Genomic DNA, 72,089 nt, shown 5'->3' with positions numbered 1-72,089 from the left:
TAAATAATCCCTAATTAAGGTATTGAACGCCATGATCAATGCTATAAAGCGCCAAGAATCGTCCTCTCATCCGATGTGTCAAAAAACCCTAGAAAGAGTAAAACACTCACTCAAATCCAACGAAAGGACAAAAGATTAATTATTTGTATATGATCAATATAAACCTATCTTTTTATAGTACATATGATCATTTATAAATAATCGCCCTAAAAACCTTATTTACAAATAGAATACGTGAAAACTTTGTCTAGATTCACGTCAAATCAAAACCTATATTTTTATTGTACCTACGGTCACTTATACATGATCACCATAATAACGATATTTTTCAATAGCATGCGTGAATACTTTGTAAAAATTCACGTAAAAACAAAACTTATATTTTTATAGTGCATACGATCATTTATACATGATCACCATAATATGCTATTGTCAATAACATACGTGAATAATTTGTCAAGATTTACATCAAAGCAGCAAAACATATATTTTGATAGTACTTACCATAATTTATACATGTTTACCTTAACTACTCTATTTGCCAATAGAATACGTGAATACTTTGTCAAGATTCATGTTAAAACAACACCTTTCTTTTGATAGTACTTACGATCATTTATACATGATCGTCTTAAAAACGCTATTTGTCAATATCATACGTGAATACTTTATCAAGAATTACGCCAAATCAAAACCTATCTCTCTATAGTATCTACGATCATTTATACATGAACAACATAAAAATGATATTTGTCAATAGAATACGTGAATACTTTGTCAAGATTCATGTCAAATCAAAATATATATCTCGATAGTATATATGATAATTTATACATGATCACCATAAAAACAGTATTTGTTAATAGCATATGTGAATACTTTGTTAAGATACACGTCAAATTAAAACTTATCTTTCGATATTAACTACAAATATTTATACACTATTAAAGACAATATTTGTCAATATTCATGTCAAGTCAAAACTTATCTTTTGATAACACTAACGACGATCATTTATATGTGATCTAAACATTATTTGTTAATAATACTCGTAAATAATTTCTTTATTTCATGATAAGTCAAAACTTTATATCTTGATAATATCATCAATCGTTTATGATCGTCCAAAAACTTATAAAATAAAATACTATAGGCTAAAAATATTTATTAGTTAATAGTCCACACGAATTTGTCAAGATTCTTACCAAAATAGAGTTTTTCTCTTAAAATATTCTATTTAGACCACACAAATATGTTGTTAAAATTCGTGTCAAATGACTCTAAGTCAAAGTCAATCCTTGTTATGATAAATACCGAAATGTAAGATATTAATAGCCATGAATAAATGTTTTTAACTCTTCAATGATTTCCACACGCACAACAATATCAAGACAACACCAACATCGGTCAATTATATCCTTTTATCTCTCTCATGATAAAAATATCTTTAATCATTATTTTTTATATTTGTATATATAATTATTAATTTGCTTATATATATATATATAATATTATTATATCTTTTATCATTAATTTTTATATTTATATAATTCTTAAATCTCTTTTATATATAGATTAATATATATTATTTATTTTTATCAAGACATATTTATTCCTATCATTTCTCTAGAGAAGAGGAAGAAGGAAGCGACCATTTCGGCCGTGGTTACGGAGTGAGGTATGATTGAGAGGAGATTCCATTATAACGCGCTGTCGAACACATAATTGGAAATTAAGAGGAGATTCTATTATAACGTGTTGTCGAACGCAAAATTGGGGATTGAGAGAGGACTTATTGAAGAGGAAGGAAGGATAAGGAGTAAGAGAACGAGAGGTTGTGAGATTAATGTTGAAAGTAAAGCCGTCAATAGACGCGAATCCATTTTCTTGTCGACATTTTGGTTTCTATGGAGAATCAGTGATTTCAGAAGAAAAGAAAAAAAAAAGAAAGATTTAATTTCAGACCTACCTGAATCTCGGTGGGACAAGACATAGCTAATCAGTTGCCATCAAATCAATTTTTTTTTTATCTTATTTGATTTTCTTTGAACTAAATATAATAAAGAATAAAGTAATATTATAATTATTTTGATATTTTAATTATGGACCTTAATTTATTTTAGATAAATGATAGGTAGAAGAAATTTGAAAGAAAGAATGAGAAAAGAAATGACAATCTTCGAAAAAAATATATAATTTAGAGATAGATATGTATAGATAAAAATAAATAATATATATTTTTATGTATATATAAAAGAGATTTAATAATTATATAAATATAAAAATTAATGATAATATATATATATACGATTTAATAATTATATATATAAAGATAATGATTAAAGATAATATATATAAAAAATAATATTTTAAGTTTTATCTGTTATGTTTAACCAAAAAGTTAACGGAATGGTTATTGGTGACCTTTCTAACAGTTGAAGGGGCGATTTATTTTAAATATTAATTTGAGGGCTAAAAGTTATCGATCGGAGTAATTAGAGGGCCGTCCAAGTAATTTGCCCTTACATATATATATATTAGTTAGTTAAAAAAGTTGAACTTATACTATTAAATTGTTCCGCATTTATCTAATTTGGTGTTAAATTCAAAATATAAAGTTTTATTAACCTAGTTGGTTAAAAGGTTATACTTATTTTGTTAGGTTGCAAGTTCAAAACATACATATAGCATTTTTAATTTTATTTTTACCCGTTTAAAATTTATGGGTAGGTCAACCCACAATCCGACCAAAGTATCTATTACTTTCATATATATATATATATCCAAATTAATCACAATTCTCGACCCGGCAATCCGAACACTTTAAAAATTAAGCATCATTATATATATATATATATATTAGTTAGTTAAAAAAATTGAACTTATATTATTAAAATTTCCCGCTTTCATCTAATATATGGTGTTGAATTTAAAATATAAAGTGTTATTAGCCTAGTTGTTTAAAGGTTTGTACTTGTTTTGTTAGGTTATAAGTTCAAAACATACATATAACATTTTAAATTTTATTTTTAACCGTTTTAAGTTAATGGGTGGGTCAACCCATAATCCGACCCAAATATCTATTTACACACACATATATATCCAAATTAACCACAACTCTCGACCCGAAAATCCGGACACTTTAAAAATTAAGCTTCGTTATATATATATATATATATATATATATATATATATATATATATATATATATATATATATATATATATATATATATATATATATATATATATATATATATATATAGTTAGTTAGTTTAAAAAGTTGAACTTATATTAAAATGTCTCGTGTTCATCTAATTTGGTGTTGAATTTAAAATATAAAGTGTTATTAACCTAGTTGGTTAAAGGGTTGAACTTGTTTTTGTTAAGTTGTAAGTTCAAAACATACATATAACATTTTTTATTTTATTTTTAACCGTTTTAAGTTTTTGGGCGGGTTAACCAACAATCCGACTCAAGTATCCCTTTACTCTCACATATATATCCAAATTAACCACAACTCTCGACCCGGCAATCCAAACACTTTTAAAATTAAGCATCATTATATATATATATATATATATATTAGTTAGTTAAAAAAAGTTGAACTTATATTATTAAAATATCCCGCGTTCATCTAATTTGGTGTTAAATTTAAAATAAAAGTGTTATTAGCCTAGTTGGTTAAAGGGTTGTATTTGATTTGTTAGATTGCAAGTTCAAAACATACATATAACATTTTTAATTTTATTTTTAACCGTTTTAAGTTTATGGGCGGGTCAATCCACAATCCAACCCAATTACCCATTTACTCTCACATATATATCCAAATTAACCACAACTCTCGATCCGGCAATCCGGACACTTTAAAAATTAAGCATCATTATATATATATACATTAGTTAGTTAAAAAAGTTTAACTTATATTAATAAAATGTCATGTGTTTATCTAATTTGGTGTTAAATTTAAAATATAAATTGTTATTAGCCTAGTTGGTTAAAAGGTTGTACTTATTTTGTTAGGTTGTAAGTTCAAAACATACATGTAGCATTTTTAATTTTATTTTTAACCATTTTAAGTTTATGGTCGGGTCAAACCATAATCCGACCAAAGTATCCATTTACTCTCACATGTATATTCAAATTAACCACAGCTCTCGACCCGACAATCTGAACACTTTAAAAATTAAGCATTATTATATATATATATAGATAAAAATTAATTAATCATAATTAATTTCTTTTAAATATTTTATTAAAAAAATAAATAGGAACATAAGGTCTCTCCACATTAGGCGTCTACAAGTATTTTAATGATTTTTTATAGTCCATAAAAATCTTCTAGTGTTATACATACAAGAATTTTACATTAAAAAAAATGTCCAAGAACATCTACTAAAATCATCAACCAAAATTAACATATATGAGCAATTAATATATGAATCCCCTTTTATATGGACTCATACATCAACATTAACTAATTCGAAAATAGTTGTACTTTTTGTATTATTGTTGTCAAAAGATAAACTATGCATTTTGGGTTTATTGCAAATATAGTACGGTTTGGAATAAAGAACAACTCAAAAAAATATATGTTTTATTACTTTATTAGAGGGATGTCTCATTCTAACATTAATTATTTCATAATCAACAACAGAATTCTCCTTGTCGATATTATTATTTCTATCATCAATGATATTGTTAGTTTCCAAGAAGTATAAGTTGCTATGTAAAATTATTTTTGTTAAGATTTTATCACATTCAAGGTCCTGTAATAAACAACCTTTATTATTCAAAACACATTTTATATTTATTTTTCAAAATTTAAAAAAAACAATGACCAAATTATAGTTGAATCTAGAAGCATAAAAAAATATCAAACAAATGTGATATTCTTTTATTATTTCAACTTCTTCAATATAATTTACCAAAATGTTTGTACAATTGGATAAATATATACAAATTGATTTAACCATTTTAATTCATCTATAATAAGAGTTTTATCATAACAAAACTTGATTCTAACGCATGTATCAATAATCTAAAATAGTTTTTTATTCTTTTTTTGATTTGAGTTTAAAATTGGGTGATTTTTACAATTAATTTTAGTATTAGAATAGGTTAAAGAAAAACCTACACCATATTTGTTGGAAGAAGTTCCAACTATTTTGAAGATCCAATATCACTTGTTTTCTAAAATTGCTTCATCATTATTCCATGGTTTTTGCAATTAATATTCCTTGATCTCATTGTTCTTGATTTTTTCTTCAAAATTAAAGAGTGTTACTGTCATGTTACTAAACTTCTTTCCTTTCTCATATCATTTGCTTCCTTTCCATCAATTTGGGAACTCAACAATTCAAAAACAACCCTCTTTTAAGTGCCCCTTCATTCTGAAGTCTTCATTCTGAAGTGAGTTAAATATATTGAGTTCTTGAATGAATTTCCTTTACAATTTCCTTGAATCATTCGATATCTTATTTTTTGCAAAAGACATCGTCGAATGTTCATTTGGTTGATGGTTAAAATCACTAATCACCCTTTGTAAAATGCATGACCATAAACAAGAATCTAATTTAGAATGTGATCATATGATTCATTTAAGGACGTAAGAAACTATGAGAGTCTCATTTTTGTGTCATCCTCCTCAACTAGATCAGAAGCTTTGCAACATTTGTTAACCCTGATTTTACATTTGTATCTTATAAGTGTATTAATACAACGATACTCATTCCACAATATATTTTTAGAAAAACACTTTTCAAGAAGGGGAACCTCTTGCTTTAGTGAGTTTATATCTTTTCTGTAATTGAGAAAGAATTTGTTAGATTAAATTAGCTAATTAACTTAATAAAATAAACCAACAATTATAAAACCACTAGGTTTTGAATATTTAGATTAAATAATTAAAAAAGGAGAAATTGATAAGTAAAAATAGTTAATTAAGTAATAGTATTAATTAACTATTTAAATAAGAATCTAACTGTGTCAAAAATAAACATATGCAGATTGTGTTGGAATTAATTAAAATAATTACATAATAAACTTAAATCATAAACTATAATACCATAGATCTTCATTCTTGTTCCTGAGATATGAAAGACAAAAGCGGAATATATATACCTGGATCCTTAGACATGATTAGATGAGATGGTCTTCCAAAAGTGCAGAAATTCTTTAGCCTTATTTCTCCGATGATGGGGATTCAGAGAGAGAGAACGTGTGATAAAAATAAGTTCGTTCTTATTTTTTATCAACCAACCTCTCTTTTATAATTTCCTGCCTTTAGGGGACCATAACCGTCATAACTGCCTCATTACGCTAATTTCTAATTTGGCCCCTCATCAAATTAGAAATACCGCAAGGTATCCACAATTTAACATTCATAACAATAACGTCCTTAAGTCAAATCCCAAACATTTTTAGATCACATAATATTGACTTATTATAATCAATGACCATATATATTCATTTAAATATATATAAATGTCCCTTTAAATTCTAACAAATTGGACCATATCGACTTTTGGATCAAATCTGCATTTGAACCATATCAGCATTTGGTGCATATCAGCTTTTGGTGCATATTGACTTTTAGTGCATATTGGCATTTGGTGCATATCAACTTTTGGTGCATTATTTCCAAAATAATTACTTAATATGTTTTTATCTAAAATTTTAATTTGAAATTATATAATTAATTTGAAATTAGTAATTAACACATTAATTATCTTAAATAATTATTTTTTAAATTTAATTATTTTGAATTTATTATTACAATATTTATTCAAAAATAATTATTTAAAATTCATAAATTAGAATGATATAATTTTAATACTTACAGTAGTGTTTTTTTTAGAAAAATACAATTAAAAAATATTCATTATTTGGTTAAGTGCTTAGTGATACTGGAGAAATAGACTCGACACTTTATCCCTAGTTCATGTCTTTTGACAGTCTCTACTATAATAACACACAATATTTACATATTATATTAAATTCACATCCTAAACCTGCATCTAAAAGTTAATAATATTTTAATCATATCATGTGATTAGTTTTAGTATTATTTTACCATTAGTCCGAGTCTAAGTTATTGTGTGGATAGAATAAAAAGGGAAAAATACTGAGAGAAACCTAGTTAGAAGAGTACAAACTCAAAGTATATACAAACTAAAACAACAAAATTAGTAAAACAAACAAAAGTAAATGTAAGTTAATTTAACCCTTTTTAGGATAGTATTCAAACAAGTATTTGGGTAGCTTATATTTTGATCTGCAAAATTCATCAGATTGTAGATAAACAATGTATGTGAATTATTGTTCAAGAATCAAGGCATTTGGACAAATACTCAAATTGATATGAATTTTACAAGAACATACCACCAAATACTTTCTTTTTTTAAATATTTAACCTTATTGTGTAAGCCTTATATGTCCTCCTTTGTTGCTGAATAAATTGAAGGAATGTGAAATAAAGTCGTAGATATGGTCATCCATATTCGTATAAAAATATAAGCAGTTTTGGATCAATATCTAATTCATAATCGACAATTTACCAAGTTTTAAAGAAAAATTAAATAAAATCCCCATGTGGGAATCTCAATGTCTTGCCTTCGTATCACCTCAAAGATAGAATTTCACAAATTGTATGATCGTTCAATCTTTTATATTAAAAATTTTATTTTGTAAATTGTTCATATAGTTTGATATCTAGATTATCAATTATTTATTTTGATTTGTAGATGTTATTTTTTTTTATTAATTAATTTATTATACTTAACTATTAATTGATTTTAATGAAAATTTATTCTAAAAAAATTAATAATAAAAAAGTTAAAAAACAAATTTAGCTACAAATCTTGAATCGTGAAGAATGATCGAAATGATTAACGTGAAGAACCGAACCTATTCGAGCATTGTGTAATACTAAAACTAGCCCCTCTAAGAAATTGAGTCAATTGCACCGTCTTTACACATAAGATACTCGACACAAGCCTAGTCATGTTGTGCATTGTCGGGTCATGTCGTGCTAGATGACTTACTCTAGGTATGTTTGTGGTTTGATTTAGGGGTTTTAATTTGTTTTTTAAATATTTGCAAAATTGATTAGGTGTCAAATTTAAAAAAGAAAATTTTACCATATTCTAAATGACTTATTCGGCGCACTACTTGTTGTACGACCACGATCCTTGTATTCAGAGTCTGCTGTGTACTATGGAGGCGTTCCAATGGAAGAGTGCCACGTATCATTATGAAGATTCGACCGTTGGTACCTGTTCATATTTAAAAATTCTTAAGGACAACGGAAGAAGAGCTAGAACTTAGAGCGAACAAGCCTAAATCAAGAGAGGGAAATTAATATTTTGAACTTTGAAATCGTTAGCTGCTTTCCTGAGTATACTGTGTGTTAATCAAGAAAGAGTTAGAATCAAAAGCATCCTTTAGCTGAGTGATATTCTTCATCTTGTAAGTTGAACAGAGTGTGTTCTGTTCAACAGTGAGCTAAGTGTGTGCAAACTATATTTGATTCAAATCATGTCATAGTGAATACTTCCGGTGGTTGGAAGAAGGGGTGACGTAGGAGAGTTTGCTCCGAACATCCATAAAGAAACTGTTGTGTCTTTTCATTTTTGTCATCCTCTCATTCTTCATCTTAAGCTTCAAACCTACGTAAACATTTCCGCACTTGATTCTGTTTCAAGTGTTTACAAGGGTTTGCGTATAATAGAAAGTGAATTAAATCCCTAACAAGATTTCTTTCAAACAGTTTTTCATAAGCCTTCATAAATCGTCAGACCCCGTCTCTATTGATTAAGCCGATCCTATCATATTGAGAAATCCATGTTGGAGAGTAAACAAAACAACGTCAAACATTGTACAGCCATAAAAGTTATAGCAAGTTTCGAATGCAAAATGAGGTTCAGGATTGATAGACAAAATTATGAGTGAATGACTCCCACACATGAGGATTGAAGTGAAGTCCTCCATCGTCGGGCATATGTGCATGTCCCCAATGACAAAAGAATGAATGTCCGTATTCCATTTGCTTTGCATGTGGGCCATCAGTCCGTCGTGAACGTTTATTCGGATTAGAGATAGAATCTCATCTACATAATAGACATCAAAAGGGATAGGGTCGTCGTTGATTAGACTTAAGTATCGCTCCAACTGTTGCTGCGATAAAACCAGCATCTTTGGCTCCATCTCTGCCTCCTAAGTTGAGTATTACACTAAATGAATGAAGAGAATGAATGAACTTGTTTTTCGGTAGAGATTTGGGAGGGAGAGAGTCAAAACAGAAAGAGAGAGAGACTAAATAGATGATGACACTAGCTATTTCAGAGAGTTGAAGAGGCAAAGTGAATCAAATTAAGTAATAAATGATTTTTTATTCATGTATTAACATCTTTACATAACTCCGGTAGGGGCGTTACATGAAAGGACTTGTGAAGTTAAAATAGTACTTGTGAGGCTAACTTCGTTTATGAATTTAAAAACTGAACATGTGAAGCTAGCTTTGTTTATAAAATTAAAACCCAACCTTTTAAAGCTAGATTCATTAATGTTATAATTTTTGTGAAGTTAAAATCGCTTCATAACTTGTGAAGCTAGCTTCATTTATGAATTTAAAAACTGAACTTGTAAAGCTAGCTTCGTTTATGAAATTAAAAACTTAACCTTGTGAAGTTGGCTTCGTTTATGTTATAATTTCTGTGAAGTTAAAATCGCTTCATGAAGGAATAAATATTTTCACATTCATGAAGAGATTTTTTCAATACCTTTGTCCGATAGTAACGATTAAAAATATGGGTACAAGAAGAGCAGAAGGTGAAATATAATCATTGAAAATTATAAACATAAATAAATTATAAGTGCATAAAGTGAAAGTACATTAATTAAAATTTCATTTATACATACAACTCTCTAAAATCTTGATCTGATTGACTTTTTTAAGTTAATCTTATAGATATTGTAGTCTGACATAAGAACTCTGTATAAATATTTGATCCTTAGTGTACTCAAAGCTTCTTCGACCTTCAAAAGAACAAGAGAAAGTATAAGAAAATATATAAAAAATTGTCATAGACTAACATTGTTTAACACTTACATTGTCCCTAGTGATGTCAATATCCACTACTTTATATCTCCTCTATATGTTTCCATATGTCTCATTAAATATATACCCTAGTTGGTTTTGTTTGAACTATCTTGTCAATCCATCTTTGGCGCCATTTTCCTATATTTTGTAATTTTTTCAGCTAGTTGTGCTAGGCCTAGTCCTCCCAAGAAAGTCCCAAAACTAGTAATGTGGTTAGTCTTGGTATACTTGTCTAGAAGTTTCATATTACGCAGACGTCCGGAGTTGTCTATTATGTCGATTTTGGAAAGAGACATATTGACACATACAATAAATAAATGCTCGGAATGGATGACCGGTAGGAATATCTGTAAAAAGAATACAAACATGAATTATTTGATATCATTACATATAAGCATAAACGAAATTCGTTACTTGGAATTGTTATGTACATACTAGGTCAACATTTTTTAGGTGTTCTGTTATTTTGAAGTTCTTCATGTCTTCTTCAAGGCAAAGACAAAAGGAGCTATAATCAAACTTCAGACTAGTCTGCAAATAAACTCTAAAGTATCAAAGTCATGAACATTAAACAATACATAGCACAAAACCAACCGAAGCACTTACATATGATATTGTTGAAAAACAAATTATTCATTTTTCATGCCTTAGCAAATATATGACCCAAGCATCCACCACTTCGCTCGCAACTTCTTGTTTATCTTTCATTGTTTTCAATCATTTACGGGTTATATTATCCGGAGACTCTTCGTACAGTACCTCCCTGTAAAATAGATTCATTTAGAACATAACTACTTTAATATTTCAAATTTAAAAAAGCATGTTTCACTTACTTTTCATTCAGGTCTTCACAAAACACAAAATCGACCAATCTTTGTTCCTTGTTGGTTATTTTTTGGTCCAACTTCTTCACAACGACTTTCATGTAAGGGGATTGAAGGTGCACCGGAATTTTTGTGATCTTCCTCTTCGGATAGTCTCTAATGTTGACAAGTCCCCTATCATCTTCATCATCATCTTCAAAAGATTCACCAGCTTTAGAAGCTTCGAAAGCTTTGGTTTTCTCACCCTTATCATTCCGTTCAATAGAGGGTGATGGACTATCTTCATTGTGCTCAACTACGTTCTCACAGGGGTATTCAACTAGGGGACTATTCATTTTCAAGCCCACACTCTCTAAAGTGTCCCCAAGTGCCTCCTTTGGAAGATCTTCCCTACTTACACAAACCTCATCATTATTCACTTTCAAGTGTTTCATGAACCCTTCAGACTCTGTTAGGTTTAGGAAACCAGCCTCAAAAATAGGCTTCGGATCGATGTTGCGTTTCTCCAAAAGATTCACCAGCTTTAGAAGCTTCGAAAGCTTTGGTTTTCTCACCCTCTTCATTCTGTTCACCCTTATCATTCCGTTCAATAGAGGGTGATGGACTATCTTCATTGTGCTCAACTATATCCTCACAGGGGTATTCAACTAGGGGACTATTTATTTTCAAGCCCGCACTCTCTAAAGTGTCCCCAAGTGCCTCCTTTGGAGGATCTTCCCTACTTACACAAACCTCGTCATTATTCACTTTCAAGTGTTTCATGAACCCTTCAGACTCTGTTAGGTTCAGGAAACCAGCCTCAAAAATAGGCTTCGGATCGATGTTGCGTTTCTCCAACTCGCCTGATAGGTAATTAAGTTGTTGTGCTGTATTTTTAAAAGTTTGCAAGACTTTGGATGTTAACATCTGTAGATTATAAAAAACATACATTATTAGTCTCAAAAACAAGAAAGTATAGACAAATGTGAGTCAATTTCTTCTTTCAACATACATGCTCATCGTCTTCAGGTAATTCCAATAAATTAACTAGAATCTCAGGTTCTTTATCTGTTAGGCATGCCCTTGCCCTACCTAGCCCAAAACCACATGTGCGAGCTTATAACGTGGTAATCTCTAACAATGTGATGTCATCCCAACAAGAGATGATTGGAAAATACCTTTCATAAGGCTGACGTACACCATTCACAAAAACACCATCTAGGTAGCAAATATGAAGTAAATGAATGGGAAACATGTTAGTAAATATTTAATATCTATAAATCATATACAAGAGAGTAATTATTTACCAATAAAAGGGTTATAGGTCCATCAAAATATGGATTTTTATCTTTTTTTTCTTTTTCTTTCCAACTTCTTACACTTTCAACTAATCGTTGTAGTGTGAAGTGGCACTCGTTCAGGTTCTTTATGTTATCAACATCCATTAAGGATTTGAGAATTTTGAACCTGAATTAATATAATACATGTGTAAGTATTCACAAATACAATTAGATATATAATAGGTTTGAATACATATTTATCTAGCTCGTGAATTTTGAACTGGACATAAAAAACTTGAGACAACAAAGACAATAAAGCCGATTTTGAAATCATTGTCTACACTTGTGTTACTTAATATCTTGGGTATCATAAAACATGTTTCAGGAGCTGAAGTTGATTCTTTCCCACTCCATCTCGTCTTCCAATCCCTCAAGAAATTAAAAAAATCAGGGTCCTTATTCTTGTCCGCCCTAGAGGACTCAACTACGTTCATTGGCCCTTTCGGGAGGTTCAACACGAGTTGGACGAGGTCTTCATCGATAAGGATCTCATCATCGTTGGTCAATAACAGAGAACTCTTATCCAGGTCGAAACATCTGACTACGTGTTTCGAAAAATGACCTGGGCAATTAGAGACACCCAATGTAAGAAGAGAACCAAACCTGATTTCCTTCACAGCTTCCTTCTATTCTATGCTCAATTTAGGAATCATGTGAAAAAGCCCATGAGGGGATGATCTTGTTAGAAATTCCACTTTCCTTTTTTGATGATTTTGATTTTTTGGGGAGGTGGTGGTAAATCTTCATCGACATGTGTAGTTGTAGCAATATCAGTAGCTTCGACAACAACAGTAAAAACTAATTCATCAGTCGATGACTTCGTATTCGTCTTCGTCTTCGTATTTCTCTTCCTCTTCCTCTTACTTTCATATTTATTCATGTAAAACCACCAACGCATTATTTTTAGTGGGAGAACATAAATCATTATTTCACAAAAGAAATGGAATGAATGAGTTTAATATTAATCAAAAAACTTTAAACACAATATGAATCAAAATAACCCACTTCTTCGGTCTATCGCCGGCGTTGTCGTTGGATACAGGATTAGGGGCGGTTTCGTTTATGCTCTTACAAACTTCCAAGACGATCTCTCGGGAGTCGGAAGTATCCACTTGCATGTTGTTGCGTTCGTTTTCTGACATTTTTACAAGAAATCCTTGTAGAATAGAAGAAAACTCTAGGGTTTCAACGTTCAAAAAAAGATAATCGCTGAGAGATAGAGAGAATATGAACAATTTCTTATGAAAATGAAGAGTGAGATTTGTAGCGGGAAAAATATGTTTTAATCCTTCATAAAGCGATTTTAACTTCACGGAAATTATAACATTAACGAAGCTTACTTCGCAAGGTTGAGTTTTTAAATTCATAAACGAAGCTAGCTTCACAATCATTCCTTTTTACATGGCACCTGGGCGAAGGAGTCTTCGCTCAAAAATATTCTATTTATTCATTTTTACATGGCCCTTGGGCGAAGGAGTCTTCGCTCGAAATATTATATTCATTACGTTTTACATGGCACCTGGGCAAAGTTAGGTTCGCTTAAAACTAGTATATTCATTCCTTCTTACATGGCGCTTGGGCGACGTATGCGTCGTTCGATTCTTTACAAATATAAACTAATTGAAACGAAGTATGTTTCGCTGCAAAGCGTCTCTTCGTAAATAAAATTTTTAAATTTTTTTTATATAAAAATAAGTAATTGAAGCGAAGTATGCTTCACTGAAAAGCGTCTATTCATAAATTTTTTAATTTTTAATATAAAAATATTTTATTTTTGTTAATTTTTGTATTTACATACATGAGTAAATGGTTTTTACATGATAGGTAAACGGTTTTTTCATGGGTGTGTTGAGGGTTTTACATGAACGTTAGGGTACGTTAGGATATTAAAATAATGGAAGCGAAGTATGCTTCGCTGCAAAACGTCTCCTCGTAAATAAAATTTTAAATTTTTTTAAATATAAAAATAAGTAATTGAAACGAAATATGCTTCACTAAAAAGTGTCTCTTCATAATTTTTTTAATTTTTAATATAAAATATTTTATTTTTATTAATTTTTGTATTTACATACATGAGTAAGTGTATTTACATGATAGATAAACGGTCTTTTCATGGGTGTTTAGGAGGTTTTACATGAACATCAGGGTATTAAAAACCTTGATGCGAAGTATGTTTCGATCTAAAAGCATCTCTTCATTCCGTTGAACGGGGCACCTAGGCGAAGTATGCTTCGCTCCTTAACGCTTCTCTCCATTCCGCATTACATGGCGCCTGGAGAGAAGTGAATTTCGCTCGTAACAATATATCTTCATTCCTTTTAACTTGGAAGTTGGGGGAAGGGAGCTTCGCTCCATACGTTATTTAGACATTCCGTTAACGCCATTTGGAGTGAATTCAGAATGAAATCCGTGTTCCTGATTCTCCCTCCCTTCTCGTCAACCCAACTTGATTTATTAATATAATAATGCTCCTGCATTTTGATTGGTCCGCATCAGGGGAACACGACAAATAGTAGCAGAAGATCCATATTGTCTTTCTCCACTCTCATGATCCTTGATATTATTTGTCACAAAAAGAAACTACTTATGTTGGTTTGTAATAATTAATTATTATAATTTATAATTTTATTATTATTTAATTTATCCATAATTTTAATTATTTTAGAATTTACCAATTATAACATTCTTTCCAAAATAATTACTTAGTATGTTTTTATCTAAAATTTTAATTTGAAATTATGTAATTAATTTGAAATTAGTAATTAACACAATAATTATTCTAAATAATTATTTTTTAAATTTAATTATTTTTAATTTATTATTACAATATTTATTCAAAAATAATTATTTAAAATTCATAAATTAGAATGATAGAATTTTAATACTTAAAGTAGTGTTTTTTTAGAAAAATACAATTAAAAAAGATTCATTATTTAGTTAAGCACTTAGTGATACTCAAGAAATAGCCTCGACGCTTTATCCCTCGTGTATGTCATTCTACAATCTCTATTATTATACTTAAAATTCTATAATAACAAACAATATTTACATATTATATTAAATCCACATCCTAACATGCATCTAAAAGTTAATAATATTTTAATCATATCATGCTATTAGTTTTAGTATTATTTTACCATTAGTTCTAGTCTAAGTTATAGTGTGGATAGAATAAAAAGGAAAAAAATACTGAGAAAACCCTAGTTAGAAGAGTACAAACTCAAAGTATATACAAACTAAAACAACAAAATTAGTAAAACAAACAAAATTTAATGTAAGTTAATTTAACCCTTTTTAGGATAGGATTCAAACAAGTATTTGGGTACCTTATATTTTGATCTGCAAAATTCATCAGATTGTAGATAAACAATGTATGTGAATTATTGTTCAAGAATCAAGGCATTTGGACAAATACTCAAATTGATATGAATTTTACAAGAACATGCCACCAAATACATTTTTTTTAATATTTAACCTTATTGTTTAAGCCTTATATGTCATACTTGGTTGCTGAATAAATTGAAGGAATATGAAATAAAGTCGTAGATATGTCTTATGAATGACGTATAAAAATATCAGCAATTTTGGATCAATATCTAATTCATAATCGACAATTTACAAAGTTTTAAAGAAAAATTAAATAAATTTTCCATTTGAAAATCTCAATGTCTTATCCCCTAAAAAATAGAATCACAAATTGTATGATCGATCAATCTTTTATATTAGAAATTTTATTTTGTAAATTGTTCCTATAGTTTTATATCTAGATTATCAATTATTTATTTTGATTTGTAGATGTTATTTTTTTTATTTATTAATTAATTTATTATACTTAACTATTAATTGATTTTAATGAAAATTCATTCTAAAAAAGTTAATAATATAAAAAATTAAAAAACAATTTTAGTTACAAATCTTGAATCGTTAAGAATGATCTAAATGATTAACTTGAAGAACCAAACCCTATTCTATCATTGTGTAATACTAAAACCAGCCCCTCTAAGAAATTGAGTGAATTGCACCGTCTTTACACATAAGATTCTCGACACAAGCCTAGTCATGTTGTGCATTGTCGGGTCATGCCGTGCTAGATGACTTACTCTAGGTATGTTTGTGGTTTGATTTAGGGCTTTTAATTTATTTTTTAAATACTAATATTTGCAAAATTGATTAGGTGTCAAATTTAAAAAAGAAAAATTTACCATATTCTAAATGACTTAAAATTATGAATTCTAGAACCTAGATGACACATTTTAAAGGTCCTTAAAATTGGTCAAATTGAAGCCCAAGTAATGAAGTAATTCAATTGTAAAAAAAAAAAAAAATAGTTACAATGTATATAGAATTTAGGTCACATTTTGAAAATTTCTCTTTTAACATATTTTACATCCCATTTTCCCACCCCTTATTTAAACAAGAGCCACTTGGTAGATACAAAGGACTTTTCACAAAGCACTATTACCTGTGTGCGGCGGTGCAAGTTTAGGCTAGGCATCAGGAAGTGAGAAAGATACTTAGAAGTGAGAAAGAATGTCTACCGGCGGTTGCACTTTCTCGTCCGATGACATCGTGATTAAGTCCCCAACTGATAGACGGTTGTACAGATACATACAACTTCCGAATGGCCTCTGCGCTCTGCTAGTTCACGATCCCGAAATTTACTCTGAAGAGAATACTGAACGTGTTGAGAGTGCTGAGGATGAAGATGAGGAGGACGAAGATGAGGACAGCGATGATGAAGAAGACGAAGGTGACGATGACCTGGACGAGGAAGATGAGAACGAAGAGGAACAAAGTTGTAAAGCAAAGAGTGTCTATCAGTCCAAGCAGGTTTACTTGTCTTCTCTATTCCATTCACATTTTAGCTGCATTTGCCAGTATCTACTGCTTTGTAGAGATTGTTAATGGTTGACAACTTTGGAAACTTGATTTGTAGATACTGCTAGAAAATCTAACACCTTTTTGTTGTGTTCGATTGCTCAAGATCATTGTCATTTTCTGTATTGAATGTTGAATCTTGGTACTATTGGCTTGTAACCTGGAGGGACACTACAACTATACACTAATAGGCACTGGATTTAGTTCTAGTTTTATCAATTATATCATCATGATTTTCACACAATCAGATTCTTTTTGCAGGCTGCAGCAGCAATGTGCGTGGGCATGGGTAGCTTCTCCGATCCTTTTGATGCCCAAGGCCTTGCACATTTTCTAGGTTTGTCTAACAACCATTCGTTTTATAATAAAGTGAATTACATATACTTGCATAATGCACCATTTAATATATACTGGTACTTTTTCAAGCATAGCATTTCAATAGTTGTAAATAATGCATGATGTGCTATGGTGTCTTCTTCTGGCAAGTTTGCTCCACTTTAATAATCTTTCATCTTCATTAGTGGGTTCCTTGGATTCACTTCCTCTTCTGTGACATTTTCTACTCGAGAATTTGTTTCACTGTCAGGACTGCCTTCATCTTGGGAATCTGCCACCAAATGACAAGAAAACAGAAAAGAACTATAGAATGGAAAACTCGAACTAACTTTATTGATTGACTATAAAGTCTAAAACAAGAATAATAAGTGTCCACCAACAACATGGGAAATGCAGTAAGTAAATACTAAATCAAACTAACATTATTCCTAACTATTTGGAACTGAAATGACTGAAATACATTTAAACCAAACTCTTAGTTACTGGTTAGCGAAATACACGTTTTTGGTTAACCAGAAGCACATGCACCATAAAGTACATCAATGTGCAGTTTAATTCTTGACAGAAATATCATAGTTTTGGTTTAAAAAATAATTAAGTGGCTACTCCATTTTTTAAATCAAAACTGATTTCCAAAAGCTTTCATGATTATGTTGTTTCTCACTCTAAGGAGCGATGATTTAGCCATTACACCTCTTGGATTGGTTGTAGAAAAGTTTTAACTTGAATTTGGTAACGCGTTACTATAGACAATCTTGACATATGCAAGATAGAAACGACTGGTCGTAATCACACAAATGTGCAAAATAGGATAATTGTGCCTTGATGATGTTAAGATCAATGAGTTCATGATTGGATTTACATTCTCTTCTCCACAAGTATCAGTAATAATGAATTATGTGTTTTCTCAAAATGAAAAAAGATTTATGTGTACTTAAGATCCTCACCCTTAAAATAAAACCCTGCTCTATATATATGGTTTCTTCCGTTAGCAGCTTAAGCCTCTTGTACTAGTTCTTGAATTGACGGTGCCGTTTGTGTGTTCGTCCAAGGTCACATTTGACTAGACTGGTTTTTTTTTTTTTTTTTTTTTTCTGTTCCCGAGTTTATTCTCAAACGAGAAGGAGACACACCTACCACTCCTTATTGTGTTAAGTTATGTGTACACTCCTTATTGTGTTAAGTTGTGTGTACACTCCTTATTGTGTTAAGTTGTGTGTTTGGATTTTTATTTGATGTCTCTTTCCACGGACCACTAAATTGAGCCTTTTTCATTTTTTGCAAAAATAAAACCGAACCAAGTTAGTCATCATTAGATTGACGTTTGCCATCATCACCTCTATGAAGATAAGAGTTCTTTGGTTTCTATTTGCATGCTTCTCATGTCGTTGGCTTATACATTGTGCTGGTCTTCTTTGCATAATTGCTTGAAGGATTCAAACAATCTTTAGAGTAGGTTGAATGATGTTAGCAATGAATTTTTGGGAGAATTGGATTTCAAACAGTTTTTCAATATGCTTTAATGTTAGGTTTGTTGAAGAACATTCAAGGTTTATTCGTTGTTTTCTTTTTACATTTACTAGTCATCTTTATCCGTGATTTTCATGGTATTAATGGAATGTAACTTTGGCCTAAAAAAATAGATGCACACAAATAATTATCACTTTGACTGGGAGCTTCCTTATTCTTTCCCTTTTTGTAACTAATCGAATGGTTGATTGATGGGACATAGTGTTGATTATGATGATATTCATATTATGTTTATGTAATTGATTCAAAACGATTGTATTTATCTGGTTTATATATTTTATATTTAATATAACACTCTATCTTAGATTCTTAGCTAGTACATACAAGTTTTTTCTTTGAACGTAGGAAGCTAACATGACACACTATAGCCATGACTTTCAATTCCATTTAAGGCGTTTTAAGTGGGAATCGAATCCGTGACCTTTAGTCTCTTAGGAACCACTTTTGCCACCTGAACTACCTTAGTGGGACAATACATACAAGTTTCTAACTATAAATAATAATGTATTAAGTTGTTAGATAGTGTCTCTTTAAGATTGATGTTCATCCCTTCTACCAAGTATCCTTTTCCTCTCCATCATATATATTCGCCACATTACATATAGAAGAAATGCAAGTATGTCACTTGCAAGTACTTGCGTCACCATTGGATTTCCTTTTTTGTGCACTAACTTGTATATGTGTAGGAAATTTTGAAATAAGTGACTTCAGCTCGTTCTTGTGAAATGCTGGAGTAATGAACTAATGCTCCATATAATCTGAATTCTCATATACAACACAATCATATTTTTATTTTTGTTCTTCTTTTGAGGGTGAGAATTCCCCTGAAGACATACTTACTATTTATCTTTCCTGGCTATTTCTGTTTTCGTGAATGTTGCTTTCTAAAATTCTATTGGTTTCTTTCACAGAACACATGCTCTTCATGGGGAGTAAAGATTTCCCGGACGAAAATGAGGTTGGTTAATTTGTTCATTTAAATGTTTGTTTTTTCCGTAAGTGTAAAGATCTTATATTTTCATTATTGTGTTATTCTTAAAGCTTTTTTTGCTAACACTATCATTTTTTTGAGAACGTTGGGTTCCGCTTCTCCATTGGAGTGCGACTAATCCCCACGGGTTAAGCACATAGCCCGTAAATACACTTGATCAATTTAACCATATGTGCCGCCTGACGGGTTCGAACCTAGGACCTTAGGGAGGCTGGAGATATCCACCTCTCTATTATCATTTTAAAGCTTAAGCAATTAAGAAATTTGGTTTCCAACCTATTAGGCTATCCTTCTTTCCCTATCACCTACCCATAAGAGTTTGTTTGACAATAATATACAGGTTCTTTTTGTTGACACTCCCTTGCAGCCTTCCATGGAGAATCTGGACATCACATTCTCTAGGTAACTTACTTGCTCAATGTTCAACAAACCTCTCTTGATGTCCCTTGTGATCTCCATTCCTAGTAGCCTCTTAGCCTTGCCAAGATCTTTCAATTGAAACTCCATTCCCATCAGCTTTTAATTGCCAGCATGCCCTTACATGTAATGAGCATATCATCAATATATAATCTCAATTGTGCAAATAATTTCCGTAAAATTAATAACTTTATAGACATGGATTACATAAAATAGCAGAATTAGGACTTTCTAATAGGAATTTCCTGGATTATCTTAGAAGTTTCCCCAAGACAGTAAATTTTGATGCCCACTTTGATTAGGCCATGACTTTCATTACATGGACGGTAGTTGGAGTCGGCGGCTCTCCTAGGGTTCCCTCATCTGGGATCCCCGGGGAAGAGGATTAAGTTGGCCTTAAAATTCGTGCCATGCTTTAAATATCTTCTAAAGCTTAGGCCTAATGTTGAGTTTATACCCTAGTTTTTTTTTCTTTTCATGTACATCATAGTTTGGTGTTTTCATTTGCTAGTATGATAGTTACTTGTCCAAGCATGGTGGTACATCAAATGCTTACACGGAGGTTGAGCATACATGCTACCATTTTGAAGTCAAAAAGGAGTTTCTTGAAGGTGCATTGAGAAGGTAAATCATTAGCAAAAATCTTCTATATATGTTGGAAGCTTGAGATTTATTATAATTCATTTGACTGAACCCTGCTTTGGCCTAATGAAATGATCAAACCAGTAAGAGATGCCTTTCTTTCTAGATGGAAGCTTTCAAATCTTACCTACCTCCAAATAATGAATCATTGTTCTGCAGCAAATATGACTATTAATTTTCTCAGATATTATTGAAATGCAAATTATAATTAAATAAAAATGTTTTTGTTAAAATAAAGGTGGTGTTCTTTGTAGAAGTTCAGGTTTTCACTTGCAGTTTATTCAGGGGCATAATTCTCCAAATAAATTGGATGGAATTCAATATGTTTATCTTAGTTTTTTTTGTTTTCTTTTTAAAATCCCAATGAAACTTGTAACTGTTTCTAGGAACTGGTGTTCCAGAGATAAATCTTAGGTGCATAATGAAAAAAGACGTACAATTGTTTATGCTTTTGGTTACTCTTCTTCTGTGTCGACTTTTCTTCTAAAACAAAAGACTGTATACAGATGTGTTGAAGTGTATATATTTCTTTTATTACTTATTTGATTAAGTAGAATGTTCTAAATTAATAATAACATCAACAATATCATTTCTCTATGAAATAACAATGGCTAAATTTTAAACTTAACCACTTGTCTAGAATTTCCGTCTAGATTAGAAAAGGATTAAATTAAAATCCAAAATCTCTGATTGGTTATTGATAAATGCTTAATCCTAGTTTTACATGACAATCTTACTAAAACTGTTGAAAAGGGATAATTTTGCACGTTATAAAGCAATGCATTTCAAAGGACATTGTCACAAATGAATGGGCTGGACTCCTTTGAACTTTATAAACTTGTAACGTGCATGACTATTGAAAAGGGTAATTTCAGTAAGAGGGTAATTTTTTGTACTTTGTCTAATGGTTTTGATTGTAGCTTCAAACACTGCCTTGAGGTCAATGAGGAGAGCATTACTATTACTAAAAATTATCTACACTAAGATGTTAACAAAAAATCTTTGCTTCTTAAATAAATAAATTAATTCTTTAGCTGCATCTTAATCCTGTATATGAAATTATCTCAGAAGTCCAGTACTATTGTGAGAGAACTAAATAAACTGATCTGGGTCACTCTTCATCATTAAGCCAAAAAAAAGGCCTTAATTTGCAAACTATAAAAACTAGATGTCCATGTGTATCTTCATATGCTCTATGTGAAGCTGTTGTATTACCTCAACACAACAACAATAATTCTTTATGTGCTTACTACAAGGTATTGTTCCATTCTCTGTGCAGATTTTCTCAATTTTTTGTTTCACCTTTGGTGAAAGTTGAAGCCTTGGATCGTGAGGTCCTCGCCGTAGATTCAGGTGATTATTAATGTAAAATATGAAACTGATGTTTACAATTAGAAGACTCTTTTCTTATACAGGTTTCCTTAACATTCCTTGTATCTTCTGCTTCTCTATTATTACTGCCTGGATTCTACTGATCTGTGTCCTTTTGCTTAATGATTTACCATGCGTTGAAACATCATGGTAGAATTTAACCAGGTTCTGCAAAATGATTCTTGCCGCCTTCAACAATTGCAATGTTTTACATCAGCGCCAGGGCATCCTTTTAATCGCTTCTTCTGGGGTAGGGTTATGATCCTGTCCAGCTCGTCCTTTTCTTTTATTCTTGTTTTTCTTTTACTTGACATGTTTTTCTTTTACTTGAGATGTTTTTCATTTGAATAATATCTTGTGATTGAATGAAAGGGAACAAGAAAAGCTTGGTTGATGCAATGGAAAAAGGAGTTAACTTGCGGGAGCAAATATTCAAATTGTATAATGATCATTACCATGGTGGTGTGATGAAACTAGTAGTCATTGGAGGAGGTAAGTTTTAGGTTCTGGCTTTTCATCTTTCTTAATATTGTGCTGAATCTTATTTTGGTTGTGCTTGCTCAAGGAATGCAAAATCTATTTCACTAGTGATCTCCAATTGTTTCAGTACCTGTTTCTATGTCAAAATGGAATTTTACCTGATAGCTTAATAAGTTATTAATTCCACTGAGTGATGGATTTTTGTCTCAGCAAATCATGTTACTTGTTCAATGGAGCTGTTGCGTACTTGTGTTTATGATTGTTAAATACTGTGTAGATGGGACAGTGCGAGAAATGTGTTAATACAGTATTTCAGCATATAATAATTATGTTATAGGTTTGACCTCATATTTGAATCTAAAAGGATTATAATCTAATTAATAATTTTAAATAGATAATTAGCCTAATATATCATTTGATTCTAGAATAGAATCCCTACCTAAAATGTCACATATTTCTAAGCATAGATTACATGTGTAATTCACTAATTTTAAGAATTTGTCCCTCACAATAATATTAACACTTTTTTATCTACTCAAAGCCAAAATTATGAGAACCTAATAGTAGCTCTATATCTAAAGTTTGGGACACAAAAAGAACAAAGGAAAAGCCTGGTGTGACCACTACAGAGAGACATAGCATGCTAAAGATAAATGCTCGAGAATCCATGGGAAACCAACTAATTAGAAACTAAATGGAAAGGCGAATGTTGTTTCAGAAAACAAAAATCAAGTCAGTTTCAGCAATGAGCAACTCACTACCCTATAAAAACATGAGTAGTACCTTGAGCCCGCTCCATAATCAATCTCAATCTAGAATGATAGCCCAAGGTATTTATCTACTCGGAAAAAAGCTCACTTAGACGTATGTACTTGTACAACTAGCTCACTTAGACGTATGTACTAATAAAAGGTCATTTAAACGTACGTACTATCAAAAATTAGCTCATCTAGCCTTTTTTAGTAAACCATGATTAATTTTTATTGTTTAATTTATATATTTAATAATTAAATATTAATATATTTTCTCTCTCATTCCTTTTCATTTATTAATAATAAATGAATCCTCTATTTTTTTTTTATCTTTTTTATTATTTCTATATAACATTTATTATTGATTATTTTAATTTTATTTTATATATATACATGAGTATTCATCATTAATTATTTTAACTTTATATTTTTTCTTCTTTCTTATATTTATATTCACATAAATTATTAATTATTTTAAAATTGTTTGGATTCAATGATTGAATATAACAATGAAAATCCTTTCAATAATGAAAATTCTTTCAACAATAAAAATTCTTCAACACAAAAATAAATTAATTAAGAATTAAAAATTGAATAATAATAAAAACTCATTCATCAAACCCAAAAGAGTAATAATCAAATATTAGACAAAATAATGCACTTACTACTATAAGTCGTGAATAAAATTAAACAAAAAATTATTAATTTTATTTTTGTTTATATTAAATTAAATAAGAAAAAATTATTCAATAAAATATTACAGTAAAACATAAAATTTATAAATAAGTTGTTAAATATTTTTCAAAAATGAGAATTTAAGCAATATGAGAAATAAAAATTAATAAAAATGGAAGATAACATATATATATATAAAAGAGAAATTAATATTAAAATAATAAAAAAAATTAAGAATAAAATAAATTACCTGGTTTAATTAATGAAAAAGAAGGAGAGAGAAAATATATTAATATTTAATTAATAAATATATAAATTTAAAAATAAAAGTTAACCATGGTTAGTAAAAGAGGCTAATTGAGCCAATTTTTGATAGTACATATGTTTAAATGATCTTTTATTAGTACATACGTCTAAATGAGCTAGTTGTACAAGTACATACGTCTAAGTGAACTTTTTTCCTATCTACTCTTTTGTATTCCATCCAAGCCTTAAACAATAGCTAAAATATTGACTCCGGACATTACATTATATGACGGGTAATTAATCTTTTATACAATAATCATACTTTAGGAAGTTCAAGGTGTTTGAGCATTGTTGGAATCTTAGCTATTGTGCTGGGAGAAGAATTAATTAGGATTTTTAATGGAATTATCCTTAAAGAGTTCCACTAGTAGAAAATTGGCAATGCTAAACTAGTGTCTTGTTTTTACATTCTTAGCCAAGAATGCCACTGAATTCTTCATTAATCGTTTGATCTCATTCTATCATTTTAGCGAACTCTAGTAGTTATATTTTAACTTGGCATTATTGACTTAGTTCTTTATATTTAAGCGAAGACATTTTCTTATAAAGATCAAAATTCCTTTTATTGTGAAGTTTGTTTTCATCCAAAGGTAACTTATATACGTGACCTTTGAGGGTCCTAATTCCATCAAGAGCTAGCTGGTTTGTCTCGTTTATCGACTTCCATACTCTCATTATGTAGATATATCTATAAAAGAAAAGTATGAGGTTGCTAGCATATTCAAAAAGTTTCATTTTCTTGTCCAAACCTAATTCAAAATTTCAATTGAAATCTAAAAAAAAAATGCTAGAGAATATTTAGCTCTCTTTTTGCGTCCTACCTTTCTTCACTTCGGATAATCCATACAAGTTGTTGTGTAAATTTACCTCAACAAAATGATGTAGAAAGGAAAAATAGGCACATTCTTGAAGTAGTCAAAGCCCTAGTGTTCATCACTTAAGTTATATGCTTAACAGGTTTTAGGGATCATGGATGTAATCACATCTTATCCATGTAATTAATAGGTTACCTACAAGGGCTTGAAATTCCAACACCTTTCCCCACTCTGTTCCAAGCTTTTCCTCGCACCAAATTTTTGTCACCTATCATCCGTTCAAAGGTCTTTGGTTGCTCGACCTTTGTCTACCATCACTCACCCCACCATGTTAAAACTTGACCCAAGAGCTATTAAGTGTCCTCTTAGGATATTCACCCAATCAAAGAGGGTACAAATGTTACTCTCCATTAACTAAAAAGACATACCACTCAATGGTGTCACTTTCTTTTATATTGAATCCTTCTCCGCAAGACTGAGCTAATGGGAGAACCAACAATATGAATCTCAGTATTGGGAGTCCACACTTTATCTATCAAATCCAACTGACACTCCAGAGCTTATACTCATCATACAATTCCACCATAACCAAATCTCTTAACATGTCAGATTTTAAAAGACCCATTCCACCTAAGTTTAATCCTACTCACATTCTCACTCCTGTTAGTGTCAACAATAAGAGGAATACAGAACCAAGAACTAATGAACACTCTTATAAACCCTACTCTAGATCCTTTGATGCAAGTAAAAAACAACTTACACTGCGATGAACCAATTGCATTGAGAAATGAGTAAAAAAATGTACTAAACATCCTATGGAATAATGTAAAATATCACATTTTGTTTCTTTGTTATAAAGGCTTTTGTTACATGTATTGGCTTTGCCTATATTCCAAAGTATGTAAGTGAGACACGCACGCCTAGCACATCTGTTCAAACGACAATTCACCTCAAAATCTAACACCACAATTGTTTACATAAATGAAGATGTTCTCTGTATGATTTGATTTTTTTTTGACGAATATTTATTTCATTTAGGAGGTTAGCACAACATCTCACCGCCATGACTCCAAATTTGAATAAGTGTGTTCTGAGTGGAAATAAAAAATGAGATTTCAACCTCTTAGGTCAAAAGACTCAATTAACTTTGCATGTTTCTGTCACAAAGTTAATTTATTGAAATTCTATCTATCTGAACTATCTTATACACTTATAGGCTATGACTTTAACTGGGTATATTTATTTAATGATAAAAGAGTGGTACTGGTTGTCTCAGATTGATGTCCTTAACTTCTTTGTCTGGATACTACAGAAACTTTAGATGTGCTCGAGAGCTGGGTAATCGAGTTATTTAGCTGTATCAGAAAAGGTCCGTCATTAAAGCAAGAAATTAAGATGGAGAATCAGATCTGGAAAGCCGGTAAAATTTACAAGCTGGAGGCAGTTAAAGATGTTCATATACTTAATTTGTCCTGGGCGCTACCTTGCCTCCGAAAGGACTATCTGAAGAAATCAGAAGATTATCTTGCTCATCTAATTGGGCATGGTGAGTTTTTCTTTTCCATGTAAATGTTCTTCAACTAAAATGTATATAGAAGTCCTTGTTATATTAGCTATTTCAGTTTTTGGAAGCAGTTAATATTGTTATTTGCTGAAACCTAATTATTATTCGACAATAACAAGGATAGATTTTTATATGTTTAGGCTAGAATTATAAAAGTTGTGTCCAAATTTTCCAAGTGTTAGAAGTTGTTTGCTGACTGCTATAGATGAGATGATTCCCCTCTTAGAGCATTCAAGATTTATATCATGCATATCTGTACTTGTTTCTTTTTCATCCTAATGCCATATGCTAAGGCACCATGATGATCTGAAGGGGTATGTGTTCAAATTGGTGAAAAAAGTATATGTTTGTTATGCAAGAGATGATTGTCTACTAGATGCCATAGCTATTGTGCCACTGTTCTTAGTCAGTTTTATATTCTCATTTGCATTTCGGTAGATCTGTTATGTCTGACAGTATGAATTATTCTATTTGTGTTACAATTGCTCTTTTTAAATTATATTCTGCTATTTTATTCTCATTATATAGAGGTATAAATCTTTGTGGAAAATACAACGTGTTAATGTACAGAGGGTAGAGGGAGTTTGCTTTTCATTCTAAAAGCTAAAGGTTGGGCAACTTCGATATCTTCTGGTGTTGGAGATGAAGGGATGCATCGTTCGTTGATTGGTTATGTTTTTGGTGTATCCATTTATCTTACTGACTCTGGCATGGAAAAGGTAAGTGCTTGATCTTGGTTTCATTGGTATCCATGCTTGACTCTATTGAAATATATTATAACTCATAAGTTATCATCGAATAACAATCTTTCTCAATTTAATTCACAAAATTCTTTGTTTTTCTCTTACAAAAGTGCAAGATTTGAAATCTAAACTAAATAACATAAAAATAGTTATAAATAACTGAATGCATAATTATATAAAATTCAAATCTAATCTTTTCTGAATCATATTAATATTATATTATAAGATACTATTCCAATTTCATAATATAATATAATATAATATAATATATTTCAACAGACTGATTGATCTTTTAGGAAATATTATAAGAGGATTTTTTAAATAAGTGGAAATTATCTAGCAAAAGAATTCCTTAAGTTTAAATCCTTTGTTCCCCTGAACTTAGTATTATCTTGGTAAAGTAAATAAGTTGTTGGAGCTCATGCAAGCATTTTTTGCAGAGTAGACTTAACATAATGTTTTGTCTATAAATGGTTCCAACTTCTATAAAGTTTTGGTCCTCAATCTAGACAAATGACATAGAGGCCCGTGTTCATCCTTCCGATGTCATCTGTCATCATTGCCTTGTGCAGTGACTTCGTGCTTAGAAAAAGAAGTTTATTTTTATGTAGTCGCTGGAAAAAGAAAGGAACAAAAAAGAAGTCTCTTTATTATTTATTTTGTTGGGAAGGCATAATGTGCCGGTGTTAAAACAAATGAACAGCCCGCGGCGATACTCACAAAAACAATGCACCCAACATCAAAACATGTGTTGAAACCCAAAAACAACCAAATGAACAGAGCTATACACTTTACTACTACTAAACCGAAAAACGCTATAAATCAGAATAACTGAAACAATGTATCCAATGATACTCAATGCTCAACCAAAATTATCATCTTCAAAAGACTTTCACCTAAACCCACAAAGAGAAAAGCCATCAACAAAATGTCACCCTACTTGGCTCCAACCCAACACCCTATGTCCTTGGGCCAACCGGAAAATCAGATTCAAAAACAGGACATAGCTCCACATAATGGACTCCAAATCATCCCCTATAAGAAAAACATCTGCATCCCAACTACACTTTTTAAGTAAGAGTCAATTGAAAAAAATTTAGCACATAAATTTCTCTTCGTAACACAACACTTACAAATTGTTTTCCAAAACAGCTCCTTGTTTCTTGAACTACCACCAAAAACCCTATTATTTCTCTCACACCACACTTCATAGACAATGATTATGAATGTACACTTATAGTACACTAGAGAGCAAACTACCTATCTCGGAACATCATTTATCTTGTTTTTATGATATTCGAATGCTGGCCTCTTCTAATAATCATATATTTCAAGCCTTTACCCCAACTGTTGTAGAGAAACTGCACTAGAAGAAAATGTGGTTGATACTCTCCTCTTCTCACCTACATAGAAGAATTTTTTTTTTATCATTGATTGTTTTCAGTTTGTCCCTAGAAGCAATCATGCATAACGCCATAACCTACAAAACAATAATCCTATGCCTTGGCACACATTCCTTGGCCCACACCACTTTCCACGACCTTACCTCTTCTTGTAAGTTTTGAAGGCAGATAATTTGTTATGTACATTAATTCTCCACCTCCAGTTATTCTCGTTACTAAGAATATGGAAAAGTTCCAACATATATTTAAGCATTTATCTCTCCACATGATACTGATTTATATTATAATTATTATTACTTTCTAACCATTAGATAGCTGAGTGTTTCCTTTTGTGTATTTGATGTGGTTTCTTCAGATCTTTGAGATTATTGGCTATATATATCAATACCTCAAGTTACTACATCAAGTTTCTCCGCAAGAGTGGATTTTCAAGGAACTTCAGGATATTGCAAATATGGAGTTTAGATTTGCTGAAGAACAACCTCAAGATGATTATGCTGCAGAACTTGCAGGTTCCAATTGCTCACTCATATTTTTTTCTTCTTCTTTCTTGTTTGTTTAAACATTTAAAAAAAAAATTGTTCTTTGAGATACTTGAGAGATATTGTTGTTCTAAGATCTAACTCACCTTATGCTCAGGGTTGGGTTATATTCCTTGAACTCCATAATGAGCCCCATCTTATTATTTCACCATTTGTGTGCATTCCACATTATACTCTATATCCTTTGCTTGAAGCCATGATTTTTTGCATACATTAACTTTATGATGACTGAATAATTTAGAGTCCATCACATGATCTATAATAAAATTATTTGGGCTGATGATTATATCTTAGTCTTTCTTTTTGAAGTTATCTGTAAAAGTATTTTATTGCAGAGAATCTGATTATTTACCCCCCTGAGCATGTTATATGTGGTGACTATGCATATAAGATTTGGGATGAAGAGAAGATCCAATATCTGCTGGGTTTCTTTTCCCCAGAAAACATGAGAATCGATGTAGTATCAAAGTCTTTCACCAAGCTTGAAGGTAATGTTTTTGTTCTACATTTTATTGAGTTGTTCTAAGATGCTCTATTTACTCAGCTTTTTTCTATAATTGGTGAAGGTCTTTTTTCTATAATATGTTTGTTTGTTTGTTTGTTTGTTTGCATAATATTTCTATAAGATGTATGGATTGTCATAAAATATTATGTAGTATGTTTGTGTATATTTTTAAAATGTTGAACCTATTTCAAGATAGACAATAGTTTTTCAGAAACAAATTTTAACTTTGTAGATTGTGGGTTGATGAGTTAATTGCATAAAATATTATGTAGTATGTTTGTGTATATTTTTAAAATGTTGAACCTATTTCAAGATAGACAATAGTTTTTCAAAAACAAATTTTAACATTGTAGATTGTGGGTTGATGAGTTAATTGCATAAATTCTCATCATATCTCTTAGAGCCTATTAATGAGTTTGTCTTTATCCTATGATTTGAGTTGCTAAGTCTTCGTATTGCATTCTTTGGCATTACAGATTTGCAATGTGAACCATGGTTTGGATCACATTACCTTGAGGAAGATATCCCCACATCTTTGATGGAATCATGGAGGAACCCAACAGAGATTGATACGTCTCTACATCTCCCAGCAAAAAATGAGTTCATTCCGTGCGATTTTTCTATTCGTGCTGATGGATATTCAAGTGATTCAGCAGATTTAATTTTTCCAAAATGTATACTTGATGAACCACTAATGAAATTATGGTACAAACTTGACAAATCATTCAAACTCCCTCGTGCAAATACGTATTTCCGGATTGCGCTAAAGGGAGCTTACCAAAGTGTGAAGAACCATGTGTTGACTGAATTATTTATTCTACTACTTAAAGATGAGCTCAATGAGATCATATATCAGGTTGGTGGTTTCCTCTTTACAAATTAATGAGAAAAAAGAGGCATAATTTATTTGTATCCTAGATCTAAGCGTTAAGGAAAGCAACTACTATTTATGATTTCAAGATCTTTAGTTGTTCAACTAGCCCTCAACTACAAGAGTGATTTCATCTTATTGGTTTATCAATTTCTCTAACAAATCTTTCAAATTAGTTTGGTGTCTTTGTGATGCTTACTCTAAGACTGTCTTATATGTATTTTTAGTCATGTTCCAATGCATGCTGGTACTTCCTTTTTGCAGTATTTAGAATATCAGTTAATTCAATTGACAATCCATGGATATTTCTATTTGTGAATTTCATGCTTCAGTTGAACTTGTTTAGCCTCTAATAATTTCACTGACTTAAGACACACTATATCCCCTAGTTTAAACACCCTAAAATCCAGAATAGGAAAACCTTGAGATGTGTTCCATTGTCTGGCGAAAAACTCTATTTTATTCCATCTTTAGTTGCAAATATGGCATCACTTTTAAGGTACTTCACGTAATTTGTGCTGCAGAACTTATCATTTTCCTAGTCATCCATTGATTTTGTTAATACCATTCAGTTGTCTAACAACATTGTGGCAGCTTAATTTTTCTATTTTGAGGCTAACCAACCCAAAGCTATGCTCCACTTAGTTTTCTCCTTTTACAAGAAGTCAAACCATCATGGGATTTATAGTATAGCTGATTGAGCTCCAGTTTTTTTTATCTCAAAGGAAGATACTCATTTGTGCATTTTGCGGCTCACCATTTATATTTTTGAAGAAATCAAATTGGCACAGTGAATTGATTAAGTCATCACAGTGCATGTCTATATAGCTCAGAATCCACTAGAGCAGACCTTGTAGTTATTAATTGAAACATAAATCATTCATGTTCTTATTTCTTTAAGCTATGATATTACTGTATAGTAAGATGTAAAAATGGTGTTTTGTGCTAAGATGATGTCGTAAGTGTGCCTAATTTAGGTGTTTGTCACATGTCCTGTAACTATTAGACATGTATACTTTCTCTATCAGGAATAGTCAATTCTTCTTACATTTTGTGTTAAGGTTATACTCTTGTTGATTAAAGATGTTGGGAATAGATGATTCTACAAAAATTGAAATATTTATCAGACTTTATTCCATTCATGACATTGAATCACATAATCATTTTATCCACGATCTTATGCATGACATGTCTTTTGGTGCTGCATGTGACAAGAATTTTCTTCCACTTCTCTTGACAGGCCAGTGTTGCGAAGCTGGAGACATCTGTGTCTCTTTTTAGTGACAAACTAGAGCTAAAGGTGTATGGCTTTAATGATAAGCTTTCAATTCTATTATCCAAAGTTTTGGCACTGGTCAGATCTTACTTGCCAACTAATGACCGTTTCAAGGTACTGCAACTAATTTTGTGTATTACACCTCATTTGTTTTTGCGCTTATTACTTCTTATGAAATGTTTGTGGCGACGGAGTTCCCATGTTATAGTTTCTTATCATTATCATGTGAATTCCATTGAAATCAATATATTTTTTTTGGTATAAATTATATTTAGTAAGCTCAAGTCATCTCTTACTTTTATAAAGTGACTTTTGATATTCTAAAGAGAGAGAAACTACTGCCATTCACCTCATACCATTACCCACCCCTCCAATCCATTCAACCCCTCCCTACACAACCATCCCCCTCGCCACCCTTCATCCGCAGTCCATACAGGGATGTTCTCACAGATTCGTCGACCAGATTATGGAGGCATCCCTGCCTTTAAGGAACCAAGATGATTATTCTCAAAGGTCACTTAAGACCTGCTGCCATTTCCTGCACCGAGAAAGGATCACGGAAACCATGAACGATTCGTTTCAGCATCTCTGATGCTCGTCTCTTAGCTTCTTAAACTCAAAAACTAAATATGAAATACAGAAAGATGGGAGACTTCAAGGATCAGAAAAACCATTCATCGAGGTCCAATCTGTGGTGTTATACTCTGACTCTACCTTCTGCCTCATCATTCCTCTAGGTGACAATTCTTTTCACACTAACCTTATGTAAGGCATCATACTGCACTAAACTAGGCAGCCTCTGAGGCCGCCGCCCCATATTCACTCGAGCATCCGCATGGGAATTAATCTCCATCTGTGAACAAAAGAGAAGGTTTTAGCTCTTCAGCGGAAGATATTCAAGTGTGCGTGTCAAATACTCTTCTATTGGAGGCAAAGATGAAGTGCGAGACCTTTACGACGCGTCACATTTGTCCACTCTTTCATCGAAAGCAGACGAACAAATGGACATGCTATGGACACAAAATATCTTTTCAAAGATGAAATCATTTTAGCAGATTAACCCAACGCCGGAGCTCTCCAAAGATGCTTGGATCAAGCTTGTAGGTCTTTTGATTCATCTTTGGAACTAGGAAGTCTCCAAAAGATCAGAGATAGCTGTGGCGGTCTAGTCTCAATCAACAAAGCGACACTGGAGAAGAAAAATGTCAAATGGGCAAGAATATGTAATCTTCAAGCTAGAATCAACGTTGATGACGGTGATCTCGTCTACAATGTTTCAGTCTGGTCGGAAAATCCGGTCCATCTGTTTCGCTGAAAGACTTCAGCCCTACGTCCTTGTTTCCCATAGCGATGACAATCCCGATGCTACCAGATATTCATAAGGCGTCTCATTCTCATTCCATGTCATCGGGTACCACTCGCTCAAATATTAACACACGTGTCCTCCCCATTCCACAATCAGGCCAGCGAAATCCCACTATCCCAATGTCTTCAAATCGCTCAATCCCACTCCCCAAATTTTTACCACCCACCGAAAATGGATGACCCCCCTAGTTGTACATATCAGAATGTTTTCTCCCCAGCCGCCTTTTATTGTAAAAGACGACCCCACCCAACTTTTGCCAACCCAAATATCTACTGTTCCGACCCACCAACTCCATCCCAACACCGTCCAACTAATCTATTTTCCTCATTCCAAACTTTTTCACACCCAGCCTTCCTTTGGTCAAGCCCAGAAAGATATCAATATTGCAGATTCATACACTTCATCCGGCGATCAAAACATTTGTAGGATTCCATCTCGTCTCTCAACTGCTCTCTCTCAACATTTGGATCAGAAATTTCTTAGACGTCTTCTATCTGAAGTTACTGTTGATCCGTTGATCCACGACTCCTTAAATCTCATCAGCTCTCCAAGCTTTGAGGTTAGTCATATTACTCTTCTCTCAACAACATCAGTCCATCTACTTTCCCTTGGAAGGACTTATGGAAAATCAAGTTACCGTCGAGAATCACGTTCTTCGCATGGGAAGCCATTCACGGTGGCATCCTTACAAAGACAAACTCGAGAATAAGGGATTCCATTTGGTAAATAGATGTGTTCTTTGTGAATGTTTCGAGGAGACATCCGATTATCTTCCATTGGATTGTCATATGGAAAAGGAAATTTGGTCCTTTATCCAAATTCTCCTTAATCTCCAATGAGAGAGGCCATTAATTGTAGGGGAAGGTTGGGAAAATGGAATGATCAGAGCACTCTAAACAATATTGGTTCAAACTTGAAGCTAATTGTCCCAATTATGTGATGGTCTATTTGGAAAGAAAAGAATCTCAGAATCTTTTAAGAGAAAATGCATGTCATTGCTAATATCAAAAACTTCATTCTCCTTACTCTCGCAACTATCAAGAAGAAAAGAATATGCAACGGATGAGACTTCTTTGAACTTATTGGAATCTAATTTTCTTTAATTGTGTTCCCTTTTCTTTTTAAGTTCCTTTTGTTTCCTTTGAATGCTTTTCGCATTCACAACAATTTTCTTTTTGTTCCCTTTATTTAATGTACGTAGAGTGGAAGGAATTTTGAGGTTCCATGAATTCTTTATTATATATTGAACTATGGACCGATGAAAGAAGTTAATACAAAGAAAAAGGAAGATGAACAATAGAAGAGTGTAGCATGACTACTCTGTCTGGGGTTTACGTTGGTGGAGTAACTGATCAAGTGAATCTAGTTTGTACAAATAAGGATAAAATGCTATCCATTAGTGGCTATGTTTAGAAAGAAGCTCTTAAATTGTAATTTAGTATATGATACCATGGTAAATTCCAAAGAGAAATTTATTATTGAGAATATATATTTGATAATTTATTTTTAAGATACATTTTTTTTGAATAGTATCCTATTCAAATCCAATCATGCTACCCTAGCCTCCTCTAGAGAAAAACACTAGTCTGAACAATTATTATTATTTTTAAACAATAATAATATCTGTTCTCATAGCTGTATATCATAATTTTAAGTGTTATCTTGTCTATAATATCCAACAATTTTCTTGTGTGGTGAAGGTCAAACAGTTATCCAATACCTTATAATTTATATACTGAAACTAGTTCTAATATAAAGACTCGTTCAAATATAAAATATTATCACTATATAGCACCGATTAATTAGTTTGTGAAACTACAACATTGCCTTCACAGATAAGAACAAAATCTATTAACTGATAGTAAGATCTCTTTTACTGATGTAGTTCTACTGATCAAAATCTTCAGTTTACATAGGTTTTTTGCAACTTGTTGAGTGTACCATGTTTAGAGAATTTCCAACTATATTACTGTTTCTTGTATATTGCATAACGTTTTCTGCCTTTTGACAGGTTATTAAGGAAGATATGGAAAGAACTCTTAGGAACACTAATATGAAGCCTTTAAATCAATCATCATATATGAGATTGGAAGTACTCTGTCAGAGTTTCTGGGATGTAGATGAGAAATTATGTTGCCTAAATGGCATCAACCTTGATGATTTGAAAGGATTCATTCCAGAGCTTCTTTCTCAGGTATGGTGTTATATTGGATAATTTTAATTTGTGACTGCTCTGGGTAATGATGTATATTTTTTCTATGGCTTCCTTTTTGTTCTTTGTCCTATCTAAAGTAAGGTTTGGTTTAGTTTGAGATACTAACAGTAAACAAGAAAGACTCTTATTCACAAATCTGATGAATTGGGTAGCGGAGAAATTACTCTGGTGTATCGGTGCTGGAAGTAATTTTGTCTTGTCCAATTACTATATCTTTAAAGTCAAAAAGATTGTTGTTGTTGGGGAGTGTCAACACAAGTACTTATATGTATAATTCCTTTTGAAATAATGAATTGGGTAGAATTGTTAACATATCGGTTTAATGACTTGTATATAAGTTTGAACTGAGTTTCGATCATTGTGTAGAATTGTTGGAAAATCGTTCCAACCTCGGATTTTTCTTTCATAAGAAAAGCCATGTTAAACGGGTGTGATCATCAACCAAACAAACAAACCATCGATAAGTATTGTGAGTTTTGACACGCGAAGGGCCCCATACATTGCTATGAAACATTGCACTTAGAAGACGTATAATGAGCTCGAGGAAAATAAATACGGGGATTTTAGCAAACTGATAGATTTCACATTGAAAGAACTAACTTTTGACATTGATAAATAATTGGGGGAAATAGTTTAGAAAGATACATGAAATTATGATGACCTAATCTGAAATGCCAAAATATGATATTGGTATCTAAACTGGAATGAAAAGCTGAAATGAGAATGTTTTGACAGTCTAAAACTTCCTCCACGTATTATGTAGAGACCGGAGCACAACAGCACATCCAGTCCTTGTCCTCAAATCCGTGTCATGAAATTCACTAAGATTAGGGGAAATTTATCATGACATCTTAATTCAGGAGTCAATATTGCTAGTCACAATAAATTGCATTCTAAATTTTTAAACATGTAAGACATGCTTAAGGAATAATTTCTGTGTGACATAGAATGATACGAAACCAAGAATGTGTATGGTGGAACCATTACTAATACGTATGGATAAAAGGGAGGGTAATTTTGGAGAATGGATAAACAGTCAATGTGATGGGATCCTTATCACATGTTTTTGGCTTACTGTTATCCAAAGTAGTCTCCATGCGACTACCTAACAATGCAGATGCAGTGGATGGACGAGAAGACGAAGAGGGCTACACCTCAGTTCCTCCTGTCAGCTGCCTTAGAAGATGCATCTGTTCTTGTCTGAACAGATCGGGAGGGTTATTTCCGACGCCTGCGGTATGTGCTCGAGGAGGACGATCAGATATTGGTTTCCAGTTGGCTCTTTGGTGTGTCCTATTTTGCGTCTGTGGTCGCACCATGGGTCACTTCCTTTTTTGATTCAGAATTAAATTTGTTGTTGCTGTGACTGGTTAAGGCATTCGGTTCTTCTACAGTCTTCTGTTTGACAGTAGGAGTATATTTGGTACCCAACATCACATTCAGCCTTGATTCTTCTTGATCAACATGGGAGTGGATTTTGTCCCCTAATTCTATAGCAAAGTGGATCAAGATTCAAACTTAATCTGAATAGGTATTTATAAATACAATGATGTTCGACGTTGATTCAATAAGTTTGACCATCTTCCAGACAGCTCCAATGGATATCTTCGTAAGTATCGACCAATTGCCAACTTTTTGACAATTTGCTAAAATATTCAGAAGCATCCATATCTCCTTGATGGAGAGGCTGTGGAGCTATTATCGGAGCAGTAGTACCAGGATTTAACCGTATCCCATATTGACTTAGCAATCGTATGAAGCAGGAAATGTTCTTCCACATCGGTTGTCATTAAATTCAGCAACCATGACGAGATGGTTCTTCATATTCCATGCTTCGAATGATGTATCGATTATTGCCGGTGGTGGAGAGATTCCAGTAATATATCACTATTTCCCTTTGCCACAAATGAAGATTTGGACAGAATGAATGAATATTCTAATCGATGAAGAGATTCCTTCTTTCAGCTGGTTGATAAATCCGTGATTTTTTAATAATGTGTGACCTCAATTTTGGGTCCAATATCTAAGCAAATCGATCTGTACACCGAGGTGATCCATTAAGCCTGCCCTAAGTAGTTGACCAGTAGGTATTTTGTAACAAAATCGGTGATTGCCCGGTGGTGGAGAGATTCCAGTAATATATCACTATTTCCCTTTGCCACAAATGAAGATTTGGACAGAATGAATGAATATTCTAATCGATCAAGAGATTCCTTCTTTCAGCTGGTTGATAAATACGTGATTTTTTTAATAATGTGTGACCTTAATTTTGGGTCCAATATCTAAGCAAAGCGATCTGTACACCCGATGTGATCCATTAAGTCTGCCCTCAGTAGTTCACCAGTAGTTATATTGTAAGAAAAGTTTGCGAACATGAAGTGTCTAATTATAATACAATTTATTTAGAATATAATTCTTGTAATTGATAGGATGTGTTATGGCTTCATTTAGATTCAAGATAAGTCAGCTCATTCGTGATTTTTATAACCGAGCTATTATACATCCAATTGTTATAATTGTGACCAATAGATAGCTCTTTTGAAATGAGGTCAATGTTTGAAACATGCACTTTAATTTGGTTAAAGTATTCTTTGCATTAATTTTTTTTTTTTTATTTTTTTTTTCTATTTGACCTTCAATATAAACTTCCTTTGGTCACCACTTTTGGCTAATACCAATTCATGCTTCGTGAAGAATCCATATCCCATCTTGTGTATTTGTGATGCTCTTAGAAGTCGTCAAATTTTACTGTCTTTTTGCAGGTCTACATTGAAGGCCTGTGTCATGGAAATCTTTTAGAGGAAGAATCAATTGCTATAGCAAATATATTTACAAATAATTTCCCTGTGCTTCCACTTCCATTCGAAAGGAGGCATAAGGAATATATCACGTGTCTTCCTAATGGAGCTAATCTTGCCAGGGATGTCAGGGGGAAGAATAAGGTGGACACAAACTCCGTGGTTGAGGTAATTGTTTGTGGTGATTTGTTTTATTTAGCCTAAAGGATTACTATCTTCAGCACAATCATCTGGTTCTTGTTTCTTTGATGCAGCTTTATTTCCAGATTGAACCAGAATCTGGGCCTGGATTAATTAAAATGAAAGCCTTGATAGATCTCTTTGATGAAATTATACAGGAACCATTTTTCAATCAGCTTAGGTATGTAATGTCTGAAAGTATCATGATTATTTGTCTGCTTTTAATAATAACTATAACATAGAATGGCTATGACATAATAATATTCTTTTTTTGAAACTCCTAAAGAAGCATGAATTACTTATATTTGTTCAAGTTTGCATGCATATATCTATTTATCTTGTAAATAGATTGGCCTTGAGATTGGTTATTTAAAGATACCAGAAACATCTATTTTATGTTTACAAAGGAAAAAATGATTCTAATAATCCAATAATATTTACAGATATTAAGACGAGCCTATTGGAAACTAGATTTTGTCACAATCTCTATCCAAAACTAAACTGAAGTGATTTATATTATTTTTTTCCGTAGGTTTACGGATTCTGTTTTATCATGATGACATTACTTTTGGATTATGATCCAGATTATAGTGTTCTTTTGTTGCTTGGTAATACAAATTATTTTCTTGATAATGATCAAAATTATAATATAATTTTTTGCTTCATATGTGTAGAGAATTTTGTTTTGATCATAATGAAATTGTTTTTTCGATAATTTTGATTTTTGGCAAACAGTACAATTTTTTGATCTTGAAACATGAAAAAGAGTTGGTAACAAAATGACCTACATTTATCTTCTGAGCTCCCTGTTTTTCTATTTTCATAGAAGCCTATCTTCTCCCTCAAAAAGGAATTTTTAGATACCATTAAATATGCATTGGAAAATAGGTTTTGATTGGATGCTAGTGATCAGACAAAATTTTCTATTAAGACACATATTTTTCCTTAAGTTGTTTGACTGTATGGGTTCTTCTGTATAGAACAAAGGAGCAGCTAGGCTATGTTGTGGATTGCAGCCCACGGGTTACATACCGCATTTCAGGGTTTTGTTTTCGTGTTCAGTCTTCAGAGTACAACCCAATTTACTTGCAAGGAAGAATTGACAGTTTCCTAAATGATGTGAAAGGACTATTGGTAAGTTGCCATCCTCTTGAAATAGAATTGATGTGCTTGTGTTGTGTGATTACAAACTCTTCCCACTGATTACCATTTCCTATTTTACTCATGCCTTTGTTTTTGGCAGGAGGGACTGGACGAAAAAACCTTTGATAGCTACAAAAATGGATTAGTTGCAAAGTTGTTGGAAAAAGATCCTTCTCTTTCTTATGAAACTAATCGGTTTTGGGGTCAGATTGTAGATGGAAGGTACATATCCTTGTGTAAACTATTGGACTGCATATATGAATGTTAGGTTCCATGAGAATCCTCCCCACTTATAAGACAGATTTATGTTTCCTCAAATTCAAATTTAGTTCTCACATATGTCAAAATAATCATTTCTCAAATTCAATTGAAGCACTTTAGAAACTGTTTCTAATTGGCTCAGTATCACAGAACTGTATCTGTGTTCTCATGAATAGTGTATACTGACTTTTTCTCATTTTTTAGATAATGTAACTGAACTATTTAAGTTTCATTATTTTGAAAGACTTCTGAGAGATACTAGTGCAAACTTCCATATGCCCTAGACCTAGTAGAAGAGTTGTTAGTAGTTGGATCTGGTTATGTTTGATGGAAACTGTGTCCGAGCTGCTGCTCAAAAGGAGACATTTTTTTTTTCTTTTGTGGATAAACTTCATTTGGTTTCCTCAACTTGTGTCGGGCTTGTTTTGCATCTTATACTTTTAAAAATGGCCCAAACTACTTAAATCATCTCTACACAATTTTGCAGCTCTGTAATCCCAATCCTTGACTCTTTGTTTTTCTTTATAAAATATTAATAATAACATTAACGAAGTTAATTATAAGTTAACAATGAAGTACTTTGAGTAATTTTTAGAGGTCAGGGAGGCAATCCGGCTTTTGATTCATGTTCAGGAAAAAAATGAGCTTCTTTCCTATTTTTTTATCATATGTTTGGGACTTTGATAAGGTTATTCGATTCCATCTACTAGATATTTGTTTAAAAATATTGATGACCCAGATTTGTTTGTTATTTGTGCTATAACATGAATGTTGTTGTTTCAGGTATATGTTTGACATGTCTGAGAAGGAAGTTGAGGAGCTCAAGAGCGTTCAGAAGAAAGACATTATTGATTGGTATCATACCTATTTGACGAAATCATCACCGATGTGCCGCAGTCTCGTAATTCGAGTGTGGGGTTGCAACACTGAATGGAAGGATGCTGAAACACAATCTACATCCCTACATATTGATGATCTTGCAGCATTCAAGATGTCATCCAAATTCTATCCAGGCATTTGTTGATGAACTTTCTTAGCTGTGTCACCACTCATTTTTATGAGACAAATTTTACAACCCAAAATTAATATTCCATTTTTTATTGTTTTCATGTAAAAACGTTTTGAGCTATTTCCTTTGGTTCTGGAGGCACAAAGGACTTTGCGCTTTATTTTATATTTTTTTAGATTAATCTGTGTGTACTCATGGAGTTGACTTATTTTTAAGAGATTTGTGAACTTTGGATCTATGTTTCTTGTTGATTCATCATAATAAATATTTAATTTGATCTATTGTTTCATCGAGTTGAGAGTCGGTCTTATCTTAATGCTAATAGGAAATATGAATGTTTTAGTTGTAATAGACTAATGATGATTTGTGGTTATTGGGTTGAGAGATTGTATTATGTTATGGTTAATAGAGGCATTATGACTTAAAGTTGCTTAGACATTTCTCTCTAGATATTTGTAGAATGAATGATGCTTACAATGGTATATGCTATACGTAAAAGAGTATTCCTGGATAGATAGAAAATGAAGTTGGCCAATAGAGCATAAGATCCAAAACAGGTCATTCATTACAACAAAAATGGAAGAGGAGCAGGCTTATAACAAGACGGTCTTAGGGCAGTATTTTTGGAGTTTAAAAGCTCACTCAAGTTGATAATTGGACAGTTAGCTTTGCTTAAGTGGGTTATGCAAACCTCTTCCCAAAACGTCTACAATATCCCCGCTCTTAACATCCTATACACCCTGAAATCCGGACTAAACCTATCCAAAACCCTGAGATCGAATAAGAGAAGTCTTATTACGAGTTGAAAAATGAGTAATATGCTGCAATTCGGTAAATAATGAGATTAGCAGAGGTAAAAAAACACCATGTATTAATATAGGGGTTTTGTATTATTAAATGTTTTTAAGACGTCTATAACAATGGCTTAGGGGCTGTATTGTTTTCATGAAGACGTCTAAAATAAAAATGACAAAAAAAGGAAAAACCTGACGCATGATTTTCAAAACACCACGCATATCCAATCCAAAAGAAGAAAAAAGAAACATTAAATGAGTTTCAAGAGAATCATGTCTTGGAATCACACATGTCAATAGAAGTTTGTGTTATGGAAGTCCAACACAATAAAAAGACGGAGCGTTAAATGCGTTTCAAAGTGAATTAATATTCACTTTGGACCACACACGTATAATCGACATTGCATTGAAAAGAATGTTCAGTGTAGTAGAAAGTATGACGAAGCATTAAATGTGTTCCAAGGTTAGTTAAAACTCACTTTGGATCACACATGTTGAATTGACATTGCAAACAAATTATCAATGGAGAGGAAATAAATGCGTTTTAAGGTGAGTCAAAGCTCACTTTAGACCGCACATTGGGTTGATATTGCATTAGAAATGAATTATCAATGTAGTAGAAAGAAGGACGAAGCGTTAAATGCATTCCAAGGTGAGTCAAAGCTCACATAGGACCACCACACACATGAACCATCATTGTGTTGAAGACAAAAATTCAATGTATTGGAAAAAAATGGCGAAGCTTTAAATGTGTTTCAAGGTGAGTCAAAGCTTACTTTGGACCAAACACGTGGAATCGACATTACATCAACAAGAAATTTTTAGTGTAGTGTAAAGAAGGGAAAAACGTTAAATGCGTTTCAAGGTAAGTCAATGCTCACTTTTGACCACACACGTGGAACTAACATTGTGTTGAAGATAAAAATTCAATGTAGTGTAAGAAAGGGAGAAACGTTAAATGTGTTTCGAGGCGAGTTAAAGCTCACCTTAAACCCTACACGTGGGACCGACATTGCATTGAAACAAAAAATTCAATGTAGTGGAAAAAAAGCGAGATGTTATATGTGTTCCAAGGAAACAAATCTCATCTTGGAGCCACACACGTGGAGAGAACACTACATTGAGCAAATCCAACGTAGTGAAAAAAAGAAATTAAATGAGTGTTGAGGCAAGGCGAACTCTGCCTTATAGCCATACACATCAAAATAATCCCATGTTAAGAAAATCCAAAGTAGAAAATAATACACGTCGAGCAAAAGTCAACGAAAGTTGAGAGTTTAAAAGACAACCTCGAGCCTAAGCGACCATGATAATAATACCAAACGATAGATACACGAGCCTCCCGTTGACTCGTCAGGTTTGAAATTTCTATCTTTTATCACCACTTTTATAAATATATAAAAATATAGTCCGGGGGAAGTTTATAAATTTGGTGTAGAAATTCGCGCGTAACCGTGAAGCTTACACATGAGTTTGGTGTGGAAATCTGACAGAATTAAAAAAGAAACGAAATAAAGAATACACTACGAGTTTGATAACGGAGTTCGGTCAAATGTTGTCTACGTCTCAAAGTATTAAGTCTATCAATTAATAAGGAAGAAAATATACAAATATTGGTTGCAAAAAATCCAAGGGAGGAGAGTTTCTTTTATATACTAAGAAATTTCCTCACTCCCATCATCATCCGATATGAGATTCTAATTGTGCCAAAAAACAAAAAATCTCCACATTGACACAATATTCAATAAAAATTTTCATAATTAAAAAATAGTTCTTAAGTGATTCCAATTGGCGCATTTCAGTGCCTACTCAAACACGCAAAATATTTACCAAATCTAAACAATGTTTAGATTTGGTTTTTCCCATGTCTTTCATCTTGAGCTCATTACTCAATTGAGCCTTCAATTTGTCAATTTTATATTGTCTCTTTGATGCTATTAACATACCATCAACGTACAAGAGTAGATTGATATAAGATTCATCTCGCAGTTTACGCAAATATACACATTAATCGAATTTGCTTCTTGTGTATTTGTGGTCCATTATAAACTTGTCAAGTCGCTTGGACAATTGTCTTGACGATTGCTTCAACCCGTACAATGATTTGTTCAATTTGCAAGCCCAATTTCTTTATTAGCAACTTATAATCCAACATGTTGACACATATAAATTTTTTCGTTCAAATGACCGTATAGGAATGCGGTCTTCACATCTAGTTGAGCTAGCTCCAAATTCATTTACGCTACCAATGCCAACAAAATTCTGATGAAAGAGTGTTTAACAACAAAATAAAATACCTCATTATAATCAACTCCTTCATTCTGAGCATACTCTTTAACTACCAATCTTGCCTTGTAGCAAACATTATTTTTTTTTCAGGAAATCCTTCTTTCTTAGAAAAGATTCATTTACAACCAATAACCTTATTCTCTTTTGGTGGATGCGTCAACTTGCATGTATAATTCTTCCGAAGAGATTGCATCTCATCTTCCATAGCACTTTTCTATTTTTTCATTTTCAGTACTTTGAATGACATCTAAAAAGGTGGATGAAATATCATCTATGACTAGAAGTGCATAGGCCACCATGTCAACAAACCGAGCTGGTTTTGGAATAACTCGCTTTGGTCTGTTAACGACAATTGATTTATGTTGTTGTGAAGATTTTTGGGTCGAAACCTCTTCCTCATCTTACCTTTTGCATGTCTTCGAGAGTCACTTGTAGTTGGGTTTATCTTTATCTACTCAAACTCCATCTGTCGTGGAGTACAATTATTTTATTATGGTGTTATTTTACTCAACATTGAAGATTCGTCAAAAATAACATCTCTATTGATAATGATTTTCTTTGTATCCAAATACGAGAGGCGACGATATCCTTTAACTCCAGTATTAAATCTCATAAAGAGAGTCTTCTTTGCTTGTGGATCTAACTTTGATTTAACTAAATAATAATATATCGTAGAGCAAAAAATATGCAAAAAATCATAATCAATTGTAGATTTTTTAGGCCACACCTCTAATGGAGTCATTCCATCTATTATAGATGATGGTAGGCAATTACCAAATGTTTAGTGTATGCCATAGCTTCTTCCAAAATTTACTATATAATCCATCATTAGACAACATACGACAAACTTTGTCCATCAATGTTCTATTCATACGTTCCCATAATCCATTCTGATGTGGTGTTTTTATGACGGTGCAATGTCGAACAATGTCACACTCTTGGTATAACTTCTAGAATGGATCATTTTTATAATCTTCACCGTTATTAGTTCAGTGAATTTTGATCATTCTTCCTATCTCGTTTTCAACTTGAGTTTTCCATTTAAGAAAAAATCTCAAACACTTCATATTTGTTCTTCATAGTAAACACCCATATACTTTTGGAAAAATCATCAACAAATGTAACAAAATAATATCTACCTCCAAGAGTGGAGTCTTGGAAGGTCCCCAGACATCTTAGTGCACATAGTTCAAAATATCATTGGTGTTATGGATAAATGTGCCAAATTTTACTCGCCTTTATTTTCCTAGAACACAATGTTCACAAAAATCTAATTTACAAACTTTTGTACTCTTCAATAATCTTTACTTAACAAGAGTTTACATATATTTCTTACCAACATGTCTCAAACGCATATACCATAGCTTTGTTGCCTCTGGTTCCTTACTACTACCGGAAGTTGCTACAGTTGAGGCTGTCCCATTAACTATACTACATTGATAATAATACAAATTATTACTTTTCTTAATGGCTTCCAACATCAATAGTGCTACAAAGATTACTTTAAGAATTTTATTTTCAATTCTCACATGTAGGCCTTTTGACTTCAAGACCTCAAAAGAAATAATTTTCATATTCGGTATGTACCGAACATCTATGATAATTTTGGTGGATCTGTCACCATTTTTCAGCTAGATTGAACCTATCCCTTTTATTTTACATGTATTAACATCTCCAATGTAAACAACTCCACCATCTAGTTTTTAAAGTCAAAGAACCACTCTCGAACTGGTGTCATATGATAAGTAAATGTTGAGTCCAATATCCACGCGTCAAGATGTGATGTTTTTGTGACATCGACAAAGAGAATTCTAAATCTTCACCACCTTTATTTTCTACAATATTTGAATCTTTAGAATATTTCTCTTTTTTCTTAAACTTTGAGCAGTTATTTTTCCAATGTCCTTTCTCACGATTGAAAGTATATAAATCTTTGACAACTCTACCTTTCGACCTTCCTCCTCCATCTTTTGATTTGCTTTGCTGACGACCCCTAACCACCAATGCTTAATCTGTTGTAGCTATTATATTTTTTCTTTTGTCATTCTTTCTCAATTCGTGACTATATAAAGTAGAACTTACAACATCAAAAAAAATACATTTCCCTTCACATGAAGTAACGTTGTTTCTAAATGTTCAAATTCATCAAGAAGGAATGATAACAACATCAATCCCAAATATTCATCTTAAAATTTCACATCAAGATTTAAAAAATCTACTACTAATTGATTAAATTTAGTGATGTGTTCATTCATGGTGGTACATGAATGGTAATTAAATTAGAACAACCATTTTTTTATGAGGAGCTTATTCTAACCACTCTTCTTCAGAAATTTGTCCTCCAATGCTTGCTATAGTTTCTATGCAAAAATTTCGTTCTTCAAGGCATACTTCTACTATCTAGACAGACACGATTGAATTGTTGTACACGTCAATCATTTCATGATACTCCATTATTTTTCTTCTATATAATATGGCTATTTGACCTCAATAGAAATACCAAGACCCTATTTAAAAATACAATCTATAACCTCACATTGCCACATGCCAAAATGCCCATTCCATCAAATACTTCCAATGCAAATTTCAAATTTAACATCATGATCCTCGTCTAGGATGACGAAGGAGTTGATGTCCCTTTTGAAGACTCAACCACCATGCCAAGGAGAAACCTTCGGCTCTAATACCACTTGTTGTGAAAAATGTCAGAATTAAAAGAAGAAACGCAATGAAGAACACACTTTGAATTTGATAACGGAGTTCGACTAAATGTTGCCGACGTCTCCGAGCACTAAGATTATCAATTAATAAAGAAAAAGTGATACAAATGTTGTGTGCAACAAATCAAAGGGAGGAGAGTTTTTTTTATAGACTAAGAAACTTTCCCCACTCCCATCATCTTTCGATGTGACATTCTAATTATGATGAGAGTTTCTTTTATATACTAAGAAACTTTCTCACTCTCATCATCATCTGATGTGAGATTATAATGGTGCCATAAACGTTTTATCCCCAAGCTATTAATTATTTGTTTTATTGTATAAATTTGATCTCTAGGTTTATTATAAACTATTTGCCTAAGTAGTTTGATCTAAATAAGCTCTAATCGAAAATGCCTAAAAATGAAATTGAATTATTAAAGAATTAAGTTGTTATTTTTGAACTCTTGTTCAAGAATAGCGACTTGATAATGATCCTAAGTTGATGTGGAACTATTTAGGATGAATTCTAGATAAGTTAATAAACGTTTGTGGATTAACTAATGAATAAGAAAAATAAACTCTCTATTTATATTAGTCATTAAATTAGATTATGTTTGTTTTCTCTGGTATGATATCATTCCTTCAAGTGTTAGGGAGCTTTCGGAAAAGCTCAAACACGATTCAGAATTGAAATGAACTAAATGATTATGTCAATCCTGAATGGGAGAATGTAGACATAATCGACTTGAATAATGGATGCTGGAAGATGTCAACATATTCTACATGGAGTAAGGAAACTATTGAAGCAAACATTTTCTATTTGGTTTAATCTATGAGAATATATGTTTTCTAGTTTGACAAAATGAAGAACATAGGTAGTGATAAAGAATGTTCTACACTAGCTTACTAAACAAATTTTATTTTGGGATTACTTAGTATTCTTGCCAACTTGTAGTGTACATAACTTTCATTCTACAACTCAAAAAGTAAAATAAAAAATATGCTGATAATCCTTGCATTAATTTTGATCTCTTGAAATGCTAAACTAAAATTTTGAAATAATTTCAAGTTTAAACTTAATTTTGTCCTACTATTCCGACATATATGTGTTCTATTTAAAATGTACATTTTTTATCTTGTCAAATACTATGCCTAGAAACATGCCTAAGAATAGAATGATAATTGATCACCTAAATTCTAGCTTAAATATGGAAGATGCCTTATACAAATGTTGATAGGATGAAGATGGTCTAATAAATAAAAAATATAAACATAATGTTTCAAAATTTGGCAAATTCATTCAATGTAGAGACTTTCTATTTGAGGACAGAAATGCAAGACATAGCGTCGAAATCCTTTCCCACATGTAACTAAACACCAAACCACAAAATATAATCTTTAAATTTGTTCATAGATTCTGAGGGAACAAACTATGTGACAACTCATAAAAAGTAAAAAATTAAAAACAAAAATTCAAGCCTAAAAATTATGTGTTACAATAGCGTTTTATTAAATGAAGAAAAATTCGAGTATGGGTTTTGTGATGATAACTTTACTTTCAAAATGAATATTGAAATGAAATTTTATTTGAAGAATGAAAATAAAATTGCATCCACGTTGGAAAAGTTGATTGAAATAAACTTTAAACACTAAAGATAATCCTCAAATCGTTTTACTTGGACAAAGACTAAATAAGAAGAAGGAAAAAGTTTGATTGAATTGTTAAAACTAAACGAACACGTTTTCGTGTGGTCGTATCGAGATATACCAGGAGTCAATCCCAACATCATAAATATATTTATCCAGATGCTAAGAAATTCAAGCAAAAACTTTGTTAGATGTGATCCAATATTGTCGAAAAGATCTAAGGAAGAAGTTTTGAAACAACTAGAAGCTAAATTCCTCAAGGTCGTCAAATATCCTTAAAGGTGGAGAATATATTCTAGTGGCCAAAAAGAATGAGAAAATTTAAGTGTGCGTGGATTATCACAATCTCAACCAAGCAAGCTCTAAATATAGTTTTTTGTTACCCCACATTGATGTGTTGGTTGACCATGCAATGAACAATCAATTACTATCATTTATGGAAGGTTTTTCAGATATAACCAAGTGTTGATGGCCGTTGAGGATAAAGAGAAAACCACCACGATAGTTGGAACACTCTATTATCGTGACCCTTCGTAAATATTGATTCCACGTACTCAAAAGTATCCACAATGATACTTCATGACATAGTTTACAAAGAAGTGGAGGTGTATGCGGACGACATGAACGTCAAGTTGAAGACCGAGAGTGTCACATTTAGATCCTTGAAAAAAATTCTTATAATGAATTAGAAAATTCCAATTGTGACTGAACTCCAAATTGCACATTCCAATAATGAGTCACGGTATGAAAGATGTTTGATTTTCTAACTAAACAAAAAGGTATCAAGGGCGACCCGAGTAAGATCGAGGCCATAACTACCATGCCAAATGTTGAGAATGAGAAACAAGTACAAGGCTTATTGGGGATGATCTAATATATAAGTTGGTTTATAAACAAGCTAACCATAACTTTTGACCCATTGCTCAAGATCCTTTGGAAATATCAAAAGTTCATATGGGATGATGTTTGTGAGCATATTTTTGAGCCGTCGTGGCCGGGAGTTCCACTCATCTTATATCTGAAGATAACTTAGACTACTTTGGGAAGTATTCTAGACCAAGAAAATATTGACAAGGTGTAAGTAATCGTCTACTATGTAGGTAAGTTAATGACTAGTTACAAACTTAAATATTTTCCGATCGAAAAGTTTGTTGGGCCTAACATGGGTGACCAAATGCTTGAGATATTATATGTAGGCTCATCTAGTTAAGCTTGTATCGAGATTAGAACCAATTTATTTCTTATTCCAATAGACTCTACTGTCCCTAAGATTGGCCAAGTGGATGACGATGTTATCCAAATAAAATATCACATACACTGTTCAAAAATCGATCAAGGGAAGTGTGGTAGTAGAGTTTTTGATAGACCAACTAATAATTGTCCAAGATGACGAAGAACTGGAATACCCTAACGATGAGGGGATGAATACCAATACAATTTTGTGGAGGCTTATGTTTTATAGGGCCTCAAGTAAACAAGGATATGGAGTTATGTTTTTTTCTTGTTGACCCATTGGGTACTTAACGATGTTTAATCGGTCGTGCTGAGAGATAGAACTATGTACATCACATGTCTTATATTCCTCTAGAATTTTGAGTGGGATAAGGAACCAAAATGGTAGGTTGGACTCAAGTTCATTTCCAAGAGAACCAATGGATTGATAAAGACGAGAAATAAACCTCAATGACCTCATCTCCAAAACAATCAATCATAGTCTAGTTAGACTTTTAGAGTTGCCATCTAGTTATATTCACTGAGAAACTATGAATGAAAAATTGTTTTTAAGAAAATTCTTTAGGATTTGGTGCTTGGTTACATATAGAAAAGGATCTCAACTTAATGGCCACACGTCCATTCAAAGAACAGTCTCTACTCCGAAACATTTTGACCTCTTGAAAACACACATGACAATTTACACATTTTACTAGTTGAATATTCAAACCTACACACATGTCTACAATATTTAGATATGTCATAAATTAGGATCTATGTGCACACATAATTGTTGAAAACATTGTTCGGTGTTTGGAGAGCATATGAAAGAAGCTAATTCTTGGTTGATCATCTTTACAAAAGACTTACAAACTCGGTCGACACACAAACTTTGAATTACAATACTTTCGCTCAACCCACAAACCTAAATCATAGATGAACTCCTTATTCAATTTAGACTTCTCTTTGTTTAACCTAAGCATCTAACTCGCACAAAAAGACCTATCAGAATGTCACCAACAACATGAAAAATATGATAAGAAATTACCGAATCTCACAAAAATGATTACATCAAATGACATTCACTTCAAACCTACTCCAAACCACCAATATGTACTCAATTATGGCCTCCGATCAAAATAATGACCAACAGATCACCGCGACCAACATATAAGAAACTTTTCACGAAGTTTCACAAATATTTATGAAATCCCAAAACACCAAACATAGCCAAGATTTAATTCCATATTTCAATTCTAAAACGATTTTAAAATAGTTCTAGATCATCTTAGATGATCCAAAAAATTCTGAAGAAAATACAAATTTATGAAATTTCGTTCGAGGTTGATTGACGTGATTTTAATCCATTATAAAGTTTCTACTAGATCATACAATCATGCTCAAGCCTTCAAATTATAAAGTAACGTATTAATTAGACAATTATGAACTAAAATGATTCAAATGAACAATTGAATTCTTCAATTTCAAGTCTATCTAGAACTTACAAGTAGTGTATAACTGTTTCTATGATCTTAGTACAACATTATACAAGCTCTAACTTGAGATTTCATCACTTCTAGAAGAACCTTAAAAATCTTCGACGAGGCTTGATATAAAATTCTCTAAGTATTAGTTCTCTCTCGATTCTCCCTCATTTCTACCCATTTTTATGTCAAATGACCTTAGTAAACTATTTATAAATAGTCTAGCTCCTAAGACTCATCTAACTGACATAAATTTCAAATCTCCAATTTAGACTTAAAAACTTCCAGCTCGAATTTTTAGCGCCTTTATCGCTAACCTTTATTCTAAAATTTTAGCGTTCCATTAGCAACTAAAGACGAACTAGAAATTCTGTTCAGGCACGTCAGGTTTACCTTCAAAGTTAGGCGCACACATATTAACCATGCTTAGGCTTAGTTGTCTCACATTGACCGACGTTTCAAATCGTTGAATGACCTTGTATCGGCCCTTCCAACGCGTCATTGTTCTCGTCCGGCGTCGACAATAATGCGCCGCCACTGCCCACTACGATTTCCCTTGACTCAATAACCAATTTTATTTTTTATTTTTTATTTATTTTCTGGTATTTTCCGTGCAAAATAGAAAAACACAAAATTAATAACAAATTCTATGCAAGATCGACCTATCTTATTATTTATTTATTTGTACTATTTCAATTTTATTTATAAAATGTTCGGGTTTTAACTATTTGAAAATTGATTGACACAACTCCATTTTTCAAATTATTTATTTATTTTTATTCACGTGCAATGGGCCCATATAGAAATTTTAACAGATAATTTTAATGGCTAGACATTTTTGAAATTTATAAATCCAGGTGTAGAAAATGAGTCTACAGAATGTGTCTCTTGAACGAAGTTTGGATAAAATGCTTCAGTTTAGTAAAATACATGTTTTTAATGTTTAAACTGGTCTTGATAATTTAGTTTAAATAATCAAAAAAGTAGAAATTGTTAGGTTGAAATTTTCAATTGATTTAAAAATAAATTAACAATTTTGGGGGAGTCTAATCAGATGAACGGCTAAGATGATCAGATAGGCATCTGAAGGCAGATGCTCTTCCAGACAGCTGTCAGCTGACATCAGAGTCTTCCAGGCAACTGACAGCAGAGCTCAATAAATGAATAACCGCCACGTATGCCATAATTCAAATTGCCTGTACTGCATTGTACTACCATGATCTCAAGAATCTTTTTCTGTTGTACTACCCAGTACCTCATGGATAGTACATCCGACGGAAAGATGACATGTGTCTAAAAGAAGGATTTGACCGTTAAAGTTTTTCAAGAATAAATTACTGTGTAAGACAACAGACAAATTGCTGGCTGAAAAATACAAGAAAGAGAGAGCTGCTTAATTTTTCATTCAAGAAAAGTTCCTGAAATTAAACATCTCACTTATCATCTAGTTGTGAATATATTGTATTACATACTGTCTTTTCTGTGAGAAAAATTCAGTGTTGTAAGTTGAACAAAAGTTGTTTTGTTCAACAGAGAGTTAGTTAGATTAGTGAACTGTATTTGATTCAAAGAATTATAGTGAATCCTTCCGGTGGTTGGAAGAAGGGGTGACATATGAGAGTTTGCTCCGAACATCCATAAATAATTTCTTGTGTTCTTTACATTCTGTCATTCATCTTTCATTGGTTCAAAGCTTCAAATCCGATGAACATTTCCGCACTTTAATTTGTTTCAAGATTCGAAGGATTTGCGAAGAATAGAAAGAGATATTAATCCCTAACAGAATTTTTATCAAAGCGTTTATCCGAAGTCGTCATCAATAGCCAGACCCCCGTCTCTATTGGTGCCGCCGATCCTATCAATTGGTATCAGAGCCTCATTTTCTATTCTCAAGCTTCTAAGGAATTTGAATCATGTCTATGGTTGTCATCAACAATGTTCCCATGTTCTTAGAGGAAAACTATGTTGTGTGGAAGGCAAGAGTCCACGCTCATCTAGTTGCCATAGATGATGACACGTGGTTTGTCATCACCAACGGTCCGATAAAGATTGTGAAGGATAGATCTGAGTGGACCAGTGAGGATAAAATAAAGAACAACCTCGACAGCATAGCAAAAGACATCCTCTACAAGATATTGGATGACAACATGGTACACAAGATCATCACATGTCCCACTGCCAAAGATATTTGGGAGAAACTGACTAAACTATGTGAGGGCAACGAGCAAACAAAAGAAAACAGACTCATGGTTGCCACTCAACAGTTCGATAACTTCAAGATGCATCCTGAAGAGACGATGACTGAGTTCGATGAGAGATTCAGTAAGGTTATCACTTCTCTATCCACTCTGGGCAAGACTTACAGCAATAGAGAGGTTGCGATCAAGGCCATGCGTGCTTTGCCTAGAGAGTGGGATATCAAGATGATGGCGATGAGGGAATCTAAAGACCTCAACAAGATGGAGCTCTTTGATTTGCTGGCCGATCTGAAGGCCTATGAGTTCGAGTTGAACTATAGAAATGAAGAGAAGCACCCCACATCCACCATCATAACAAAGGCATTGGTGACTGTTGAAGAGTCATCTACTGCCACTACTATGAAGGCTGCTGCTATGCAGATTAGCAGCGATGTCATGGCTCTTTTCATGAAGAAAATCTGCAAATTCATGAAGAAGGGACACTTCAAGGAAGGAAACAGCAAGCTAAAGCTTGATGAGAAAAAGAAAGATGAGAAAAAGAACAAGAAAGAGCTGAAGACTCTCATGACGGCTGAAAACAAAGCCAAGTGGGCCGACAGCGTCTCAGATGATTCATCATCCAACGCCAATGATGATGAAGAGGTCACTTGCTTCATGGAAAAAGAAGAAGTTGACTCTGAGGTATTTGATTTCTCCTCTGAAAAATTCTCAAGAGATGAGTTAATTACTGCACTCAATTACATGGTCATTGAGTACAAGAAACTATCAAACTCTTTTGATGAACTAAATTTGAAAAACAAATCTGACAGCTCTTCTTCATCTCGAAACAATGATTTTGAAGTTTTTAAAAACAAAATGGTTGAGCTCTCATCTGAGAATGAAAAGCTCAAGGAAAATGTTCAAACTCTGTTTTCTGAAAACCAACGTTTGACATATGTGGTCGGTTCCTGGACGATGTCTGGAGATGCAGTTAGACAGTAGATAAGTATGCTGAGGCCTGCCGGATGCAAATCCGGTTTAGGATTTGATGGTAATGACTCAGAAAAGTCTTGTGAAAAGTTAAACCTAAAAACTGACAAGTTTAAGTCTATAAACTTTGTCAAAGGGAGCTTAACTGAGAATGGAACTGATCCAAGCTGTGATGAGTTAACCTTAAAGGATGAGATTACTTATATTCCGCCAACTGTTAGCTGGCTGAAACATAAGATGGAAGCAGCTAGTAAGTCTGGCATATTAAAACTTGACAAGAAGTCAAGGAGTTTTAGACAAAAATCATCCTCTAAGATTAACAGTTCAGCTGCTAGTAGGAAGACGTCTGCTAAGCCTAAATCATACGCACCGATAATAACGCAAATGGGAAATCCATAAAAATAATCAAAGTATGGATTCCCAAGGGACTAATAAGCCATTGACCCAAAGAAAAATGGGTACCAGATTCGTTATTGTCTTTGAATGCAGGTAAAACAGGAAAGCAGCTTGGAAGAGTCAAACGTCATCTGGACAGCCAACTGCTCGGACATAGCATATGACAATCAGCAGTTTGAAGTGGTTGACATCTTCTCAAAGCCACTTCTCGAGTCTAAGTTTTCTTACCTTAGAAATATTTTTAGGATTGTTAGATTATGATAATGCCTAAATTATGTTTAAATCATGAACTCAACTAGTTTTGATAATTTAGTTTAAATAATCAAAAATGGATAAATTGTTGGGTTGAAATTGTTAATGTTTAAACTGGTTTTGATAATTTAGTTTAAATAATCAAAAAGGTAGAAATTGTTGAGTTGAAATTTTTAATTGATTTAAAAATAAATTCACAAATTTGATTTGATGATTGATGAAATAGTTTTTGGATAAAACTAAGTTCAATAATTGTTAGTCATATCAAATATATAAATATATATTTAGATATCAACATTTTAAGTGGTGTAGTGGTAAGCATGCCCGTTTGTCATACAAGTGACCTGTGTTCGAATCTCACTAGGTGCAGAATTAATAATTACAGTTTGTTAATTTGCAGGCACAGTTGAAATTCAACGTGCGCGAGCAAAGTCAACGCGTAGTTAGACCGATTTTATGAAAAACATCTAATGTTAGACGTGGGGGTCTAACGCGTGGTTAGACGTGCAATCTAACTAGTGAAGTTAGACGTGCAGTCTAACCAGTGGAGTTAGACGTGCAATCTAATGCTAGATGGGGCGTCTAATGCAGATTGTGTTTAATCAGATGAACGACTAAGATGATCAGATGGACGGCTAAGATGATCAGATGAGGCGTCTAAGCTGATGAACGGCCAAGATGATCAGATGGACGTCTAAGCAGATGGACGGCTAAGATGATCAGATGAGACGTCTAAACTGATGAACGGCCAAGATGGGGCGTCTAATAGACTGATCAGATGGGGGCGTCTAATCAGATGAACAACTAAGATGATCAAATAGGCATCTGAAGGCATACGCTCTTCCAGACAGCTGGCAGCAGAGTCTTCCAGGCAGCTGACAGCAGAGCTCAACAAATGAATAACCGCCACGTATGCCATAATTCAAATTGTCTGTACTGCATTGTACTACCACGATCTCGAGAATCTTTTTCTGCTGTACTACCCAGTACCTCATGGATAGTACATCCAACGAAAAGATGACATGTGTCCAAAAGAAGGATTTGACCGTTGAAGCTTTTCAAGAATAAATTGCTGCCTAAGACAACGGACAAATTGTTGGCTGAAAAATACAAGAAAGAGAGAGCTGCTTCATTTTTCATTCATGAAAGTTCCTGAAATCAAACATCTCACTTATCATCTAACTGTGAATATATTGTATTACATATTGTCTTTTATGTGAGAAAACTTCAGTGTTGTAAGTTGAACAACGGTTGTTTTGTTCAACAGAGAGTTAGCTAGATTAGTGAACTGTATTTGATTCAAAGAATTATAGTGAATCTTCCGGTGGTTGGAAGAAGGGGTGACGTAGGAGAGTTTGCTCCGAACATCCATAAACAATTTCTTGTGTTCTTTACATCCTGTCATTCATCTTTTATTGTTTCAAAACATCAAATCCGACGAACATTTCCGCACTTGAATTTGTTTCAAGAGTTCAAAAGATTTGCGAAGAATAGAAAGAGATATTAATCCCTAACAGGATTTTTATCAAACCGTTTATCTGAAGTCATCATCAATAGCCAGACCCCGTCTCTATTGGTGTCGCCGATCCTATCAACACATGTCCAAGTTTGACATATAGGTACTAATGCGTGACACCAAATTTATAAAAAAATTCGGACTTATTTTTATTTATTTATTTAAAAGCATAAAGAGATAGAAAGATAAAAAAATGATGAAGTTTGTATTCAATGGTATTTCCTGTTGAGAAAAACTGACGATAAAAAAAGAAGAAACAAATGAAAGAACACACTAACAAAATTTGATAACGGAGTTCGGCTAAAATGTTGCCTACGTCTCCGAGCACTAAGGCTATCAATTAATAAGGAAGAAGCAATACAAGTATTGTGTGAAATAAACTAAAGAGGGAAGAGTTTCTTTTATACAGTAAGAAACTTCCTCAATCTCATCATCTTCCGAATTGGGATTCTATTTTAATTGTGAAGAAATATTTTTCTTATATACTAAGAAACTTCTCTCACTCTCATCATCTTCCGATGTGAGATTTTAATTATGATAAAAACAACAAATCTCCAACTTGGCACAATATCAACACTAATCTTCATTATTAAAAAATAGTTCTTAAGTGCTTCCAATTGGCGCTCTTCAGTGCTGAATCAAACGCGAAAGATGTTTACCAATTCTAAACAATGTTTAGATTTGGTTTTTCCCATGTCTTTCATCTCGAACTCTATACCCAATTGACCATTCAATTTGTCAATTTCATATTGGCTCTTTGATGTTATTGACATATCATCAATGTACAAGAGTAAATAGATATAAGACTCATCTTGCAGTTTGAGCAAATACACACATGAATTGAATCTTCTTCTTGTGTACTTGTGCTCCATCATAAACTTGTCAAGTCGTTTGTACCATTGTCTCGACAATTGCTTCAACCTGTACAATGATTTGTTCAACTTGCAAACTCAATTTTCTTTATTAATAACTTTGAATCTATTTGGTTGATAAATGTAGATTTCCTCGTTCAAATGATCGTGTATGTCTACGATATTCACATCTAGTTGAGATAGCTCCAAATTCATCCGCGCTACTAAGGCCATTAAAATTTTAATGGATGAATGCTTAACAATAGGAGAAACTACCTCATTATAATTAACTCATTCCTTCTGAGCGTAGTTTTTAGCTACCAATTTTTCTTTGTAGCAAACATCAATTTTTCGGGAAATCATTCTTTCTTAGAAAAGATCCATTTACAACCAACATCATTCTTCTCTTTTGATAGATGCATCAACTTGCATAACTCATTCTTCTGAAGTGATTGCATCTCATCTTCCATAACACCTTTCATTTTTCTATTTTATGTACTTCGACTTTCATCTGAAAAAGTGGATGGAACATCATATACGACTAGAAGTGCATAGGCTTCCATGTTAACAAACCGACCTGATTGTTGAATAACTTGTCTTAGTCTGTTCACAACAATTGATTCATGTTCTTATGAAGGTTCTTGGGTCGGAACCTCTTCCTCATTTGACTCTTCATCTTTCGTCGGAGAGTCACTTATAGTTGGTCTTATCTTTATCTACTCAAACTCCACCTGTTGTAGAGTACAATCAATCTTGTATGGTGTCACCTTATTCAACATTGAATAATCGTCAAAAGTAAAATCTCTACTGATAATGGTTTTCTTTGCATCCAAACATCAGAGGAGATATTATTTAACTCCCGTAGTAAATCCCATAAAAAGAGCTTTCTTTTCTCGTGGATCTAACTTTGATTCAACTACCTGATAATATATAGTAGAACTAAAAATATGCAAAAAATCATAATCAGTTTTCCAAACCATACCTCTAATGGAGTTTTGCCAAAAAATGTAGATGATGGTAAGCGATTTACCAAATGTTGTGTGTATGACATAACTTCTGTCCAAAATTTCTTGTCTAACCCAGTATTATACAACATACATCGAACTTTCTCCACCAATGTCCCGTTCATACATTCCGATACTCCATTCTGTTGCGGTGTTTTTCTGATTGTGAAGTGTTGAACTATGCCACACTCTTAGAATAACTTCTGGAATGGATCATCATTGTATTCTCCACCGTTATTAGTCTAGAGAATTTTAATATTTCTTCTTGTCTCATCTTAAACTTGAGTTTTCCATGTAAGAAAAATCTCAAACACTCCATCTTTGTTCTTCATAGTAAACGCCCATACTCTTCTGGAAAAATCATCAACAAAAGAAACAAAATAATATCTTCCTCCAAGAGATGGAGTCTTGGCAGGTCCCTAGACACGTGAGTGCACATAGTCCAAAATACCCTTGGTGTTATGGATAGTAGTGCCAAATTTTAGTTGTATTTGTTTTCCCAGAACACAATGTTCACAAAAATCTAATTCACAAACTTTTATAACTTTTAACAATCTTTGCTTGACAAGAGTTTGCATAGATTTCTCACTAGCATGTCCCAATCACATATGCCATAACTTTGTTGTCTTTAATTCATTACTGCTCCCGTAAGTTGATACACTTGTTGTCCCATTAACTGTACTACCTTGATAGTAATATAAATTACTACTTTTCATGATAGCTTTCAACATCACTAGTGCTTCAAAGATTATCTTAAGATTTCAATTTTCCATTTTCACATTTAGACCTTTTGACGCCAAGGCCCCCAAAGAAATGAGATTCTTTTTCATATTCGGTATGTACTAAACATCTACGATAATTTTGGTCGATCCATCTCCATTTCTTAGCTTGAGTGAACCTTAAAGTCAAAGAACCACGTTCGAACTAGTGTCATATGATAAGTGCAAGTTGAGTCCTATATACACGCGTCAGGATGTGATGTGGTATGTGTCATCGATAAAAAAGTATTCTGAATGTGCATCACCTTTGTTTTCTGCAACATTTGAATCTAAAAAATCTTTCTCTTTCTTCTTCAACTTTGGGAAGTTAATCTTCCAATGTCCTTTTTCACGACATAAAACACATTCATCTTTGGTAACTCTACTTTTGGATCTTCCTCCTTTCCGTTTTGATTTGTTTTCCTGATGACCTCTGGCCATCAATGCTTCATTCGTTGTACCTATTTTTTTTTCTTTTGTCATGCTTTCTCAATTCGTGACTATATAAAGCATAAATTATAGGATCAGAGAAACATTTCCTTTCCCATGAATTGACGTTGTTTCTAAATGTTCAAATTCATCAAGAAGGGATGATAACAACATCAAAGCCAAATCTTCATATTTAAATTTTACATCAAAATTAAAAATGTTTGCTACTAATTAATTGAACTTAGTTATGTGTTCATTCAGGGTAGTATCTGATTGATAATCAAACTGGAACAATCGCTTTTCATTAGGAGCTTATTTTGACCACTCTTCTTCAGAAATTTGTCCTCCAATGCTTTCCATAGTTTCTGTGCAGAAGTTTTGTTCTTTACGACATACTTCTGCTCTTTAGACAGAAACAATCGAATTGTTCCACACGCTAACCGATTCATGATACTCCATTCTTTTTCTTCTATACCATTTGGCTTTTTGACCTCAATAGAAATATCTACACCCTATTTAAAAAGACAATCTAGAACCTCACATTGTCACATGCTGAAATGCCCAGTTCCATCAAAAATTTCCATTGTAAACTTCAAATTTTACATCGGGGTCCTCGTCCAGGATGACGAATTAGTTGATGCCCCTTTTAAAGACTAAACCACCATGACAAGGACGAACCTTTGACTCTGATACCACTTGTTTAGAAAAATTAACAAAAACAAAAGAAGAAACAAACGAAAGAACACACTAAAAAAATTTGATAACGGAGTTTGACCAAAATGTTGCCTACGTCTCCGAGCATTAAGGCTATCAATTAATAAGGAAGAAGAGATACAAGTATTGAGTTCAATAAACCAAAAAGGGGAGAGTTTTTTATACACTAAGAAACTTCTCCAACTCCCATCATCTTCCAATGTGAGATTCTATTCTAATTGTGAATAAAGTTTCTTTCACATATTATGAAACTTCTCTCACTCCCATCATCTTCCGATGTGGGATTCTAATTGTGCCAAAACAATATTTCCAACTTGATTTGAGAAGAGAGGATGAAGAGGAAGACACTTTGGAATGATTTGAGAAGAAGCATTATAGACGACGAACTATGGGTTATTATGGGAGATTTTAACGTTACAAGATTTATGAATGAAATAGAGCCTAAGACAGACATAGCACAAGACATGCATGATTTCGATGAATGCATTCGAGACATAAGCTACATTGAACCGTCTTCCTTAGGTAATATATTTTCATGGTCAACTTCAAGAGGGGCGGAAAACATGAGAAATAACAGAATTGATAGAGGCCTAGTGAATGAAAAATGGGTAGAGTTTTACCCAAGAAACCAAATTCATGTTTTGCAACCAGGTATCTCTGATCACTGCCTTTTAAATTCTTTTAGGAGAGGGAGAAAAAATAGAAAATATCCTTAAAGTTTCTTTAACTTCTAGAAGAAAGATAAAGAATTTAATGAAATCTTAAATGAAACTTGGAACATCAGAATTATTGGAACAAAGATGTTCAGAGTTTGTGAAAAACTAGGATTATTAAAAGGGAATCTAAATAAGCTAGACCGGAAAAATATAGTGGAATTTCTAAAAGAGTAAAGGAAGCCTGAACAAAATTGGAGGAAATACAAATTAAGGCACTAAGAGAACCAAATCTACCTTATAATAGGTAAGAGGAAAAAGAGGCTCTTACGTGATTCAAATACCTCTGTTCTAAAGATGAAAGTTTTGCTAAGAAAAAATCTAGAGAAAATTGGCTTTCATTAGGAGACAATAATACTTTTTTCTTCTATAAAAATTGTTCATTAAGGAATTACAGAAATCAGGTCCTAAGACTCACAAACTCAAATGGAGATATTTTACAAGGATAAAAGGAAGTTAATGAGGAAGTAATAAATTTCTACAAAGAGCTGATTGGAACATAAACGAGCACAATAAAAGAGGATATCCGAAGATTGCTTCAACAAATTGTGCAAAGGAAAAATTATTGAAGAAAGTGGTAACCAATTGATTACAAGAGCTAGTATAGATGAAGTTAGAAAAACAGTGTTTTCAATGAAAGGGGATAAAATCCCTGGGCCAGATAGTTTCAACACGAACTTCTTAAAAGAAAATTAGGAAATAGTGGGTTATATAAGCAAAGGGGTTTTAGAATTTTTCAAAATAGGAAAATATTGAAGCAATCGAACGTCACAGTGTTCAATTTAATTCCTAAGAATTCAATTCCAGAAAAAATTCAAGACTTTTGTCCTATTTAATGCAGAAATGTTATTTATAAAATTATTTCAAAAATTATTTCGCAACGTTTGAAAACAGTCACTGATAAGCTTATAAGATTAAGGCAATCAACATTTATTTCCCATAGCATCCTACTCATGCATAGCTTATTGAATGGATATGGCAAGATAAACATATCACCACGTGTGACTTTCAAAATTGACATTATAAAAGGTTTTGACTCGATCAGATGGGGATCAATCCACAAATTCTATCTTGCTGCAGGTTTTCCAATCATTTTCATTGATTGCATTATGCAATGTGTTTCGACTCCTTACTTTGTTATAAGCGTGAATGGTATTCATGGAGGCTTTTTCATGAGTAAGTCAATGAGACCCTATATGTCCTTACCTATTCGTCTTAATAATGAAAATTCTTGACTGCATTTTAAAAATGCTTCTGAGAAGTCATCATTTCATATTTCACCCGTACTATAAAGAAGAAGCAATAACCCATACATGTTTTGCAGATAATCTATTTTTTATAGCTTATGCGGATGTTGAATCTATTACTATAATCAAAGAAGCTCTAACAATCTTTTCGAGTATTACAAGTTTATACATCAATGAGGACAAAAGTCAGGCTTTCTATGGAGGGGTTAATGAAGAAATGAAGGAAAACATATTCAATATTATGGGAATCAAGAAGGTGAACTACCAGTGAAATACCTTGGAGTACCCCTATCATCAAAACAACTCCGATATAATCACTTCAGACAACTAGTAGAAAATGTTAAAAATTATGGCTTGGGTTGGGCTACGAAAAAAGTGTCTTATGCAGGTAGAGTCGAGATCGTTAAAAGAGTCATCCTTGGAATTATTGGCTACTGGGCACAACATATAGTCATCCAAAAGAAAGTAATTGATGAACTCGATAGAATCGTGAGAGATTACATCTGGGGAACACAAGGAAGAGGAGGCAAAAGATTCAAATGGGAGGATGTTTGCACTCCCATAGAAGAAGGCGGGTGAGGAATAAAAAATTGTGTTAAATCGAACAAAGCCCTCACCATCAGGAGCTTATGGGAGGCGTAATCCAGAAGGTAATAGAATCTTAAACCTAATGAGGAAGAAGCAACTCAATGGAAGAAATGACGAAATATGCTGAAAAACAGAAAGCAACGAGAAGTTCATTACAGGAAAGGCATGGGAAATGGTTAGATAAGAGGACATGAGATAGATTAGCATAATGTGGTATGGCCTCAAAAGATTATTCCTCGTCACAAATTTATTCTCTGACTGGTATACAAGAAAATGATGACAACAAAATATATAATTCGACATAAACATTCCTGATGTCAACTGTGTCTTATGTTTGGGAGTTAAGAAAAGGATAAACTATTTATTTGGGGAATGCTATTTTATAATACAAATCTGGAGGAGGTATACTACAAAAATGAACATCATCAACTTTCCAGGAATATGGGAAGAAATTTAAGACTGGATGAAGAGTAAAGAAAAAGGAAGATCCTTCTATGTATGTATGCTGAAATGCTACTTTGGAGTAGTAATCTACAATATCTGAAAAGAAAGAAATTCAAGAACTTACAGTGGAAGAAGTATAACTTCTGAAGATATTTGGGGAGATATAACTTCAGATGAAAATGTATTCATTCAATCTTTTATTTTACCAAAATTTTAAAAATCTCATACATTTATTTTACCAATAATTTCGGTATCGGTATCATACCTTTCCTTTTTTAGATATATCTTAAAAATCGATATTTTCGATATATTGCGGTACGTATCTTCGATATACCTTTAATATCGGTAAGTTTCCCCACCCCTAATCTTGCTGCTTAATTGAGATTATAATTAATAGATTCAAAAATTTGAAGAGCAGTCTTTCCAAGATATATCGACCAAGATATATCGGCGATGATGCAACGAATGTATCATATTCGATCTTATTAAGAGAATAAATTTGACATTAAAATTAATATATAATTAAAATTTATTGATGGTTTAAAATATTCCTAATTTTTGAAATATATATATATATATTTTGTTTCTTAATTAAGGTTATATTTTTTAATATATTCAAAGGTTTTGAAGAGCGACCTTTCCAAGATATATGGGCCACGATGCAGTGAATATATCGATCATATTAAAGGAATTAATTTGACATTAAATTTAATATATAATTGAAATTTATTGATTGGTTTAAAACATCCATAAATTAGGTTCATATATATATATATATATATTTATATTGGTGCTTCAGGTTCAGGGACGGATCCAGGATTTTGAACTGGGGTGGGCTTGAAAAAAAATTTGGGTGGTCTTAAAATAATAACGAGAAAATTTTGAAAAAACAAATACATAAACGTAAAATTTTACCATTTTTTTAATAATTAGATAAAAAAACAACGAATTATATTAATTTTTTTAAGAGATTAAGGGTAATGTTATATTTCTAGCATAAAAAAAAAAAAAATTCGGGGTGGGCTTAAGCCCACCTGAGCCCCTACATAGATTCGTCCCTGTTGAGGTTATAATTAATAGATGCAAAGATTTGAATAGCGGTCTTTTCAAGATATATGTAAAAATGTATTTTATAAATATTATATACAAAATTTCAATCTAAATATGATCATAACAATTAGAGCCTTTATACTATATAGGGTTATATAAACACACGATTATCTCATTTAATTTATTGAACTTTCTAGTTCTTAACCATGCCCCTCTCATTAGCTTTGTCTAGTCTTTTTTTATCTCATGACTAATATTATCTTATATTCATTTAAAGTAAAAAAATTTGGACATTCGTACACAAAAAAAATGTAAAAATTATGATTTTATACTTAGAGTTTTGTATTGAATTTTTTATATTTGTTTAAAGGTAGACCTACATCTCTAATCTAAAAACATATTTTAAACTCAAAAAAATATTATAGAAATATTTCATTTTACACCAATTTTTTAACTTTTTCAATAACTATATATATATATATATATTCATCAACTTTACAAATTAAACCTAGTACATTTTCAAACCCACACACATTAAACAAAATTATTATAAAATTAATTATAAATTAATAGTTTATACTGATGGATTTTGGATTTAAATATATATGTAAAACATATTATTAGATTACTTAATGATTATAAAATGAATAATTGTAGATACCCGTTTAATATTTGATTATTTGGTGACGTGACAAAAACAAGTATTAATAATATGGTGGGTCTTCTTATATTGTGGGATTTAACAATATATGGGCTTCAACTAGGGTTAGGTCTCTGAGACAAATATTATTTAAGAAACAGGAGAGGGAGATTCAAAAAAGAACTCTCACGCATTCTCTCTCTCAACTCTCCTCCGTTTTCTTGTCCTTTGATTTCTCCCGTCAATATCAGAGGAGAACGAATAATACTTAGTCTTGGAAGACCTAGTCGTTCCTTTCAAGAACAGATAAATCCGGATATACAATGGGATCATCTTCATGTACGCTTCCGCTGCGTTATAATTATAGTCTATATTCATGATTAGGATACTGATAAATTTTTTCCATTAGTTGGTATCAGAGCTATCATATTTATGAATCTGGATTGGTTTATCTATTTATTTATTTTTTAATTAATAATAAATAAAATATATTATTTCATTTTTATTATCATTACTATTAAAATACAAGATAAATAAGGAAATAATATTCTCTATTATAATTAAATAAATAAGGAATTGATAATATAATATTTTTTTATTATTATTAAATAAATAAGGAATTGATAATATAATTTTTTTTATTATCATTAAATAAATAAGGAATTGGTAATATAATATTTATTTTTATCAACGTTAATAAAAAATTTATATTATATTAAATAATATTAACGGCTAAGAAATGAATTATTAGAATCTGTTTTATTAAATTAGATAATAATATTAATTATCTAATATTTATTCCATTTAAATAAAATAATTTCATCTTTAGATGTCACCAAAGTGACCTCTATTTCATAATTGTTTTATTTAAATTCTTAAGGATAGTTATATATATATTTTTTATTTCATTCGTTTATTGATTAACCCAAAGGTTGATCAATACTTGGCAGAAATATAAACATACTCGTGGTAATAAATCTGTGACAGTTATAAAGTTTTCATGTGGATTATACTTTTATCTAAAGATAAACTTATTAGTTTTACAGAATTTATTGTCAAGATTTTATTATTGCAACAAGAGTACCGTTTACAATTAAAATTATTATCCAAAGATTTGGTTTTAATGCTGTGTTTGGTATCTTGCGATGGGGTTAACCATAATTTGTTTATTATTTAAATATTTGTAATTATGTGAGTGTTTATATTTTTTTTAACTTCAGGATCTGGGTCTTTGATATTTGCTAACTATCCAGTCCCCATTTTATCGGGGGACAACTTTAAGAACTGGAAAGAATCTATTTTGATTCATTTGGGCTGTATGGATCTGGACTTAGCATTAAGGATAGACCAACCCGCTCCTCTTACGGATGTAAGCACTGCTGATCAAAGGCAGATGTTGGAGAAGTGGGAAAGGTCTAATCGTTTAAGTCTGATGATCATAAAGAAAAACATTCCAGAAATATTTCGGGGTACGATATCTGATGATATCACTAAGGCTGAAGAATTTCTCATCGAGATAGAAAAACACTTTACTAAAAGCGATAAGACGGAAATGAGTACTTTTCTTAAGTCACTCATTACCATGAGGTATCTCGAGAAGGGGAACATAAGGGAGTACATCCTTAATATGTCTAATGTCGCTTCAAAACTAAGAGCACTCAAGTTAGACCTTTCAGAGGACATGTTAGTCATATTGGTCCTGCTCTCACTTCCTGCTCAATACGATCAGTTCAAAGTTAGTTATAACTGTCAAAAGGAGAAATGGACTCTTAATGAACTCATTTCTCACTGTGTTGAAGAGGAAGAAAGAATGAAGCACAAAAGGACTGAGGAGGTACATATGATTGGAACCTCGAAATATGTCGGCGGCAATAAAAGAAAGTTTAAGGCCGTGAAAATTGAAACTGCTAAGGCTCCAGTCCCAGCTCCTTAGGGTCGTCCTATGGAGAAATCTTGCTTCTTTTGCGAGAAGACTGGACATGAAAAGAAGGATTGTACCAGCTATCACAATTGGTGTGTGAAGAAAGGTACTGTTCTTAGTTTGGTTTGTTCTGAAGTTAATCTAGCTTCAGTGCCTCAAAACACTTGGTGGTTAGACTCTGGTTCAACTACTAACATCAGTGTTTCAATGCAGGGTTGCCTAAGCCACCGAAGCCCAATTGATGCTGAAAGACGCATTTACTTTGGAAATGGGGAATCGGTCGAAGTGAAAGCAGTTGGCGATTTTAAATTGTTGCTAAGTACTGGGAATTTTCTTGAATTAAAAGACACTTTTATTATACCGTCATTTATACGAAATTTGGTTTATATTTCTTATTTGGACAAATTCGGTTATTATTGTTCGTTTGGAAATAATGAAGTTACATTGTCTTTCAATTCAAATTTGGTTGGTTTTGGTACTTTTATGTTGAATGACAAATTATACATGCTTTACACTTTAACTTCATATCATAAAACCCTAAATGTGAAAACGAGAGGTACTAAGAGAAAATTAAATAATTCAAGTTTATTATGGCACAAACGTTTAGGTCATATTTCGAAAAATCAAGTTGAAAGACTCATTAAGGATGGAATCCTTGATTCTATAGTTTTTACGGATATTGAGGTTTGTGTTAACTACATTAAAGGTAAACAGACCAAAGTGTAGAGGACAAGTGCTTATCGAGCTACAGAAGTCTTAGAGTTGATACATACAGACATTTGTGGGCCATTTTCCACACCTTCGTGGAATGGTCAACAATACTTTGTATCATTCACAGATGATTATTCTCGATATGGCTATCTTTACCTCATAAGGGAAAAATCTGAGGCAGTGGACATGTTCAAAGCATTTAAGGTTGAAGTTGAAAATCAACTTAACAAACGCATTAAGATCATCAGATCTGACCATGGAGGTAAATATTACGGTAGAAATGATGGATCGGGTGAACAACGTCCAGGCCCTTTTGCTGACTTCCTTAAAGAGTGTGGAATAGTCCCTCAATACACCATGACGGGTTCTCCTAACATGAATGGTGTTGCAGAGAGATGTAATCGCACATTAAAAGATATGATTCGAAGTATGATATGTCAAACTACTTTGCCAAAATCTTTTTGGGGGAAAGCATTGGAAATTGTAGTCTACATTCTTAATCGAGTATCGACTAAGGCAACAATCAAAACACCTTATGAACTCTGGACTGGGCATAAACCCAACTTACGTCATTTTAGGGTGTGGGGATGTCCAGTTGAGGAAAGGCATTATATGCCAAATGAACCAAAGCTAGCATCTCGTACGGTGAGTAGTCACTTTATTGGTTACTCGGAACGGTCAAAGGGGTATAAGTTTTATGATCCCACATCAAGAAACATTTTTAAGAAGGGTACTACCACGTTCTTTGAGAATGTTGAGTTTGGGGGAGAAATACAGTTTTAGACTTTTCTTTAGAGGATCAAGAAATCACCAAAGTGATTGACCTGACACCTCAAGAAGGATTAGTCATTCCGACTATCATACAGTTTCAAGATACAATTGAGGACAATGGTGGCATGACTGAGGATGATTCTATCAACTTTTGTCATGCGATGAAGGGTCCTAATTCGGATAAATGGATCGAAGCAATGCGTGATGAGCATAAATCAATGCAAGACAATAAGGTTTGGGAACTTGTCCTATTTCCAGAAGGTGCAAAACCCGTAGGTTGTAAATGGATTTTTAAAACCAAACGGGATGCTAATGGTAATGTGGAGAGGTATAAATCACGTCTTGTAGCTAAAGGATATACTCAGAAAAAGGGAATTGACTATAAAGAGACTTTCTCTCTGGTTTCTTCGAAAGACTCTTTTAGGACAATCATGGCTCTAGTGGAACATTTTGATTTGGAGCTTCATTAGATGGATGTAAAGACAGCGTTTCTGAATGGTGACATTGATGAAACAATCTATATGGTACAACCTGAAAGTTTTGAGGTCGATGACCCGAAACAAATGGTTTGTAAATTAAGAACTATTTATGGACTAAAACAAGTGTCTCGCTAGTGGTATCACAAATTTCATCAAATAATTCTTTCATACGGTTTTGAAATGAATGTGGTTGATGATTGTGTTTATCAAAAGTTTAGTGGAAGTAAATTTATTATTTTGGTTTTGTATGTGGATGACATTCTGCTTGCCACAAACGATTTGAGCTTCTTGCACGAAACCAAGAAATTTTTTTCGAATAACTTTGAAATGAAAGATCTTGGTGAAGCATCTTTTGTATTAGGGATCCAAATATACCGTGAAAGATCTCAATATATTCTTGGGTTTTCTCAAAGGAGCTATATCGATAAAGTGCTTGAACGATTTGGCATGCAGAATTGCAAACCAGGAAATACCCCAGTTGCCAAAGGAGACAAATTCAGTTTAAATCAATGTCCAAAATCAAGTTTAGACATCCAGGAAATGCAAAAGATTCCATATGCTTCTGCAGTTGGAAGTTTTATGTATGCACAAGTATGTACGCATCCGGATATTGCGTTCATAGTTGGTGTATTAGGAAGATATCTCAATAATCCTGGAATGGATCACTGGAAAGCAACTAAAAGGGTAATGAGATACCTAAAGAAAACAAGATTATATGCTCACATATAGGAGGTCAGACCATTTGGAGATCGTTAGATATTTTGACTCCGATTTTGCGGGTTGCCCAGACAGTAGGAGATCTACATCTGACTGCGTTTATACATTGGCTGGAGGAGCCATTTCTTGGCGTAGGGACAAATAACCACTTGTTACCAGCTCTACTATGGAGGCTGAATTTGTGGCATGTTTTGAAGCATCACATCAGGGAATTTGGTTAAAGAATTTTGTCACAAGGCTGCGCATTATTCCGGGGGTCAAAAGACCTATTAAGATTTTTTGTGACAATAATTCAACTGTTTTGTATTCCAGTAACAATAGGAGCTCGTCGAAGTCAGAGCATATTGACATTGAGTTCCTACGTGTGAAAGAAATGGTACAAAGTGGTCAGATTTGCATCGAGAATTTAGGAACAAAATCTATGATAGCAGACCCCCTAACTAAAGGTGTAACACCTATGGTATTTTACGGGCATACTACGTATGGGTGTGTTACAATTTAAGGAAGCTTCATTATAGTGGGAGTTATTTTTTTGTCAATTGCGCGATGTTTTCTAAAGCACTTTTCTGATCAGAAATAAAGTTTTTTTTTGAAACTTTTGTACATTATATTCAAAGATAATGATCTCATCAAGTTTGGACCAGAGAAAATTGACATATTCAGGTCACATTAATGTGATTTTCTCTCTACACGTTTCATAATTGATCTATGTCGTTTGATTGCAGTAATATTAGTGATTATTGTTAGTTTAGCCATAAATATGACAAATGCTTCTTTAGTCCTATGTTGTTATGATTGATGGACCAGATTGTTATAAGCCCTTTATTTTTATTGACTGATAAATTGAGCTCTTGAAGAATAATGTGTTTATTCGGATACATATTAAATCCAGTTGGAGATTGTTGGATTTTGTATTTAAATATATATGTAGAACATATTATTAGATTAAAGTCATGGTCTTAATGATTATGAAATGAATAATTGTACATACTCGTTTAGTATTTGTTTATTTGGTAACGTGACAAAAACAAGTATTAATAATATGGTGGGCCTTCTTATATTGTGGGCTTTAACAATATATGGGCTTCAACTAGGGTTAGGTCCCTGAGACAAGTATTATTTAAGAAACATGAGAGGGAGATTCAAAGAAGAACTCTCACACATTCTCTCTCTCAACTCTTCTCCGTTTTCTTGTCCTTTGATTTCCCCCGTCAATATCAAAGGAGAACGGATAATACTTAGTTTTGGAATACCTAGCCGTTCCTTTCAAGAACAGATAAATCCGGATATACAATGTGATCATCTTCAGGTACGCTTCCGTTGCGTTATAATTATAGTCTATATTCATGATGAGGATACTGATAAATTTTTTCATCATATACACATAAAATAAAATAAACATCACTAATTAAATAAACACAAATTACACTTCAAAAAAATGATTGTAGAGATGTATTTTTAATTATTGTATGAAATGTAATTTTTATTTTTAAGTATTTTAAGAAATATAATTATTGTATTTTTTTATCAATATTAATTATTATTATAAATTTATGATGTATAATAAATATTAATATAAATATATAAGATAAGATAAAACAAAAAATTAAGCATATAAATAGACCAACTTAAAGGTTTAAATTAAATAATATAAAAAAGTTAAATATTCCAATCAAACAATTAATAAACTTCAGGATTTTTTTAATTTTCATTCATATATGCGTATATGAATGGTGTAAAGCGTATATATTTTTTTTGGAGAGAGAAGATTGTATAATCCCATTTTGGGTTTAAATTTGGGGTTTGGTTGGAGGAGAAGAAATGGATTTAGGTATGAGTATGCAGACATTGGAGATGGTCTTAATTTGATTCAAGCATTTCAAGTGATATCCTTCTCAAATAGATTGTTGAGGATGTGAGAAAATATCGATTTTAGAAAAATTTAACTTTAACCTCACTATATAATTTAAAATGTGTTGATAGCCAAATCTCTTATCAAATAAAATTTGAAGATGAGTAAAGTTACATAGAAACAACCCTAAATTATTATTATAGTTCGATATACAATTATATATATTATATATATATATACAATTATATATCTATATATATTGTAAAAGTATTACTGAGAAAATATTAATTTAAATATGCTTATAACAATTAGAGCCTAAGAATAACTAGGTTTCTTTAAATATTGTTTATCTTATTACTTAAACTTTCTAACTCTTAATTTGTGTACGAATTCTTTTCAAGTAGATTAGCCAAAATGTTTGGAATATA

The 72,089-nt window shown here is 32.4% G+C and overlaps 2 protein-coding genes across 2 annotated transcripts; both read left to right on the top strand.

Annotated features, from left to right (window-relative positions):
- Nucleotides 1–16,698: 16,698 nt before the first annotated feature.
- On the top strand, nucleotides 16,699–41,603 carry LOC124934156 (nardilysin-like). The gene is made up of 19 exons (XM_047474638.1): nucleotides 16,699–17,074; nucleotides 17,384–17,459; nucleotides 19,900–19,946; nucleotides 20,908–21,020; nucleotides 22,318–22,391; nucleotides 22,564–22,659; nucleotides 22,782–22,901; nucleotides 26,750–26,983; nucleotides 27,572–27,720; nucleotides 29,503–29,659; nucleotides 30,025–30,177; nucleotides 30,671–31,050; nucleotides 32,306–32,455; nucleotides 35,719–35,901; nucleotides 38,685–38,888; nucleotides 38,975–39,081; nucleotides 39,881–40,034; nucleotides 40,144–40,265; nucleotides 41,088–41,603. The coding sequence occupies exons 1-19, from the start codon at nucleotides 16,775–16,777 to the stop codon at nucleotides 41,326–41,328; spliced, it is 3,060 nt and encodes a 1,019-aa protein (XP_047330594.1). The 5' UTR covers nucleotides 16,699–16,774; the 3' UTR covers nucleotides 41,329–41,603.
- Nucleotides 41,604–63,196: 21,593 nt separating this feature from the next.
- On the top strand, nucleotides 63,197–67,143 carry LOC124935069. The gene is made up of 2 exons (XM_047475532.1): nucleotides 63,197–63,251; nucleotides 66,431–67,143. Exons 1-2 carry the CDS (start codon nucleotides 63,197–63,199, stop codon nucleotides 67,141–67,143), a joined length of 768 nt encoding a protein of 255 aa, XP_047331488.1.
- Nucleotides 67,144–72,089: the final 4,946 nt, after the last annotated feature.

This window comes from Impatiens glandulifera, chromosome 4 (genome assembly GCF_907164915.1).
Source record: "Impatiens glandulifera chromosome 4, dImpGla2.1, whole genome shotgun sequence".
Lineage (NCBI taxonomy): Eukaryota > Viridiplantae > Streptophyta > Magnoliopsida > Ericales > Balsaminaceae > Impatiens > Impatiens glandulifera.
The sequence above is the reverse complement of the archived record's forward strand: the minus strand, read 5'-3'. Positions and strand labels throughout refer to the sequence as shown.

Bases quoted from the DNA above. Each gene is read 5' to 3' on its own strand.
- LOC124934156 (XM_047474638.1), top strand. From the start codon at position 16,775: ATGTCTACCGGCGGTTGCACTTTCTCGTCCGATGACATCGTGATTAAG. The intron at 17,075-17,383 runs GTTTACTTGTCT...TTCTTTTTGCAG, and splicing joins GTGTCTATCAGTCCAAGCAG to GCTGCAGCAGCAATGTGCGT. The intron at 40,035-40,143 runs GTAAGTTGCCAT...TGTTTTTGGCAG, and splicing joins ATGATGTGAAAGGACTATTG to GAGGGACTGGACGAAAAAAC.
- LOC124935069 (XM_047475532.1), top strand. From the start codon at position 63,197: ATGCTGAAAAACAGAAAGCAACGAGAAGTTCATTACAGGAAAGGCATG. The intron at 63,252-66,430 runs GTTAGATAAGAG...TTTTAACTTCAG, and splicing joins CAGGAAAGGCATGGGAAATG to GATCTGGGTCTTTGATATTT.